The sequence below is a fragment of the Coffea arabica genome, chromosome 2c (assembly GCF_036785885.1).
Source record: "Coffea arabica cultivar ET-39 chromosome 2c, Coffea Arabica ET-39 HiFi, whole genome shotgun sequence".
Classification (NCBI taxonomy): Eukaryota; Viridiplantae; Streptophyta; class Magnoliopsida; order Gentianales; family Rubiaceae; genus Coffea; species Coffea arabica.
In genome coordinates this window covers 62245567-62317655 of record NC_092312.1, presented here as the reverse complement: position 1 = coordinate 62317655, position 72089 = coordinate 62245567, and the positions used below count along the sequence as shown (strand labels likewise).

Here is a 72089-nt window from a genome sequence, read left to right as displayed (position 1 = left end):
AACAGACATTAGATTAAAGGGCAAACTAGGTACGTAAAGAACAGAAGACAGCGGAAGAGATGGGTTAATTTCTACAGTGCCTAGTCCTTTAACTTTAGTGGTAGATCCATCAGCTAAAGTAACATGAGGAAATGAAATAGACTCTTGAAAGTTAGAAAAAATTTTAGAGGTACCTGACATATGATCAGTAGTCCCGAAGTCAATAATCTATGAGTCATTACCTTTTTGTGCTAAAGAAGCAAAGGGAAAAGATGCGTGATTTGTAACTTGGTACTGTAGGAATTTAACATAATCTTTTTCGGATATGGTAATAGTCTTCTGGGACCCTTGTGCTGAAAAACTTGATTCAGCTTGGTCAGTGATGACCGTATTAGCAAACCGAGGAGGTTTTCCAACTAAATCCCAACAAGTATCACGATTGTGATTCTTCAAACCACAATGAATGCACTCACGGGTGTCTCGACCTCTACGACCTCCTCTACTTCTGACACTTTTTGATAAACTTTCAACGAATAGCATTTCAAACCAAAGAAAGGGTCAAAACTCGAGACGAACCGTGCGGCGTGAACAGTGCCGCGATGAACAGTGCGGCGTGAGCAGTACTTTTGCTAGATGTTTAACCCTAACCCTAGGACTTTAGCTCTGATACCATGACAACAGGTATTTTGGAAGGAAAAACATCTAGTCACCATATTATGAGTGACCAACTAGTATTTATAGGAGTACAAATCTAACAAACTATTTACAAAAATACCTTTACTAATTTATTATCTATAGAAATACTTATATTCTCTTAACAGTTAGCTACTGCTTTTCATCCATAGATGCAGATTTACATCCATGGTTTTCATATTAAGATGATGTACATCTCTAAGGATGCTTCCAGACAAGCTCAATGATGAAGTAAAGCTTGTTATACACTTGCACATTTTGTCTCTTAATGTTAAAAAAGTGAACCAGAAACAAAAAGTAATAAAAACAACCAAGAATACCAATTAGCACATCGTAAAATAAACTCAAGCACCATCATTTGAACTTGAAAATAAGACTAGGGGTGAATATACCCCTACTCGAGCTTGACTCGACGCACAAAAGAGCATACCCGAATTTGAGCTTGAGCTCAAGCTCATCGAGTATTAAAAAGAATTGAGGCTCAAACTTGACTCGACCAATATTTGAGCTCGTTCAAGCCTCAACCAGTTCCCCTTCCCCATGCCCACCCCAAAAAAAAAAAAAAAAAAAAAAAAATGGAACCTCTTTCAAACCAGACAAATTTTCTAGAACAAAAAACTCATCCAAGTTCTCAAAAGCAAAACAACTAGAGGATGAATTAAGCATCTCTCTCAACTGGAATATCCAATAAAAACCATATATGAAAGCAAGAAATCATTTGCAAATCAAAGGAAATTGTAAGCATGAACAATTGATCCGTCACTGCCAGAAAAACTCACACCTACTTTTCAGATTATTAAGCATGAACCATCACTGCCAGACAAATCCAACCAGGCCAACAATCAAAATTGTATGGAAAAAAAAGAGACACATCAGCATTCCAAAATTGACTTGCCACCATGACCGTATCCATTGTCCCCCCTTTTCACTATTTCCTTCCCACCACTCTTCTTTTTTGCATTCTTCAACAAAAAACAATCAGAAAATGAAACTCAACATCTCAGATTGAAAAAAAAAAAATCAATCTTGAGCTTTTGAGTCTGAGGATCTGCAGCTGAATCTGATGTTGTGACTCCTGCAAGCGGTGAAGATGAGCAGCTGAGGGTTGACATGCACTTGTGCCAGTTGTGGGGGTGAGAACTGACAGGCTGAGCTTGAGAAACAAAGGGTGGTGGTTATCAATGGTGGTGGAGTGCTGGTAGGGTGAGTGATGAGCGTGGTGGTGGGTTGCTTAGGGTTATGAGTTGTGATTTGCCAATAGTCAGAGAATGATAGAGGTTAAAGTTTAAAGGTCAACTTGTTTTATTTCTTGATTAATCTAAAATGGAAAATTACCCCTTGACTATTCCAAAAGATAAGCTGGTAGGACATGGTAGGACGTGTAATTAATCTTAGAAATATTGATATTTAAGTAATTCTACAATTAATACATAAAAAAATAGAAATATATATACAAAAGCTCGAAATGCTTGACAGGCTTTTGAGCATAAGACCATCGTGCTTGTACTTGACTAAAGACTACACTCGAGCTCGACTTGAGTTTGGTCAAACCCAAACTCAAGTTGAGCATTTGAACAAGCTGCTCACGAGTAGCTTGGTTCGTTGCCCCAATCCCCCCCCCCCCAAAAAAAAGAAAAGGGAAAAAAAAGGAGAATAGCAAACAAAAACACAATATGCTAATAGAACTATACCCACATGTACATTCAGGCACTAAGCTGAACAGCCTGCGGCTTGTTTATGTCCTCCTCAGACTGCAATCCTGGAAATTGCCCAATATCATGTCCTCTCAGTGGTTGGAACTCATTGCCTAAACCAACAGCGAATTCATCTGGACACTGCCCCCCACTTTGCAAGTAATCTGCTATCTGCATTGTCATACTGTGTTAGATTTTAGCATTTGAGAGAATCGATGACTATAACATCTGCTAAAAAAAATATCTTTCCTTTGCCCAGAAAATTACTCAGAGCATGTCCAGTAACAACAGATCAAATCAACACTTGGGTTGAATAGATACAAGTAATGGAATATTGACACTTCAGTAGAGTTGCAGTAATCTTAGTTAACATAATACAGGAAATTAACTGGTACACACAAAGGAGGAACAAGAAAAAGAAAAGGAACTTGCATGATTAGCAAGAGCCATGCCACTTAATGCTGCAGCTTCCAAGCTTGAACCCTGCAGCCAATCACCACATATGCCAGCTCTTCCATGAGGATCAAAGATGCATGGAACATTTGGAGTATTAAGAGGTAGAGCTGCACCCCTGCAAGTTTAGAAATTACAAAAATTTGATCTCCCAGAAAACAGCAAAAGTCAATTGAAATTTTTTAAAACATGCAAAAATGCAAAAATACTCATCCGTGTACTAGCTAATGGATACCAAATTTAGTGCTGCGAATAGGTACAAGTTAAGGGAAAAGAGATTGATGTCAATTGTGTGTGCACATAAAACAGAGAGGGGCTTTTATGGGTGGAGAGATGGATAGAGGAAAGACAAGGGGTTTCAGAGAGAGAGAGAGAGATCTGTATCGGTACTTGTTACAGTCAACTTGTGAAAGTAAGCTGGTAATAATTAGTTACAAACATGTGTCTCCATGTGTAAAGGATCTGCATGGTATAGTTTCAAAATATTTGTAAAAAATTTGTCTAGCCTGCAAGTACTGGAGGTTAGCGTGTTTAGACGTCGAGCTTTGCTTGCCTCTGCATTCAATCACTTGACTTGAGATCAAGGTCAACCAGTACAATGTCAACTGAATAGTAGCTCAAGAGAAGCTATGTCTATTTGCAGCCAAATATCAAATTCTAGACGAGCCGTTTTACCTTTTATGACCATTTGGACAATTTGCACAAGCTTCTGAATGAACATTATTAATCCTAATCATAAGCACCAGGATGGAATGAACATTATTTAAAAGCGTAATCACTACATCCATTAATAACACATTTAGCTGGATCTGCACATAAAATTGTCTTCTAAAAATGACTCAACAAAAGGACGGGCAAAGCTAGGAGCTCATGAAAAAACTCAAGTTGTCTTTTAAGAGAAATCTTAAGTGAAGAATATAAGAACAGACTAAGCAGCTTACTTGCCAGCTTACAACCATGGACCACGAGTACCTCAGCAGAATCAACCTCATCAGAAAATGATAGCAAAAGAAAACCAAATAACTGATGTGTGTGAGAGACCAGAGCATAGACATGGCAGAGGAACAAGAAGTAGCACCCAAGCAAAGGTGAAAATCTAGCCAAATTCTCAAGATACTCACCAAAAGAAGGGGAAAAAAAAGTGCATCAAACAGTTCACAGCCACAGCTCCAACAAAATTAGTGAGCATCATTAATTACCACAATTGCACTCGACTGAAAATGGGTGTCTGGATTGAGCTTTTCGGTAGTCCTAGTGCATACTCAACATCTGCAAGCATAGTTTCCTTCACCCTCTGTGCTGTGGCAACTGGAATACTTTCCTGGCATAGCCAATAAATTAGCTCTTAACATATGGAACAAATCATTTCTTTCAAACTATCTCTTGTATTGGACATCAAGTTTACATGCCCCACCATCTTTTATTTATATTTTAATAAAACTCGGGGCTGGCATTGCTCCCCCTATTGGGTTTTGCCTAAAAAAGAAAAAAAAATTGCGTTCAAGTAGACCCTTAACTCTCTTCTACAATCTACTCAATGAAAAAATGCAACAGGTTATGCATCTGTAATTCAGATTCCAGACAAGGTTCAGTTCCTTGGCCTACAGAGTACAATGTGGGAAAGATAAAAATCTTCTCTCTCTGGTTACAACTAACTCCCCCAATTTGCTGATAAAGATCAACAGCACACAAGAGAGACTAAAAGACCAACATAATGGTCTGTCAGTAACGAGGAAGAAGGAAGGTTATCAATCACAGCTAACCATGCACAGAACTAAGCAATAAATTGGCATCAGGTAAACTGCCTAAATGACCACTTTTTTAACGCTATCTTATTTTACAAACCCACCCTATGTGCCAACCAAGAATCTGATCTAGGTTTATGCTTCAACAAAATCAGGCATTTAATAAAGAAGTTCACTAACTTGTGGAACTTTGTTCTGCTTTCCAAAAGTAGCTGTGCTGAGAAATGTCCAACAGTGAGGGCCATGGCTATGAGAGCCTAAGAATTTCTTTGTGTTGTCAGCCATCCATGAGATGGAATCAACTCCTTTCACAAAAGCTCCTTCAAAAGGAAATGCAGTTGCACTGGCCGGGAGGGGTAATGGATCTTTAAAAGCTGCAAGAAGAGCCCAAATGGAACTCAGATTGAGCCTCTGCAAGCAACAGGGGTAATAACTCAAAAAAAAGGGAACCCAGAGCAGCAGAAAATTTCTATTTTAGTTTAACTCTTCCATACCTTCATTTGTCTTGCAATTAGTGGTAAGCCTGATGATGCCAGCAATCTATTTGCACATTTTCCTGCCATAACAAATGATAAACACATATGGATGAAACAAAAGAAAAGCCAACTCACACTTATTGAAGCTACAAAGAACAATGAATGGTCTCTTTGTCTTGCAATACCCACAAAGTATATTTGTGATATGAAGGAAACGTATCAACAGAAAGCGAAAACTTTCCAAACAAAGCTACTGTATCAGTTTAACTATCAGATTGATACAAATGATCAGCGAATATTGCAATGCCCCAAACCCATGGACTATCCTGAGTAACTTTTGAGCTGAAACAACGGGTTCAAAATGGTTAACCCAAGTTATTCAATAGCCATAGGCCCAGGCTTATATACTAAGCTTTTTCCTTTCCTTGAGTCTGGGACTCTTTGAAGCGGGGCCTCATACTCACCCCTCCTTTTTGGACCTTTGCGTTCTCACAAAGGTCAGTCATAATCCAAACTATCCACTTAGTTGTGTGTAGACTCTAGAGGTGGCTTGTACAGGTTTTAGAGGTGGCTCCCATCCAACATGGCACTTAGCCTCGCAAGTTCTAGAGCGCCGCAGGCTCTAGAGGTGGCCCCCGTGGAACATGATACTTAGCCCAATACAATACTTAGTTCCTTTGCACTACTTTGCGTAGTCAAATCCATTATATCACTGATCCTAGGCTCACCCAATGCAAAAACCATGCGAGATTCGCACTAATACCATTTGTAAATTTATGGGAGGACATTTGGCGCTCAATTTCGTCCCTTAGTCCTTGTTCAAAGCTACCGTCTCTTTTTCTTCATTCCAAATGCTTTTGGATAAAAACGTCCCAGAAAACAAATTTATTTGCATATTGCAGCACCGACATGTTTCCAATTTGCTTCAGATTATAGAAGTCATTTTATCTTTCTTTCTTAAATCTCTTGAATAGCATTGATCAAGAAAAACATCTCTGAACTCCCATGTTATAGCATCTTCTTTAGCATCCATCATAGGCTCCACTGATCTCCACCAACTTTCTGCACCACCAATTTTTTGCATCACCAATTCAAAATGGAATCGCCACTTGAACCTGAATATTGTTTGGAAAATTCAGAGCCTTGAACTTAGTCTCCATTTGGGCAATCCAATTCAACACCACATTGGGGTAAAGGTCCCCCTTCAAAATTTGGAGCATTCGCCTTGTGGAGTTCATAAAATAAAAGCTTTGCATCCATTGTTGCTTTAACTGTTGCCATTGCAGTTGTATTTTATTTTGATTCTGTATCACTTGAGCCACAGTTTGTAAAATTGACCCCATTTCTACTGGCATACTATTACCATTAAAGGTTGTCTAGGTGTTGGTTGCAGCAGTTTGAGCACTAGCAGAAGCTTCTCTTGTTCTCTAAGTGCACCTTGGTCATCTCTAGGAGGTGCATTTCTATTTTTATGAACTAAGACTATCAGTGGGACTTCCATCTTTGCATTCTCTACCTCATCAGCACGAGTCTGGCTATTAATATCAGTATTTTTATTCTTTCCGGTCATTCACAAACTTGACTACGTTTGACAAGTTAAACCATTAGTATCTACAAATCTTTGAAACAATGCTTTCTATTCCTAAGCTATGTCTTAAATTACAATAGACAATTTATGTCTAATGTTTTAAGCAACCTTTTATCTGATACCGCTAAATGTCATGCTCCAAATCCAATAATCGTATTTAATAATATTTAACTTACAATTTGGAGTGCATCACCGGCATATCCTCCCCAGAGGATACAAATAGCAAATAGCAAATAGATAATCAAGTACATTTTTTGTAACAAATAGCAAATAGAGCATACATTTTAAAAATCACAGAGACATGAAAGAGCCACTTACTGAATCCCTAGACCAACTCTAATTTCGTGCCAAAAGTCACACCAATCTGTTCTCATCTCCAAAAATAGTAAAACTACAACATTAACTATTGGCTCAGACCTCCTAAAAATAGTCAAATACATAATTTATCGCAATTGACTTGTGAACAAATGAAATCTAATGTCGAAACCATGCTGTCATTTGAAATATCAACACCGGCAACATTCCTTTGAAAATTGTAATTCGAGTTACATATATCAAAAAATCATAAAACTTGCGTCGTTGAAAACTGACTCAAAGCACTAACTATCTTTAGAAATACCTTCTAGAGATTCAAATCATAAATTGGTGTAAATCAAACCGCCAGTCACTGCAATTTCTCAGTCCTTAGCTGTGCAAGTTCTGATTTTTAGCCAACTTTACAGATTTTCTGGTATTTTTAAAAAATGAACTAGAACTTAAATTTTATACCGTCGAAAAGATTTTTGAATCTAGTTTCAAACACAATTGATGACACTCAATTTCAACTTTTCTATACTAAATTATAGTTGATTTCCCAAAACTGCTCCAAGCTAACTGTTGTTACAGGAATGGTTGAATTTCAAAATGTTCTTGACTCTTAATGCTCCAAAATCTTTTTAGTTTTGTGTATATATTTACACTACATGCTTGATTATATTTTAATAGCAACATATATAAGAAATCACTCCAATAAAACTCATTACAACTATTAAGTCTCATTTCTCCCAACTAGTGGCCATTAAGACCATCAAAATTTCGCACCTCAATTTTACAACTTTGAACTTAATATGTTTTAAATAATACTTCCTTACCACAAAATCTAATAGAATCAGGTATGATAGTCTCTCTTCACCTCTTTCTCCCCAAAACTCCTGATTCTTCTAGTACTTGGACAAAATTAAGGCAGCCCAAGATAGACAAAAGAGTTGGGCAGATTTTAAAAGAACGGATCTTGAGTTTCAATGAATACTTAGGTTTGGGAAGAAAGGAAAGCAAAGCCCTCATTGTATCAGCCCTTTTGAAGTTTTGGAACAAGTTGGAGATTCGGCATATCGACTTGCCTTGCCTCCAAATTCGTCGAGGGTACTTAATGTATTCCATGTGTCTCTTCTATGAAAGTATGTGTTTGATCCCAACCATGTATTAGAATATGAACCATTGCAACTACAAGAAAATTTGGCATATGAGGATGTTCCTATTCAAATCATAAATCAGGCATGTCAAGTTTTCAGGACGAAATTTTTTTGTGAGGGTAAGATGAAATACCCCAAACCCCATGACCCAAATTGTGTCGCTCAGGATGAAACTAATTTATTAATTGGGGTCTTTTAAAAGTATTAAAAGAAATGAAGGGGCAAAGTAGAAATAAAACTATTAATTGGGATGCACCGCTTTTGCTTCTTTTCATACCTTCTATTTGTGTGTTCCAAGAACTAGGAGAATCAGAAGCATCTAGGAGACAGGTAGGAGAAGAAAGACTGTCATACATTCTATTAGATTTTGAGATAAGGAACTATTATTTAAAGCATCTTAAGCTCGTTATTTAAAGCATCTAAAGCATCTTAAGCATATGTAATTGTTTGATGATTATGTGCCTATTATGATTATACTTTGTATTTAAAAGTGAGTATTATGATGTTTGAGCATATTGGACTTGTTAAAATAAGTAAAGGATGCGAAAGGACTCTAGAATTGCCACATTTGAATATCGGTACAGCCCTCCCAGGATATAATAGTTAACAAATGGCCCTGTCATGGGAAAGAATAGTGACCGTAGTAATTATCCAAACTAAGGTTTTAACCGATATATGACCCTACCACAGGAAAGAATAGTGGTATATAATGGTCCTGTCACAGAATATAATAGTAACCGTAGCATATTCTTTAACTGAAGGTAAAGTGAAAAGAGAAAAGACTCCACAGATTATAATTAAAGAATAATAAAATATGAATTCATCTATAGTTGTGCATTACATATGTAATATGCATGTAATGTGCTAATTGTGCTTGAATTCCACAAAATGGCTTTATTAAATATGCTATGTGATATTAATATACTCGATCCAGTAGATGTATTCGGTGCTCACCCCACTTGTTTACTCTCCTACAGATGCGAATTAAGTCTAGCAGATTTATAGAATAGTTTTTGCGATAGGGTATGTTTTTAGAGTTAAAATTGCTAAAGCGTAACCTACATGGTTTTTGTGCTCTAGTAATATATACATATATATATATGTGTGTGTTACGAGTTTAATATGAAAAATAATAAGAGTGATTTTCTAGGAGTGGAACTTTTATAAGCTTATACTATGGTTTGTGTAATTATTTGGTTTGTATGAATAAATTCAATAGATAGCTTTGCATCCTACGGGGGGATATACCGGTCTTGCACTCCAAATTTTGAATTAAATATTTTTAAATACGGTTATCGGATTTGGAACGTGACATTTAGTGCGAGGCCTTGCTTCAAAGAGTCCCACATCAGACTTGAGGAAAGGAAAAAACATAGTATATAAGCCTGGGCCCATGGGTTATTGAATTACTTGGGTTAATCATTTTGAAGGTTTCAACTCAAAGTTACTCGGGCCAACTCATGGATCCGGAGCATTACAAATGGTATCAGAGCAAACCCTAGGCCCTTGGGTTATTATATAATTTGGATTAACCATTTTGAAGTTTTCAACTCAGAAGTTACTAAAGCCAGCCCATGGGTCCGGAGCATTATAAATGGTATCAAAGAATCTCGTGTGGTCTCTGCGTGGAGGTGGGGTGAGCCTAGGACTAGTGGTGTTATAGTTCCGACTATGCAAAAAAGTGCAAAGGAACTAAATACTGTGCGGGATTGAGTGTCACGTTCAACGGGGCCACCTCTAAAGCCTGTACAAGCCACCTCTAGAATCCGCACACGACTAAGAAGACAGTTTGGATTGTTACCAACCTCTACGTCCTCGTAAAGGTCCTAAAAGGAGGGGTGAACCAGAGACACCGCTTCAAAGAGTCGCACAAAGGAAAAGCCTTAATATATAAGCCTAGGCCCATGGGCTACTGAAACCATTTTGAACCGGTAATTTCAGCTCAAAAGTTACTCAGGCTAGCCCATGGGTCCAGGGCATTACAAATACTTTAGAAAGTGTTGGCCTCTCCCAACTCTGATTTCCTTCCAGATTTGAATCAAAGAGGTCATCCAGACATTAGGCAACTTCAAAATAAAAGAAGGCCTTAAACAGGCTTCTTAAATTTATCCTCCTTATGTTTGAAAAGATGTTTTTTCACCTTTAATCCACCCAATCTTTATCCATTCTAGCAATGAAAAGTTCAGAGTGCTCCGAATTCACAAAACATAACTTAAAATTTTAAGGAGAACAGGGAGATGACAATAGCAGTAGATGAAACTTGCTAGCAAAATGATTACCGTTATGTGCAATAACAATTGCATCAAACTGCCCGCAATTTTTTCCCTTCTCACTCAGGTGCCACATTCCATTAAATGGCTCAAGCGTACTTACCCAGCAAGGCCGCACCACATTAACCAAATGGGTCTGCATACATGTAAAACTTTGATCCTTACAAACCAAATTGGACATTGACAGAACCACATACACACTTAAAGCTTAAAAGGATTAAGATGAAAGTTAATCTCCATGAGCAATTCACATTATCCAAGCAACATCAAAAGGTTGCCGCCAACTAAATATAAAAGAAGTCAAGAAAAAAGGTTGCAGCCAATTTCCATCAAAATATGTGTGTTACATAAACAATAGCATTTAAGTTACAAAAACAATACGAGACAACTTCTCAACAATTAGTCTGATGCCTCAAAATTCCACGGCTAGAAACTAGGAGTGCAAGGCTTAAGCAACAATGAACAAATTTCAGAACTGTGTAGATCTCAGAACATAATCATAACAACATCTTACAGAATTCACTATTCATTCAGGAATCTACTGTATTAACTTAAACATATATAGAAGTACGACAGCCAAGGGTTGAGAATCTGCAAGGGCTTAAATAACCAATATCAGGGAAATTATGCCCTATGAGATCATTCTCAAAATAAGTTGCATCTCTTGTCACCTAATTCATTAGCTCAATCATCATCACTTAGTCTATACTATCCAAAGCTCAAGCACAAATGGAGATAGTAGAGATAGAGGAACAAAGGGCAGTCACTCCATTGCAAAAATGTTAATTGGCCAAGGCAGAAAGTATCCTAGAGGAAGTGAATGCAGTTCTCTATACAAGGGCCCTTGTAGATTAGTCTCTTTCTAAACCAAGTTCTCATTTACTATTTCATCATTTGTTTCCATAGCATCTCCTTTTATATACAAGTTAGATACTTTAAAGCACAATGGGGATACATATATCGGTGGAAAAGTTCTTCTCAGCTTAGAGCACAGAACTTGCAAAGCAGGAGGATAAACATAAAACAATATTTTCTCTCCTTGTTCATGTATGGAGCATTGATAAGTAAGAGAAACAAAACTTGAATTTGCTATTACCTGAGATAGAATAGTATCTGCAAGAGGTCGCATTCCATTAGCACCTATATATCTGGGTGGAGAACTTGGAAGAGGAGTGAAATGACCACCAGCCTCAAGCTCACCAACTGTACCATGCCATTCCCGTACCAGCCCTTTTTCAGACCACAAGTGAACCAGCTTAGCAAACTCAGGATCAGTCACCGTAAAAAACTGAGCTGCATGGTCAAAAATCAAGGGCTCGGGATCGATAATTCTTGTTGCCATTCTTCCTCCCAGCCCATGAAGTCCCTAAATCATAATTGGAAAGCGTATACTTTTTTAGCACAGTCCAATATTAGTATACATCAACAGGGAAAATAAAATTCATTGTCATTTTTGAAACAAAAAACAAATTTAAGCTACCACTAAAATCTCAGAGAAGTTCAAGAGTCTATCTTTGTATTTAACAGCAGATAACACGTTTCCCTTTACATGTTCTTTGAGTTAGCAGTCAACTATTTCCCAATTCGTACCTACATTAAGGACTCATTCCATCAACAACTTGACTCCATTAAATTTTTAAAGTTTATGCAACTCTGCTCTGCACTCATGTTAATGTGGAGTACAACCTATGAGGAAAAACACAAAAGCCACATGTCATGTTCTGAAGTAGACTTCCCATCCAAATGGTAAAATTGGTTTCCAAAATCATCCACCCCACAAAGAAATGTAAAACCAATACGAACTTCTTACAACCACAGGCATTCTCCACATTCATAGAATCACTGGCAGATATGCAAGGTCACCACTTCAAAAATTTTACGAATCACATTCTGTCCCCTGAATTTTAAAAGTTTTCATTTATTCTTGCAATTGTCCTCCAAAACTCAAACGTGAGAGTACTCCTCAAGTACACAACATTACTAATATTGCCCCCCCAATTTCTAGCTTCTGGTTCTGCTAAATGAACCCATTTTACTATTTCTTCCAAAAAATTGCAGTACAAAATTGAATTACTTTTCACTGCTAAAATCCCATAAAATGAAATGGGAATCTATTGGAAAATCAAAACGAAAAAAAAAACTAACCGTATCGAAAACAGTGGAACGAATCCCTCGTTTCTCCAAGTAAAGAGCGCAGATGAGGCCAGCCATGCCACCTCCAATGATTCCGACCACGGGGTCATTTGACACCGGACCGCTGAAATACACCTGCTCTTGAGAAAAGCTCTTCTTCAGAACTGACTTCCTCGACGTTCCATAGGATGTTGAGGATCTTCTGCGGTTAGGTGCCCGTTTGGAATTGGGATTCTTAGAAGAATTACTCTTGTCCATGGGTGGTTTTCTGGGCTTCTTGTTGGGTGATGTTTTGGTACAACATTGGATTTTTAAGGTGATTAGTTTTCTGGGATTTAGGAAATCTGCAAGGAGTGAATTTTGGTTTGATAAGAATTGGTATTTGAAGGGATAAGGAATGAAATTCGAGTTGATGAAGTTTACGGTAATGGTGGCCATGGCTGATTTTAGGAGGGAAAGGGAGAGGAGAAAATTCAGGATAATGGGCAAAATTTGCTCAAATGGTCACTCACATTTGGAAATTATTGTATAGTAGTCTTTCATGTTTAAAAAATATTCAATTTAAAGTTATATAAAGATTCGTGAAGTGTAATATCTAGGTCAAAATTGACCAATTTATCTAAATATAATAATTTTGAAATGTTAAATAAAAATAATAGGTATATTTTCTTTCAGATCTAAAGACATATAACATTACGCGCATTACTGTATCTTTCGACATGAAAGAAAAATTCATAAGAAAATTTTTATACATAAACGTCTTTCTATTTTAAGAAGAAATTAATTTACTTCAAATTTTGGCCCTTCAATTCATTGCCACGTGGTTTTGGGCATATATGTTCAAGAATAAATAGATTAATGAACCAAAAAAAAAATAAAGGTGGTAGAAATGGGATTTTGAGAAAAAACAGATACTCTATTTTGCAAATGATTAGACAAATGATACCATTTTGCAGTATACAGATACCATTTTGCAAATGATTAGACAAGCAAATTTGCAAATGTCAATTTTCCCCCTATTTCTGTTTCTCAAACAAGTGGATTTCCAGTGAGGAAACGGGTCCATAGTGCACCTGATTTTTGTTTCTATTCATCCTAGTTACAAATATTTTGGTATCTGTCATCTGTAGTTTGCCAGTCCTATTATGTAAATGTAATGCAAGCACAACCACCTAGGACTAAAGACGGTAATTTATATTCTTTCCGTTTCAATTATTTAGTTATATTTCAAAAATCTAACTTTTTAAAAAATTTTGATATTTGTATTTTTCTTTTTAATCTTACCCTTACAAATTCAAAATTTAAATTTAAATAGTAATATATATATATATGATTAGAAAAAATAATTATACTAAAAACAGAGACTAAAATGTATTGTAATTTTTCCAACCTAACGAATATTTTGTAATATTCTAAGATGACAAGTACAACACTTTTTTTTAAGGGACGGAAGGAGTATTAAAACTTGGGTGAAACCTGAATACTGAACTAGGCATATTCACAACGACAAGGTCCACAAGGCCAAAATAACACTCGGACATTCCAAGCAACCGCAACAGAATCCTCCAACCACCGCCCTAGAATATCAGAACCAAACTAAGAAGAAGCAGTGGAAAAAGAAAAACAGCAAACCGAAAGGAAAAGCATTTCCCCTTGGATTTTTCCTCTAACCACACATCATCAAACACCACTATAACTCAACATCATGCACCAGAAAAATGCAACCATCCAATGATCACCGCAGATTTCAATCCCCCACAGCCTTCGATATCGTGCATATGAGAACCAGAAAGCAAGCAATTAGACCACAACAAGATGATATTAACAAAACGTTTCCGGGGAGGTTTCTTCTATATAATGTTTACAGCAATATAAATTACACGAATATACAACTCAAAAGTTTAAACAGCAATTCACCAAGTCATCGCAGTCAAGAAAGGTAATGACTGTCTCACCATGCCAATACTTCTTTGGCAATTAAGGAAATTCAGGACCCTTTTAGCTTCAAAGTGAAAAGGAAAAACAAAAAAGGACAAATCGTTCATGTTTCCACAGCAATATCTGAAGCCACCTTCTGAATATGTGAATCTTTTCTTGCATCTTCCACAATAGCGTTGTCTGCGCTCATCTGGCCTGGCACAGAATAAGAAGTTTTTGTTGTCTCCTCAACCACAGTAATATCAGCAATATGATCGGGTACCTTTGTCATTTCTTCTACAACGGAAATATCTGTATTATTCTGTTGCACCACATCAGAAGTCTTAGATGTTTGTTTAACCTGTTTTGCTTGATCCTTGATTCTGTTGGCACCATTAAGACTTTGCCGGCTCTGCATGTTCTTATATTTGGTAGAGGTAGAACTGCCTTCTCTGCTTATTCCAGCAGCTACATTCCGGCCACCAATCACATCCTTGTTTTTGGGGGTAGTAGGTTTAGTACTGCCTTCTTTGCAAACCCCAAAGCTATGACGTTTTGTCCGAGCACAAGCCCCCTTTTCATCTGTGGATGACTTACATGACTTAGCAGCATCACTGCAGCTCTTTCTCCGACTTAGGTTTGGAGATTTGGCACGAGTTACTGGCAACTGGACTTAAATCCAACATATGTTAATCACACACAGTATAGAACCGGGATGCATAAAGTGTACAAATATTTTGCTGGAATTTACTATCACAAAACTAAACTGCCTTTAAATTTTATCAACATTTCGTGCAAAAGCTTGTAAATCAATAATAACTTTTTAATCAAAAATTGAGCTTTTCAATTTTATTCAAGCAGGAGAGCTACATGAATCCAAAGAATTAACCCTGACCTTCCCACCAAAACCTATCTCAGTAAAGTAAAAAGGATGCTCTTGTTCTCAATAATTAAACAGTCAGTGGATTAGAGCTTTTTCCAAAGCTAAAAGCTGTTTTAAGGTGTTTTCAACTGATTATGGCTTCTGCTTTTAGCCTTATTTTAAGCTAATAAAATTATTAAAAACAAAAAGAAATGATTCTAAAACGCTGCCATTGCCATGCTTCTGAGAAGAGCATTTAGCTTTTTCAAAACAACTAAACACAATCACGTTTTCAATTTTTTTTAATAGATATTCAATTGTAGATAATCAGCTTTGAAAAGCTGATAAGCTGTTGACAAAAAGCACAAAGGTGCTGCACTCTCCCATCCCATTAGCCTTTTACCTTGAATTTCAATATGGTCACTAATCTTGAAATCATTGCTTACCAATTCAAATGGAACTAAGTTTGACATAGACATGTTATAGCAGAAGAGTTCCAAATGCTAAATAAACTAACCATATTTTGTACATTTATATTGCAGTAGTAACACAAAAAGAGCTTGGAAATAGAAAGTGAGACATTCCTCACTTCTTAAAGTCAATCAAGACTCCTTGAGAAATAAGGTTATCCAAATCAAATTACCTTTTTCAATTCAACCTTTGGAGGTGGTCCTTCACGATAAAAGCTAGGAACTGGATTTGCTTTGACAACCATGCTCTTCCTGAGCTGCTTAATGGCTGCTTCGTCTTCTTCCTATGTTTAACAGCAGACAAGGGAATTCAAGATTAAAAATATATGAAAGATGAGATAGAATTTCATTAGGAGCATGGTTCAGTTCTAGCAAAGCCATACTTTAGTTCTAGCAGCATATTCAGCCTTCTCTGCCTCTAAAGCTTTGTGTTTTTCGTCTAACTTCGTGTAAAACTGAAACAGGGAAAAAAGAAGCCAAGTACAAAAACTGCCTTAAAAAAGACAAAATGTAGACAACACTCTAAATTTCAAAGGCACAAATTTGTTTTCTCTTTGAGATTGAAGAGAGGGGCCCTAACAAGCCACAGAAAAAGTTAAGGATCCAATAAAGTACCTCCTTGCGTCTCTCAAGACGTTCAACACATCTAAATGTTGGAGCAGATGGAACAGTGATCTTAGATCTGATTGTCCTTATGGAAGTTGCAGCACTATGTGTGTCAAGGAACTACAATTAAGTTAACAGGTGAGATGCTCACAAACCCATCCCACTTAAGGGGATGAAAGCTGATTTCCCCAAAATAGCTTTGTTAGTCAGTGATGCACACAAGATTCATGTGCTAATCTCGAATTAGAAAGTGAATTGTAACAAGTCAATAAAATAGTAACATAGCTCTAGTAAATTATATAAAATCATGTAAAAGTTTTCATAAAATAAGACTCCACAAATGAAGCGGGTTAAAAATATTGCTATTCCCATTAAGGTGATCTCATAGTAAAAAAGGTCAGAGTATCTTTACAAATATGACATGAATGCAGATGTGGACTTCCTTTAAGCCTTCAACAATGGTAATAACAGTGGTAACAAAATATAGTGGTCAAACCATGAAGTAACGAAAAAAATATAAGAGAATATACCTATTATACCAAGGAAGCTATTCACTGACACAGCCTCATTCTTTTAGTACACTTAACATATGAACGTCATGTAGGAACACAATTGTAACTCCAAAATATGACATTATACCAAAAAGAAAGTTCTTGCTTTATATTCCAAGTTGGGTATGAATATGTTACTCTACATAAATATGTGCAAGGGAAAACGGGAAGTTGCTCAGAGGCAGGATACGAAGATGCCAGGGATAAATTATCATCTTCAGCATGATATTTCTGGTTATCAGTATCCACAATTTTTGTTGATGCCAAAGGAGATGTTAACTGCAAGAAAGTTAAATTATTATGAGCATCATGACTTTTAAAACTTGTATTACAGAAAAAGCTACTTAGCAATCGCCACAACTGTGCGAATTCCAAGCTCTTCACAACATCAGCCACATCATTACACATTTCATTTTCAGCAGCACATAAAAAATCTTAAATTGAGAATTATTGGCAATAACAAGATACTATTCACGAATGAACATTATTTTCCTTGTAAGGCATGAACACTTGACCACATCAAACCAGAAGTTTGCTGTTTTACTTTTGCTGCTTTATTTTTTGTTAATTCTTACACATTATCGACTCTTCTATTTTTGTCTTTTTTATTTTTCCAATGTCACTTGTACAAATCCGCTCAACAAGCAAAAGCCAAATCCAATATTTTTCAGATGACAGATTTCCCATTGACTGTAAAACAACTCAAACAATCAGTTACACATTTTTCGAGCTTGTGAGAGTGGAGTTTACGCTCCAATTACTCATAGAAACCAAGCAAGCTGGTGTTGATGCACATCCACACACACCCATGAAGATGCTTGTGAGAGTGGAGTTTACAATCATAGAAAGTGCATTGTCTACCCCTTCTTACCTTGAAAAGGAGGGGCACCCTCTCTCACTGAAGGTCATCATCTAAGGCCCAGATGCCAAGATATGCCATGAGAAAGTTTAAAAAACACTAATAAAGAAGAAAACATATTGGAGTAAGAGAACGTGTAACCATACTTCATTTATACAAAAGTTTTCCAATTATACCAACTCTTCCTTCATTCCTGAGACTTTGTACATAGACACTCATCATATTCCGAGAAATAGACATTGGACAACTCAATCAATTTTTAAGAAGAGAATATTTGGCCCAGAAATTGGTGTTACTGTCTAGATAGCAATAAAATGCAAAGAGGTGAAAGAATAGATATAATGTAAAATCATCAAATAGTGCCTAATGGTAAAGAATTTAAGTACCTCAGATTTCTGTGTAGTCATCAGCGAATGTGAATCATTAGTCTCAACAGCACCATTTATACCTGTATTAGTGCTTCCAGCTCCATCAGCATCACTTGCACTATAATTCTGCTTCTCATTTACAAGACTAGGTGAGTGTGGAGCAGGGGGACTTGTCTGTAAAGTTCCTCTAGCTGCAGAAACTGATGTAAGCTTAATAGGTGAGCTTAACTTCTTCTCAAGAGCCTTTAAAGACTCAGCTTTCTGTGTTTTCACCTCTGGCAAACCAGGGTTGAAGTTAATGCTCTTAACACCAAGAACATCTTGCTTTTCATGACCATCTTGAACAACTGTGCCTTTTGCACTGTGGTCCTCCACCTCAGAGGGATCTCTTTCAACTGCAATCTTTGGAGCAACATAAACAGACATATGGTCAATACCATTTGACTTTGGGGCATTATCGGGCTTCTTGTCAATCCTTAACCCGGTAACATCCCTCCCCATCTTGCTGCATGACAATAAACCCAAGCATCATAAACTTCAAGCAGTGCCATCATCTGATATAACATGCTAAAGTACATAATGAAGCACAATGGAAATGCGTCTGATTCACAAAGAGAAAAGATGGTATAAAACACACGGCTCATGTGCAAAAATGCAGGAGTTCACTCCTACATAAAAACAAACGCACTATAAATCCACCCAATCAATTCGAGCTTTCCAATTCTGGATTATAGCAAGAATTGTAACGATTCACCAACGAAAGAACATTATATAGTCGAACATAAATCATTGACCATATCCTCAGAGAATAGTCAGCAAACCCCAAAAATTACGTAAAGTTGATCCGGAAACTAATTTACTACACATACAACTTACAAAAACATAAAAACATAAAAACAAAAGAAGCAAGATCAATGAAGGAGTTTTCTATTTGGTTTCACCTGGCTAGAGAATTGCAAGTTCTTGGGCAACAAAAAAGACCAAATAAGTTCTATACCAATCAGCCTCATAATGCTAATCTATTTTTTGAAGATTGTTTCACATTAATCTTGTATTCTAACATCTACAGTTTTAATAGGTTCTGCCAATTAAATTGAAAACGTATTTAGCTTTAGAACTTTTTTAATTCTGATCTTTTTTCCATTCTGAAGAACAGCTCCATCATTCCAATAATGTTATATGCCATATGAACACCCTTCCCCCCCCCCAACAAAAAATTTCAGGGGATATTAGCCAATAAAGAAAGTAATGAACTGCAAATCAGTCGCAACTCAAGGTTATCTCCACAATGGCTTTTTTTTTAAAAAAAAATCTACAGTCAGACATATGTATAGTCATAACACCTATTCACCACAATCCATCTTGCATAAGAGAAAGGTTAAAAGACAAAGGATGGAAGAAAAGACAAAGTAACTTTCAGATCAGCTGTTCAAGTTAAAACATATGCAACAAAAAGGAGAAAGATAAAGGTTCCATTCACAAAAATAGTTACAATTACGAACAGAATACAAGAAGATCAGTTTTTACCCATCACTAACTTTCAAAAGGAATCAGCTCAAACAAAATACTCACAACCTACCACCTAAAATTGTAAAAGAGGAAATCCTATCCCCAAATTAACATTCAAACCATCACTCCATCAAAATCCCTCCAAAATGTATACAATCCCAAAATCTAGACCTCTAAGAAACAGCAACAACAAAAAAAGACAGATTTTTTTACTCCTACCCCATTCAAATGCTGAGATTTGCAATTGAAAATCCCATCAAAACCTCATAAAAGGGAGGCAAATATATAATGACACCAAAAGATACATAAAATGAGAGAATCATCTAGACCTCATAGCAACAGCAGAAAAGACAGATTTTTTCACTCCAGCACACAAGCTGAAAATCCCATTCCAAATTAAGAAAACAAAAACTATCAGAAAAGAAAACTTGAAAAACAACTACTTTCACATACATGAGAGAAACATAGAAAGCAGAAGAAAAGATTAGCTCAGCCTTAGCTGAAGAAGGTTTCCTCAGAAAACTCCAAAAACATGCAGATTCAGATCGAGAGCCCACATTTCATTTTCAGCTGCACAATTCTTGCAATTTCTAAGCTTTACCCAAAAAAAAAAAAAAAAGGAAACATAAAGACGGGGGGAAATTACTTACAATTAGAGAAAAAACTCCTCCTTTTTCAACTTCAATTCAGCTATTTTCTTGCTTCCGATCTGACAAGATCTCCCAAACAACGTGAAACCAACAACGAATGGAAAAACGAAAACAAACGAATGTTTTCTGTTTCACAGATTTGTGTGGAAAATTTTTCTTGTTTTTCTAATGTGAGAAAATATTCTTTGGTTCGTCTCGAATCTCGAAACCGTTAATGTCGGGCTATTGTTGCTTACATGAATTAGTTCAATTGTTTAATGGGTTTTGTTTTTTTATTTTTATCGTTCTTGGTTTTTTTTTTTTTGGTTTTTAACGGCGTTAGTTGACGGTGGTGGAGTGGAAATTTTGGTGGTGAGGAATTCGCAAGTGTTTCTGTTTGGTGAGTTTGAATTTTGAAATTTAAAGTACATATTTTGTGAATATTTTGTTCTTCTTTCTCATTTTCATATTATACTTCGGAAAGACACACCTTATCTTCCTTATCTTTGAACAAATTAAAACAAAAATTAATTAGAAAAGATATTAAAATTATCTACATATTGTGATTTAAAATAGAGTTTTTCCTTTTTGTACAATAACATGTGAAAACGTTACAATTGTTATAATAAATATGAAATCGCCTTTTTTCATGATTAATTATGTAGATTACTATTGTTGTACCTGTTGTTGTGAGGTTAAGAAAGGGAATTTAAAGGTGATAGAATCCATCAAACCTTGACTTTATTTAAGTAGCAAGATGAGAGATAAAGATGGGAGGAAGTAGGGTTACATTGTAGGGAAAAAAATGAAAAACGATTTCCTTTTCTTGTTAATATCCAATTTGACAAAAAAAAAGTCATCATAAATGAGCTGTTAGTTATATACCGGCCTTGTTTTTAAATATGTCTGAATACTTAATTTCAACTTTTGATTTTTTTAAAAAAATTTATTTTGTTGTAAACTCAATTTAATTTTCTAGTTCGATTTTAAAAATTTTTTATGGCCCAAGAAAGGTGACAAACAATTAGATCTTATACTACTATTGAATCCTAGTTGTTGACTACATTTTTGTGTAGACAAAAATATCTTTGCAAAATTTTAATACAATTATTAAAATGACTAAAGTCCATTTATGTAGCATATTAGGGCAATTCGGTAATTAACTAGTCAAAGCGAGCTTTTGCAGCTTCTTTTTTTTTTTTTCAGAATACACACGTATTCATTTAATAGTTCTTTTAATAGCAAACAAGAAGAATTTATCATGAGAAATCTGATTTTTAAAAAATCAATCTTGTAAAATCAGCTTTTACAAAATTAGAAGCAACTGAGAATAAGCAAATTTTAAAACAATCCCACATTTTAGAGGGAAAAGAAAAGGTCACAATTTCTTCTATAAAATACATATTTCTCTATTTAAAAGGCAAATGTATTGAGTTTCACTTAGGATATATATGAAAACAGTTCATATGTGTAAACCTTTTTAGTTTATTTGTTCTAAGCCAAAGTACCAAAAATATGTCTTGTTAGTTGTTACATATTGTGATTCGTAATTAAATATTATATTTTTTTTTTACCGGTAACGGTAGATGTCTTATAACCTAATCTAGCCTAATCTAAGGAGAAAGGGTAAGAGGAGATGGTCAACTAAAATCAGCCACATATTGTGACAATTTTGAGGGAGGCAGGGTAAAATCCTTGACCTCCAGTATCACCAAAGAGGATAACTAAATATTGTATGCTTAATTTGAATATGTTTGGAACCAAGCCACCAGCCAAAAAGATAAGAAGGACGTCTAATTTTGAACCAAAAAGAGAAAAAGAAGTGCAAATTGATCTTTTGATTGTTTTTCTTTCTTTAAAGTGTGGTTTGGTGTCGGAATCTAGTCATAGATATTAGCTTTTTCAGCTCTGCGGATTGTTCAACGCTTTTGACAAAGAGACAACAGCCCCTCGTAATCCTTTTGGACATTTTGTCGGAGATTCTTCAAAAGCGACATTTATCGTATTCAATATTTCAACCAAACGGCTGGCTGCCCTAACCCTTAGCCCTCAGCCTTTTCTTAGCCCTCAGCCTTTTCTCAAATTGGGCCTAATATTGTAGGATTTCATTTTTCAGCCAAATCAAATACAAATTTCCTCAAAATTTCAATAAACTTTTTGAAAATTGTATCATTCTCCAGGAAGCCAAATGAAAGAAAATTCATTAATGAATTGCTGAAATCAAACAGTACGATTTGATTTACATCACTACTCTAATAGCAGATTAAACATGCACCAGAAATTACAGTTTGATTTACATCACTGCTCTGATGACAGATTTACTTCAGTTTTTCAAAAACTAATTTTTCAAATATGAAAATTTTTAAAAAGTACTCTAAAAAGTAGTCTAAATTTTTTTTTATGTTTAAAAAATATCCCAAAATATATTTTAAAAACTCTACTACTCTTAAATATTTCAAAATATTTTCTAAAAATATCATAAAATATACTCTAAAAACTTTGCTACAGTAAAAAATTTAAAAAATATCCCCAAAAACAGCTAATCTTTTTGAAAAACTAGTTTTTGAAAAACAGAGGGATCCAGACAGAGCACACACTCTGTTTTTCAAATCTTTCTCTCCAGATCCTTTCTTTTCCTGTGTTTTCCTTCTATCCAAATGGACTATAAAAGTATTGGTATGGTAACTAAAAGCAATAGTAAAAAGAAAAAAGCTAAAAGAGATAATAGAATTTTAAAGAATTATTTCAATTAAAGTTTTTGCCAATAATTAGCATTTTGTTTAGAGCATTGCAAATTTTCAAATTTTTTAAATTCCTTAACTGACATAGCAAAAATAGTAGGCTAGATTCTCCGGTAATTTTGATGCCGAGACTTTGACCAATTAAAATTTTTTTTTGAAACATTGACCAAATAAATTAAGGCAAGAAACAAGGCAACTTGGTGACTTCACATTAAAGTTTTTAATTGGATTATCCAATAACTTACCAAAGTGTCGTGGATGATGACTATGGAAATGATGACGATGACAACAAATCTTGAGAAAACCATATCTAACGTTCCCCTTCTGAACTATGCATTAGTCGCCTTTGTTGTTAAAGAAGAGAGCAATTAGATAGAATTCTCAACTCACAAATAGATAGGATTCTCAACTACATATCTACCATATTGGATTAATTGTTAAATATTTGAATTTGTTTGGAGTGAACATTATTTGAAAAAAAAATTAGAATAATATTATAGTACTTTTTCTGATGTAGTGTATTTGAGATAAAAAAAAAAAAAGTGGTTGAAACAAAAAATGTGATGGGAAAATATATTTATTATGTAACAAATTTCTTTTTTTAATAATGCCTATCCAATGTATTTTTTTAATACATGATGTTTGACCCCATTCAAATTTGTTTTTGGTTGCATGTGACACGTAAACAAATTTTTGTCATAAAAAAAAAGTTTAACATTGGTGTAGAAAGATACATTGTCAACGGGGAAATAGATGTCAAAGCCAATGGGATGTATATTGTCATGATTGTGAACAAAGCAATTTCATTTGAGATATAAGTTCACTTGGGACAATTGAAAAAATTAGGTTTCAAGGTGAAAACAAAAATTACTCATAAAACAAAAATTTGAATTTAACTTTTACTAATGTGGCATCAATATTTGAAATTTTTTTCTTATCCTCAGATTAAAATATCTAATAATGCCTTAGGAAAATGGTTATATATCCACACTACAGGAGTAAAAATAATTGTTTCTATGATAAAAATTTTTTGTAACTAGAGAAGGATCTTTTATATGGTGTAGTTATATACAAGAAGCATATTTTACTTTGTGGATGAACAGGCATCTATGTAAATATCCTATCCGAGGATACCTTGAAAAAGTAGAGCAGTAGTTATCTGATGGCTTTTGACTCTTGTTGCAAGACTCATCGATTTCATCCGACTTAAACGAGAAGGAGGCTTACTTTCTAGTTGATGACAAACCTAGCGTGAAAAGAAAAAATAGTCATCATAGGCAAAAATGTACCACCAACTTCCCCCATGTTTCGGAAAAAAAAAAACTTCTCCATGTTTCGGTAGAATTATCACAACCAAACTTTTAACCCCACATAGCCTTTTATTTATTTGCCAACAACCCATTGGACTGGTGGTAAGGATTCAACTATTTTCACCCACTAATTTATCACTATACGTGGCTATCACTTTCAGTGGCTTCCTCCGATAGGGATTTAACTCCCATCGGCTCCCCCTTCCCCTAGATTAGGTTATAGAGATGTTACCGTTGTGATCAAAAAAAAAAAAAAAAGGCCTTTTATTTATAGCATATCTTTCATTCAGCTTATTTATAGGGACGGTAAAAATGAGGCGCAACTTAATTGGTAAAATATTTCATCTGAAATTGAGAGATTACAGGTTCAAGTCATTAAGGTGATAAGTGAGGAATCACTACTAACTCTCTTACACAAGAAATTAATTTTAGGATTACTGACAGTGTTGAATCCTTTATAAAAAAAATTATTTATAGAATTAATGACGACACTTGACTCTCATATTTTTAATCCCTACAGTGGACAACCTAAGTTTGGGATTACTTTTTCCTTCCAAGAAGATATGATGACTTTTTATGCTTTTTGAATATTAAGTGTCAAGACAAGCACACTCAAATGAGAAAAGCAATATAATTAACAAGTAAATAATGAATACTAAGCCATACATCCCTTGAGCACCATTTGAAAAATCGATGACTTAAGAGTTTTCTATTCTATCCCACAGCGTTGGAGAAAGGAGTCTAAAAAGGTAAATATCCAAAAAGATTATTGGAAACATCTAATGTATCCACAAGGATTCTCCTAAATTGAGTAATTTAATATAAATTGTTCAAAACTTTAGGCACTACAATAGCCAAGAAAAAAGAGTTTGTCCAATGAGTGCCCTAGATGTTACACCAGAGATAACCTTTATATTTTATTTTTTTGTAAAATAACTCCGACAATTGTGATAATTACAACTTATTGAATTTGAGAGTGTAGATGCTCTTGGATACTCATATTTTAAACTCCTTTATTCACTTTTTATTTGTCCACCAACAAGGAACTTGGTAAGAGAACTCGGTGGATAGGTCACTAGTTCAATTGGCAGATAAGTGGTTGAACCATTGGGTCACTAAAAAATGTTTATAAATATAAATGATATGTTAATTATCTTAGTGTATGTAAAATTTATTGATAAAATACTTTTAGGTATTAATTATTGTATTTAAAAAAGATTTATTTTGAATATATAACTATTAGTAGAAGACTGAATTTAATTTTGCATTATAGACATAGATCGTGTAGTAAAAAAATAAAGAAAATTTATTTTATTTAGCGATGAAACTAGAAATAGCATTAATACTTCTCGTCAATATACAACTATTATCCATTTTTAGTTTGAAAGTTAGAGTGATTAATTATATAATAAGAAAATAAACAAATAGAGTTAAAGGTACATTTTACCGATAGGTAAAGATTTAGTCTAGTGATAAAGCTGCTTTCATACTTATGAGGAGGTCCAAGGTTCAAATTTTGACAAAAATGCATTAATTTCGGCCTCAAATTAATGACTCATCGGGCCACCCAAAACCGCCTGAATTCCTGGTCAAAGCAGCGAGTCAAATGAGTTTGACGGAATCTTAACCGGATTTCTCCTTAGCCGATTCAATTGGGAACTTGGCCCAGCCTTGTGACCAGTTCTCTGGGTCAGCTCCGTGGAATTTAGAACTAATCTAAATGGTTTTTTTTCCCTCTAAAATATCTAGTTTTATTATATCTCTATTTTCATATACTTCTAACTTCTTTATTATATCACGTGACCTGATCTAGTTTTATTATATCGTGCTACCAGATCGCACCAGGGGAAGAGGAGGGTGGCTGGAGAGGGAGAGCGGGAGGGAAAGAGAGGGAGAGGAGGAGAGACAAAAAAGTCAAAAAAATTATTTATACTGCTTGTTCCAGCTGGGAGAGAGAGGTGGTGGGAGAGCGAGAGGGGGAGGAGAGAAGAAGAAGAGAGAAAAGAAAAAGAAAAAGAAAAAAAATTATTTTAAAAATTAAATAATTTTTATAATGAATTATAATAAAATTAAATAAATACCCAAAAACTTCATTTTGACAAATGGGCCATGTTTTGCTCCATGGCTTCTAGTTGAGCAAGTCTCACTAATGGTCAGCGCACGCGAGAACTCTGATAAACTTACTCAGGTCATGTAATTAATACAATAAGCTTAAAATTCACGACATTTGAGCTATGGCATTGAATATGGTGTTGACTTAAACAGCCTCGTGAGCTCGTCAAACACCGAAATCTGCGCCTTAGAGGAAGTGCAAGGTGGCAAATTTGTTTGAATTTTTTTCCTTGACAAAAAATTTCCAAATATTGCTACTTTTAAAATAGTTGCTAAGAGTGAAGGCCTTTTTTTTTGGAAAAAAAAAACAGATTTAGTGAATGCGATGTTTAAGAAATTTATGCTAATGCAAATAAAAAGTCGCATTCGCTATGTGAAAAGTTGCATTTACTATGAAAAAAGTCACCCATTGGGATTTCTTTTAAAAAAGTGTCACTCTTTGAGAACTCGCTCTCAGACCTTTGGGTATTAAGTTTTTAACTTTAGTTTAGATTGAAAAGCTGGGGAAGCATTTCTGAGTATATGGTGCCTTCCTCCATTGGGAAATTGGATCTCTTCAATTATTCCATTGGGAACTTGAATTTATGATGTAACAAATAAAATTCAATAGTAAAGTTACTATATATATATATATATATATATATATATTTTATTATAATATTAGTATAATTATATAATATATTTATAATTATTATATAGACATATATAATATATTATAAAAATATATATTATAATTATTTAATTAAATGTAATTATATTTATATAATATATATTATAAATTTATTAATATTATATAATAGTATTTTTATATTTTTTACATATATATTTATATATGTAGATTATATGTGCATATAATTATAATATATACGTGTATATAATAATATATTATTATATAATTGTATTTATTTTTATTATTATAAATATAATAATATATAAAAATTATATTTAATATATAGTATACTTTATAACATATAATATTGGTATAATCAATATTTATATATAATATATATTTATATATTTATATTTGTATTATAATATATTCATATATATAATATATATTATAATTATAATACTTTATTATAATTATATATTTTATTATAATATTATATAAATATATATTATAATTATTTAGTTAAATATAATTATATTTATATAATATATATTATAAATTTATTAATATTATATAATAATATATTTATATTTATAAATGTATATTATATGTGCATATAATTATAATATATACATGTATATAATATTAATAAATTATATAATTATACTTATATTTATTATTTTAAATATAATAACTATATTTAATATATAATGTACATTATATTTATATAAAATATTAGTATAATTAATATTTATATATATTATACAATTATAATTATGTATTTATATTATAACGTTTGTATAATTATATTTAGTTATATATATAATATTTAATTTAATTAGTTACAAACTTATAATAATGATATTATTAGTTATATGTATTATATAATGTACATTAATCTATGTAATATAATTAATATTATCAATTATACTAATAATTATACGTGTTTACTAATAGAAATTATTAATTAGCTATATTAAATTTACTAATACATTTATACTAATATATTTAATTAGTAAAAATTTCTTATATCCTATTTACAAAGAGCCAATGAACCAAATATCAACTATAGTAATGATATACATTCCTGACATTGAACCAAACAAATGTATTGGAATGATTGATTCAATTCCAAATCCAGAATGAATGATTTTGAATCCGAATCTGATTCCAACAGGCGAACCAAACGCCACCTTAGTGCTCATTTGCCCTCATACATAATACATTCCTTTTACAATGTTACATAAATAGTTAAAAATAAGCAACAATCCGTTGATAAAATATTACGTCGTTCAGGAGTAGTTATATTAACAAATATTCCTACCCCTTTCCCTTTGGTTCGAAGACTCTTCGAACCCTTCTCCGTGCCTAGTTCCTGAAAACACATTTAAACCACTTTTCAACCTAACAGCCCACGTAAGACGGAAACTTTGACAAAAATATTTCCTTCCTACTGCTATTTAAGTTGGTAATACTCGATTAAGGATTTGGAACATGTAGTCCTCTCATTTTCTCTCGTACTCATGGTGATGTAGCCCCCAGTAGGGGACCTTAAGATTTTTGAGCCTGTTCTGATAATATTGCTTACATGCAAATCCGTCGAATGTTTTCAAGGAAAAAAAAAAAAGGAGGCATCAAGCAAACTAATGTGAAAGTCGGCCTGTGTAGTCATGCAAGTAGATAGAGTCAATTTCTTTTCTCAGAATAGACTTGATAGAGGCATTTTGTTCGTAAGTAGATTGCCAATCTGAAACGTAAACTCATGCACTTTTCTTCCGGACCCATATGAGAAGCCAGCGGCGGAGCTACGTTAAACTGAGAAGGGGGAGGGGAGGAGGGGGAAGAGGAGGCAATTACTTCTCTAGTTGTGAAGATTTTTTTTTTTAATAGCTTTTAGGGTTAAATGCACTAAACCCTTTTGAATCTTATCTTTAGTTGCGCTTAGCCCCAAACTTATTAAACAAGCACTTTGCCCCCTATTTGATATTTTAAGACAAAAGTGTCCTTGTTATTTTATTTTATTTTTTCGTTGTAGATTCATTATCTTGTTTTTCTTTTCCACTACTTTCTTTTACTTTTTGATTTTTTTTCTTTTTTTCACTTCTCTCATGTCACTATATTATTTCACTTTCTTATTAGTATTACTAATTTATATGCTTATTACAATATTGTAATCATCTTTTACTTATAATTTCATTCTTGTTTTATTTATTTACACTATTAGAAAATTTAAGACAAACTATATAGCGTAAAAATTTGATACATGCCAATCATAATCAAAAAGTGTATATTACTATCAAATTGAATATTTAAAAAGATATTAGCAAGTTAGAACTTTAAGGTACTTAATATTTAAAAGTATATCCCAAAAAAATAGAGTAATTAATAATTTTATTTCCTTTTTTATTTATAGCAAATTAATTGCTACTATTTTACTGAAAATTAATTTATTTTAAACTCTAAACATATTGATTTAAGTAATGTATGAAATAGTTTACGCGTAGAGATAATATATACTTTGCTATAGTATAGACTTTGTGGTCATTATTTTTTTCAATAACAAAAAGTAACTAAGCTAGAAATAAATAAAGAATAAGTTTAAGAAGATTAAAATTAATATATAAATAATGATGACAAAGAGAAGAAAGTAGTTGGTCACACAAGAGATGGGAGAAAATTTTAAAAATATAAAGAAAATTGACAAGTAGAAAAAAAAAAGCAAAAAAAGGAGAGAAAAGAAAAAACAATAATTAATATAGAAGAGGGAATTTTGTCCTAAAACATAAAACAGGGGGTTAAAGTGCCTATTTATTAAGCTGAGGAGGGTAAAGTGCGACCAGGGTAAAGTTAAAAGGGTTTAATGCTTTTAATAGTTGCACCCCTGGAATTAGAAGAATGGGGGGTAAACCTGTAAAGTACACCCACGTACAATTAATGAAGAGAGATTTAAGCGACCAATTCCTTGTATAACACTGATAAAACGGGAAATTAAAGACCTTTAAGTAATAAATTCCTTATATAGTTATATAGCACTAATAAAATAATAAGTTAATTGTCATTAACTTTTTTTTTAGTACAAACTTGTTGCTCTCAATAAGTAGTTACCAAACATGATCATCTAGTTTTAAGAAGAAAATCAAGGATCAAGTAAAAGATGTGAAAGAGAAAAAATTTTTAATATATATATGTTGGTTTTCTAACATATTGACTTTAGTCTAAAAACTTTTCTATTCAACACAAGTTACAATAAATCAAATACTTCTCCATTAGACAAACATCTAGGAAAAAAGGAACAACAAAAAAAGCAATGTTTTTTTAATTTTCTTAGACCCTGTTTGATAATCCAATTCAGCACTTAAACTTATTGGATTCAGATCTTAACATATTTAGACCGTTTAATAACTAAAAATTGAATATCTGAATTAATTAAATAGTACTGAATTTCCTAGGCAAAACTTGCTTCCAAAATTAAGTAATAAGCTATTTATTGATCACTGAATGTGATATGCACTCAAATGTATTAGATTTAATACTTAACAATTCAATAATTTAATGAATTTAGACTTCAGACTTCAAATTTTAGAATTCAGTTTTATCAAATTCAGTCAGTAATTGCTTTAGTTTGAAGCGTGGATAGAGGTTTCAATAATTGAGGAAAAGAATTATATAGATTTGTACAACTTACTATATCTTTGTTTAATAATTCAAAATTTTTGAGACATTATTAATCATTTTATTATTAGTTTTATAGCATTTTTAGAATTTTATTCATATTCCTTTAACTTTTATTTGTTATTTTATCTTTTATATTTAAGGAGAAAGTTGTATTTTTTGTGTATTAATTTCAAAATAGTTTTACCATTAGAATCAAATTGCTGCACTTGGGGGTTAACATTTTCACTAGTGCATAAGATTTGCTTTTTATCTAAATTGTATAGTTATTTGTTATTGATTGAATGATCAAATATGTTTAAAAAATTTTAGTGGTCAAAGTTTCCACTTCGTGTCCCAAGGCCTTAACTCTGCCACTAAGGGTGTTCATACATTGTAAAAATCGAAAAATTGACCGAACCAATCTAAATTGGATTTTAGAATTTGATAATTTGGATTTCGGGAAAACCTATCTATATCCACATTTTATATTTGGTAAAACAATTTAGAAATGGATTCTAAAATTGAATTCCTGAATTATCGATTAGTGGCCAAATTCCCAAACTAGTAATAATAATATTTTATATATAATGCATATACTAAATTACTAATAAGTACTTTTATTAAATAATATTTTTTATGCAATAGATATACAGACTATAATAGTATAATGCATCAATAAAAATCAAAATCCAATTTCACGCCTCTGCTAATTCCGTAAGTCGTGCTCTGTTTCCTCAAGGGCTAAGAGTCTAAACCTGTTGTGATAGTGTTTAAACCTGTCGAATGACATTTATTGTTTTAGTATGTTTGTTTTATGTTTGTGACTTACAAAATGTGAATTTTAAATATCTGGTACTTTAATTTTGATGAACCACCCATTTCATTGCAAAAGTTTTAGTCCTTGTATTGGTTGGTCTATTTTTGGCTCCAGACTTGGTCATTTTCTATACTAATTAAGCAAGCGATGCAGCAAGTTTGGGGCTTGCAAAGCAAGGGCTGTTGCCTTCTTTTTTATCCTTCTATTTTCCCATACTTGCAGCTCTAGGTTGCTATTGCCTACTAGCAATTTTGTTATGTCCCGAAATATTTGCCTTGATTTTTAAGAGTTTTAATGGTTGTATTGATGGTGATGACTAATGAATTAAGATGTAAACGGATGACTTATATTATATAGTTATACAATATTTCCAAGGATTCTTATGTACATGATGTGTTTGATTGAAAAATTTAGATATTTTACTGAATAACTAATTTTTCGACTAAAATCCAATTACCGAAATCAAATATTAACTTTGGAGGAAAAAAATCAAAATTTTTTTTATTGAATTCTCAATTACTGACCGATGAACACTCCTATCCGTCACTATGAGAAGCTATTTCTTAGCCTAATTGGTTTGGACTTAATCTTTTATAATTTCTTTAAAAAATGATAATCCAAGTACTTTATAGAATATAGAATGTGATATATGAAAACTAAAAAGGTAATTAAGAACAGCTATATCTATATCTATATGTATTAGAGAGCAGGTTTTTTACGAGAAGCCTCCACAACCGTCAGAAATCTGAATCCCAATTTACTACAATTTTAGATTTATTTTAATTCAATAATGCTTACCCCTTCTTACTTTTTAATTTACGTGATCCACTAACCCATAAAATCAAAACTCCAAAATTTTAATTAACGGATAATAACCATCCCTGCAAAATCTCATCTGCAAATCCCAAATCACATCTAACACTTACCCCAAATCACATTTAAAACTTACAACATGACTGATAGTAATAACTAACTGATAATTTAAAAAACTCACCACTACGAAAATTACATATCCAAAATTTAGGAGCCTGTTTAAATAACAATTTTCACAATTCTATGCATCTTATTGTCATAATGTAGTAGGATGAAATTTAACCAAAATTAAAAAATGAAAATTAAAGAATAGGAAAAAATGTTAAATATGCCTTTGCAAAAGTACAATATGAGGAATAATATGATTAGTCCCATTTTTTAATCATTTATATAGTAATATTTGTAGCACTTTCCTTCCCCGCATATACATAGGCTCTGTTTGGATTGTAAATTATTTGAGATATTTTTACTGTAGCACTTTTTGTGATGTGATGTCTGTGAGATAAAAAGGTAATTGGGAAGATAAAAAGGTGCATTGAAAATTGTAATGATGATGTAAGCAAATAAATTTTGGCTAATAAATCTCTATCCAAACAAACCTATAGATTTGTCAAACATTCAAATGATATATTCAATTATAGCCATTCTTTAACCATTTTACCTATTGCAACTAAATCAATTTTTTAGCCTTAAACTTATCCTATTAAACGATTATTCCAACCAATGAAATAAATATTGTGACATACAAGGTACCTAGATAATTTTTCACATGGACAAATCCCATCAGGATAATTTTTCATATATCACGTCTTTCAAAAAATGCACATAAAACAAAATTTTATATGAATTTTAAATTAATAAAAGGGGCATTTAGATGGTTGTTTTTGGAGTTTTTATTAAAAATTTTAAAACAAATATTTGTTTAAACAATCATCTTGGGTGGTCGTTACCCAAAAATAGTAGTATTTCACCAAAGTTATACCCAATTACTTTTTCTTGACGACTATAATTCTAATGTTTTATTTGAAAAAAAAAGTTGAAAAGTGAGATAATAAATCCTAAATAATAAAAGGAATAGAAGTATAGGAGCATAGCATTGGGAAGGGTAAAAGTAAGGTAACGAATTCTAATGTGGCGTTTGATAAAAGGATTTCGGAATGGGGAATTGGAATAAATCTCATAATTGTTGTTTGGATTACTACTATCGGAATCGAGATTTTGGAATCATACCTAAAAATTTAGAATTCCTCAATTCCCTAGTAACTTTGTGGGTTTTGGACAAAATCCAAGTCTGATTCCCATTTAGAAATGGGGCCGGTCTCGCCACCCATTAAAAAAATTCATATATAATTATATATGACATATATATATATAATTATGTATATAATATATATTATAATTATAATATTTTATTATAATATTAGTATAATTATATAATATATTTATAATTATTATATAGACATATATAATATATTATATAAATATATATTATAATTATTTAATTAAATGTAATTATATTTATATAATATATATTATAAATTTATTAATACCATATAATAATATATTTATATATATATTTATAAATGTATATTATATGTGCATATAATTATAATATATACATGTATATAATATTAATAAATTATATAATTATAATTATATTTATTATTTTAAATATAATAATATATAATAATTATTATATTTAATATATAACATACATTATAATTATATAAAATATTAGTATAATTAATATTTATATATATTATATAATTATAATTATACATTTATACTATAGCATTTGTATAATTATATTTAATTATATATCTAATATTTAACTTAATTAGTTACAAACTTATAATAATGATATCATTAGTTATATGTATTATATAATATATATTAATCTATGTAATATAATTAATATTATCAATTATACTAATAATTATACATGTTTATTAATAGAAATTATTAATTAGCTATACTAAATTTACTAATACATTTATACTAAAATATTTAATTAGTGAAAATTTCTAATATCCCAATTACAAAAGTCAACGAGCCAAACATCAACTATAGTAATGATATACATTCCTGGCACTAAACCAAACAAATGTATTGGAATGATTGATTCCATTCCAGATCCAGGATAAATGATTCCGAATCCGAATCTGATTCCAACATGCGAACCAAGCGCCACCTAAGTAGTAAAAGGAGTATAGAGATAGGAGTATAGGGTTGGGGAGAGCTGATGATCACTAACCAATTTTCATTTGTCTTCCACACAAACCAAATACAGTGAGAAAAAAGACCTCATACTATACTCTCACCTTGGACAAATCCCACCTATAACTCTACAAGCAGTTCAAATAGTGATGGAGTTAGGATTTTTTTCTAGGAGGCCAAAATTTTTCTTAACAAGATTATCTTAATATGTTATGTTCAAAATATTTTTCATCTATTAAATACATGACATCTAAAAATATCAAACATTAACTTTAATTATAAAGTTATGTAAAAAATAAATAATTTTTTAGCGAAAAGAATTAATTCAAAGATGAAACTCTCATAATATAAACTGAAATTGTAAAAAATAAAGGGGGAGGGCCAACTTTATTTTACACATATATTTATACACTATGAATTAAAATTTTCAAAACTTAAGGGAGCCATGACCCCCTCTCCCCCCCCCCCCCAAAATCAGCCCGTCTTGGCTCCGTCATTGATTTTAATAGCATTTCAATTACAAACTTGCAAGATTGTAAAGAAGAAAACAACTGATTATAAAATGAAGTCTACACCACAATGATCCCACTAAAATACTTCAAAAGGTTCAACAAGTTCACTTTTAAAAAAGACAAGTTTCGCTGAACATTTTTTTATAGTACGAATTTCACAAAATTCAATGGAGTTAATTAAACCACCAATATTGGCTTTCATACAAGATTATCAAACCGAATTCGTAATGTTTGTAACTATTTCATTTTGAAATCAAATAAAACATGTGATTATATTTATTTCTATCCATATATAATTCATTTTTTAATATAAATTTCTATTATTATTTCAAAATCCATCTTCCACACAAACGTAGTTTTTGAATGATGAACACATTTTATTATACTTTGAACTATTGTTAGACAAATCTTAAATTTTAATTATGTTGGTACAATTTTTTTTACTTTTTTTTTAATTCACATCCCCTTAGAGCTGTTATTCGAGTCGAGCCGAGCCCGAGTAGTAGTGGTTCGAGCTCGATTTGTACGAATTTCGAGCTGGCTCGAGCTCGCTCGATAACATTGTCGAGTCGAATAACTAGCTCGAGTTCGAGCTCGTTAGCTCTATATTTAGCTCGAGCTCGGCTCGAGCTCGGCTCGTTTAACACAATCGAGCCGAGCTCGTTAAGCTCGAGCTCGAGCTCGAAATATTTACCATAGCAGCCATCTGTTCACTGCAAGTCTGTAACCATTCAGAAGATGCAAATTTGGCATACATATTTGTTGCTGAGTGGGGATTATGGATTTAATCCAATTTAGCAAAAGAGAAAAGATCAAGCAGTCCCACCAAAAGAGAGCATATGTAATTTTCTATCAGTCCAACAGTCAAAAGAGCCGTGTTTGACTTGGTATGAATGTCCAGCAACTTAGAAATGTGAAAATTACTCCTCTAAATTGATGAGAATTCACTTTGGCATTCATAGTACCTCAGCCGTGGCTGCTGATGAGAATTCACAAGTAGTCAAGTACTCATATTTTGTTCACTTACAACAAACATCAAAGCAATAATCAAGTCTAAAAGACAGCAAACAATAAGAGCTACAGAGCAACAGCAGTAGCAATTTTCTAAAATTTAGCCTTCATTTTGAGGAAGCTCAACTTCATGACACGTAAAATGTCTCGACAACATCCGATTGATCCTACAGAATAAAAATGTAAAAGTCATGATATTTTCTAAAAGTAAGAGCTACTGAGCTAAAAAAATGAAGTAGAATACCAAAGGACAGCAGCAGCAATTTCTAAAATTTAGCATTCTTTCAATTTTGAGGAAGCTCAACTTCATGATACGTAGATGACTCGGCAACATCAGATTGATCCTACAAAATAAAAATGTCAAAGACTCAAAGTCACGATATTCTCTAAAAATAAGAGCTATAGAGATAAAAGATGAAGTAAAATAATCAATTAACCACATATTACTACTAGAAAGTGTAATACACTTACACGAGACTTGGTTTTTATTCCATGAAGATTGCGAATCCAATTACTACCGCAAAGTAGCATTTGCACTGTCTCAACAGACATAGAAGCTCGCCGATCATCAATTACTCTTCCCCCAGCACTAAAGGTAGATTCAGAAGCCACAGTTGTAACTGGAATAGAAAGTAAGTCACTAGCCATCCTTGACAATATTGGAAACCTCCATCTTTCTCCTTTCCACCACCCCAAGACATCCAGATTAGCAGATGCGTCACAAGCATACCTACTTTCTTCTAAATAAATATCTAAATCTGATTTTTCAGGTGGCGCCTTGTCAATTTCACTAACATGCATTTGAAATTTTTCCTTGCCAGTAAGAATTGGAAGTCCAAGTTTCTTAACATTCCCCAGAGATTGAGCCGAAGAACTACTCACTTCCTTATGTTTACGCTTTACCGACTGCCTCGGTGGTTCCCCGGCATGGGAGGAGAAGTGAGTATCAACATATTCATTGTAAAGCTCATAAAGAAGCTGTTTAATTTCATCAATTTTCACAGCAGCTTCTTCCTCACCATAAATAATCGGAAAAGCATGATAAATGAGTACCATTTTGTACCTTGGATCAACAATAGCACCTAACGAAAGCACCACATTGGTTTCTCCCCAATATTTGTCAAATTTTGCTGACATGCTCAAAGCCATGGCCCTAATTTGATCAGAAATATCAAGAGCTTTTTCATTTAAAAGCTCTTTAATCCTATAAAGCTCCACAAGAAAGATGTTAGAAGTTGGATAGTCGGATCCAGAAATCATGTTAGTGATCTCATGAAAAATACCCAAAAATCGGCACACTTCTTCTACTTGCAACCACTCGTAATCACTTGGAACATAGTGAAACCCAGGGTCAATGTCCTCATATCTCGGGAAAACGTCCTTGAAGTCCAAAGCCGAAGCCAACATGAGATATGTGCTATTCCATCTAGTTGGACAATCTAGAATCAATTTCCTAGAGGGCAACTGTAGCTGTTTTGCAATTTTGGCAAATTGATTTAGGCGACCCTCAGAGTTGTTCAAGTACTTGATCCCCTCTCTAACAGTATCAATCACATCACCTAGTTGATTGAGGCCATCTTGCACTAAAAGATTAAGTATATGTGCACAACACCTCACATGAAAAATTTTTCCAGCAATACTTAACCTCTTTCTTAGAGAAAAATCCTCCCTAAGTCTCCTAACACAAGCATCATTATAAGAAGCATTGTCTACTGTGATGCTGGAAATTTTATTCTCGATCCCCCAATCAATAAAACATTTACTCAAAGCATCAGCAATAATTACTCCCGTATGAGGAGGTGGCACATTACAAAAATTCAACACACGTTTTTGTAACACCCAATCAGAATCAACAAAATGCCCTGTTACAACCATATATTGAATTTTTTGACCAGATTTCCATAAATCTGTAGTTATGCTAACTCGATTAGCACTCTTTAATACAGATTTCAGCTTTCTTTTTTCCAGTTGATAAGTAGAAATGCAATCCTCTTTGACAGTTTGCCGGGTAATCTTTTTATAAAATGGGGACACAGCTTTCATAAATTTATTGAATACAACATGATCCATCATAGAAAATGCGTATTCATGTGCAAGCACCATATGAGAAGCAAGCTCCCGTACCTTGGCATGGTCATATGAAAAATTTGTGATCGAAGTAATTCCATCAGATGGCCCTTCGGTAAAAGACAACACTTGCTGTTTCATCCTATTTTGCTCTCCCATTGCCATCTTCTTTTGTAAACATGCTTTTAGATGACGCTTGTGTTGAGATGTAGCTCCAGTTGTACTCTTGGCAAATAACTCCTTACAATGATTGCATTGCACCTTTTCTATTCCATTGTCTAACTTCACAATTTTCATATCGTCCCACACCGTTGATTTCTTTTTCCTTTGCTTTTTCTCAAAGGGCATTGCTGGTTCTTCATTTCCGCCATCACCTTTTTGCTCTCCTACTCCTTCTCCTTCATTGTCATGTTCTTCTATTATTTCTAACTCATCTTCAGTCATCTCATCCGGATTTTCTTCAATATCCAGTTCTTGATCTACTACTTCATTTAATTGCTCCATAGCAGGACTTGAAGATGAACCTTGGTGGGAATTAAGAGGGCTGTACATACCTATATATTAAGAAAAAAATTTAAGGCATAATTATAAATCAAAGGTTGCATGTCAAATTTCATTATAAATAAAAAAATTCCAATAATTTCAATTATCTATTACAATATGAAAAAATAATTACTGCTCATATTGAAGGCCAAATCCACTTGACACCAAGCAATCTACATAAACTGATTAAGCAATCAATTCATCTAGTTGGTCATGTGGTAGAAATAAGAGTTTATGAAAAATTGGATAAACTGATTAACAAAGAAACTAATGTACTGTAATGGACAAAATTTTTTAAAAGATTCAACCAGTCAAACATAAACTAGTCAACATCCACTATCTATAGGCTGCATATTTTTTTTCGTGTCATTTTCAAAGTTTCTTTTTGGTTTCTTTAGCAGCCCCTCCATGGAAAGGTTTTGTCAAATCTTCAAAATACTACCTGTCTCCACAATCTTTTAGCACAATATTTTAGCAAATATTTTGAGTATTGAAATCTGAGGCTGCTATGCAGAATCCTCGAACCATCATTAGCTTGCAAACTTTTCCTTGGAAGTCGTATCTAGTGTTAGTCCAAAATTCCTTCACAATTCACACACCATAAAAACTTCAGTATTCATGCATCCCTGTGACCTGCGTTACACTTGGTTCACAAACAGAAGCACGGTAACGGAGTACAGAATGGTGATCTCAATTTCACATTCATTAAAATAACAAAACCCACAGGCCACATCCGAATAACCCCTCAAAAGCACAATATTTTAGCAAAATACCAAAATCCCTAAATCCTAATTACCAAATGGAAGAAGATAATGCACCTTAATTTTTTTTTTTGGATCTCAGCTCTATATGTATGTAACTCCAAAATCAGAAATCAAGTACAGAAAAATACACGGGTTCACCAGGTGGCGGCTGGTGTTTGCGCAACCAAGGCGGTGGGCTGGTGCGACAGCCGACAAGTCAGCTCCTCTGAAGAGCGATTGCTGCTGCTCCTTGCTAGAGCCATTATCGATGGGTGAATGGTGATTTAGGGTTGACGCCTGACGGGCCAAAGTCTGGACGGAAGATATTAGAGCAGAGCCGAAGAGAGGGCCAAAGTCTGGACGGAAGATATTAGAGCAGAGCCCAGAGGTGAAGGCGGGAGAAGAATGAGCGAATGAAGAATTAGGGATTAGGGATTCGGGAGTTTGACTCTGGAAAACTGGAAGTATTTTACTGAAATAGCCATAATTAATGAATTGACATTTTTATCCCTCCAATTCGAGCCTTTCGGGTAGCCCGCGAGCCGAGCTCGGCTCGGCTCGTTTAATTAACGAGCAGTCTTTAGGCTCGAACTCGGCTCGTTTATTCTAATAAACGAGTCGAGTTCGAGCCTTAACGAGCCGGGTCGAGCCCGGCTCGCGAGCTGCCCGATTGGAATAACAGCACTACATCCCCTTTTAATTTCTTTCAATAATGTCAGTACCGTGCGCAGTACAGGTATTCATACTAGTAAAATAGTAATTAAAAGGACTAAGTCTACTCTGCACCCTCTATCTTGGACTACTTTTTTTTTTTACTTTGTTTCTCTAAAATTTAATTTTAAACACTTTACATCCTAAACTTATAATTTTAGACACTTTACACCCTAAATTTTCAAGTTTATCCTACTTAAGTACAATCAATGATAATGTTAGCAAAATTAACGGCATAAAAGACCTTGCAAATCAATGACAACGTGCTAAAAGTGATAAAAAAAAAGCCAAGGTATTGCAGTTAAAACAAAATGATATATTGTTCTTAATTCACACCGTCCTTTATCTAGTTAATTTTACTAATACTATTAGTAATTTGGACCATACAAATCAATGTCAATGTACCGAAAGTAGTCCAAAGAAGCCAAGATGGTAGCTAGAATAAAATAACACATTGTCATTAATTTTCATTATCCTTTACCTTGTTAGTTTGCTAACATTATCATTGATTGGACTTAAAATGAGATAAAGTTGATAGTTTAGAATACAAAGTGTCCAAACTTGAGAGGTTAGGGTATAAAGTATTTAAAATTGAAGTTTAAAGTGCAAAGTGAAAAAGTGGCACAAGTTTGAGACTACAAAGTGGAGTTAATCTTAGTTAGAAACGTTTTTGAAGATTATATATATAAAAAAATCTCATAATCATGTTCTTCTTCGTGAATCTCCCCAAGAACAGCGAGGTTAATAACAATCTAGTTAGAGATTTAACATACAAATTTTAATCATCCAGCTACGTGCTAAAGAGTTACTAAAAAAGAAGCAAGTAGGTCTTTTCACTCCTTTTTTTATAAAAAAATTTTCATTAATGTCTTGCTGGAAATCGTCCAGCTCGAATTGATTTATATCACTACCCTAATGATAGTTTAAACATGCACTAGAAATTAAGATCTATAACTACAATTTAACAGATATAATAGATCTGAAAAATTGTCAATTAATCTAAAAAATATATGAGAAATTTCTCACTTGTCTTCTAATAAATAAATCACTGCAGCTCCCATCTATGCATGTTGTAATCGCCAGATCTGCTAATCAACAGTTTGAAACTCCAATAATGATGATGAGATCTATCGAAATAGATTCAAGATCCAAAAAATTTCACATCTGACAACCAATTCTGAAACAAATTTAGATGTAACAACAAAATAAGAAAAAAAAATTCCTAAATCCCCAGAGAAATTTCTAGAAAGAACAAAAAATTCTCACTAGGAATTCCTAAGAAAAATAAAACTAAGAAAACTTAGAAGATACTTTATTAGAAAAATAAAAATAAAATAAAATGAAATTCATGGGAGGGAGACCATGGTGTGGTCTCTCTCCCTAAGGGAAGGCTTTTGGAAAGAGTAGAAGAAGAAGAGAAAAATTGGAGAAGTCTTTTCACTCCTTTTTAATTTGGCATTAGTTGAATTAGGATAATTTATAATGTAAAACGACAAATTCTACAAATCTATTGTACATATAGCTAACATAAATATTGTATTCAAAATTATTAATTTGTAAATATTATTTTTATTAAATAAGGACAAGTCTTTTATGCATTGTTAGTATAAAAAGTAGTGGGTCTAGATGCATGACATATATATAAAGTTTGGTATTCAAATTCAAATTAAAATGATGTGGCATACATTTAAACCGGTTAATATATACACTGATGGTGTAGAAATGACTAATTCTAAGTAAAATCACAAATGCAATATTCCGATGTCACAATTATAATATTATATTCCACTATCAATATTACAAGGAAACCAAACCCAACTAAAGAATTTTTTTTTTTTTTGGATAAGTTGGAGGTCTTGAATCTAAAAATTCCGACTTACAATTCCTCCTACTTGCCACTCAATACACCTAGCTAAAGGTAGTAAGACCAACAAAGCATGAATGATGTTTCATCACAAGAGGCATGAATCTTGTTCTTCTCATGCATTACATAAGCCTCATTTGTACATTATTGTTTCTCTTTTTAAGTTTAGCTTCATTGAAGATTAATTTAAGCAAAAATTTAATTGTAATTTCCATAGCATATAAATTGAAGATCATGTATGAAAATATAAAGGCAAAATCATCAAAATAAAAACTTTCTTTTAACTGGGAGAAATTAATACAACTATTAAAAAATAGACTACTATCTTTGCAATTAAATTCTGGACAAATAATTGAAACGATTAGTATAGTTTACCAAACATATGACCTTCAGAGCTGAGTTATTATCAATGTGATTAGAAAGTGGGTGGCACGCATACATGTCTCTACTCTCTAGAAGCCTTTTGGGACTGGAGACATCTTGAATAAAGTTTGGAGGGAAGAAATTAATTTTTTGCGCAAAAAGATACTGTGGAGACTTTTATGAGCGTATTATATGACCACCCAAAAAAAATTTTATATTCATTTCAATTCTAACGAAAAGCTTTTTGCGTTTGTTGTGTTGTTGTTGTCCTATGAATTCCTCCAAAAGGCGAGTCTTCTCAACCGAACCTTGAAATTTGCACGATTTATACAATCATTGATGTCGACACAAAAGCGAATATTTTCTTCGATAGGCGCACGCGTTGTTGACAATTCTAGCATTTATTTTTACTAATATGATGATAAATGAATATTTTCATTAGCAAAATGAATGGAGCAATTAAAATTCTCTGTTTGGTCTTGACTAATAAGTATCCATCCCCCCAACTACCTTATGACTAAAATGAAAAAACACATCGATCAGAATATCCCAATGGTGGGAGTGGAATAGGAAATATTCTTGAATTAAATTCTTGTGGTGGATGATTGAAGTATTTTGAGATTCTCAGACTATCAAATAATAAATTTGTCAATCGTTTTGTTTTCATTGAATATGAAACGCTAACCACTCTATAAGATTTTCTTAAAAGAAGAAGAAAAATGTCCACAATAAATGTTTAAAAGAGATTAGGAGGAACTTAAATGAAATTTGTATGGAAATCAAAGGTTCACATGTCAACACCTATCTAAATCGTCTACAGTGGTCATATATTTTTTCCATTTAACTCATTTTTATTTTTATAAAGTTTAAGATCGAGGAAGGTTACTTTTTGATAAAAATCATATGGCACTAGTAGTAGAAAATACATCACTGGACATATCACAAAAACAATAGATTTGAAAGATGTAAAGGATTTAGAGATTAAAAAAAAAAAGATTTAGAGATACGCAAAGTAAAATATATTACATTATTAATTACTAACATATTTAAAATGATATCAATCTCTTTAACCCAACAAATGTCTGTGCATGTCTTCTCCCACCTGACTTAATGAATTACTGTTTCAACTCCATGTATCAACTTGAGATCTAACAAAATAGATCTCAAAAATATCAAAGTTTGACATAGTATAATATATATGTATAATATGAAATAAATGCTATATGATTGTTATTATATAAATATATGGATTAATATTTCCTACATTGACAGTGTATATGCTATTAGCATTGAATGATTGACAACTATGCAAAATTTGAATTTGAAATTCAACTTTTACATACATATCATGAATCTAACGATGATAGTGTATACACCGTCAGTATATGAAATATTTACTCTATATATATTGTATAAAATAAGTAACATATTATGTTGTTATGATAAAATAATGCAAATTTTGTTGCTAAACTTTAAAATAATGATTAATAAAAACTATTATCAGATCTATATAAATTGAAAAGATTGAATCAAATAAAAATACTAATGATATTGGGGTGGAACTAGGGCTGCAAACGAGTCGAGTCGAGTCGAGTTTTGAACTAATCGAGCCGAGCCTCGACTAAATTTTACCAAGCTCGAGCTCGACGAGCTGGTAATTTTCGAACTCGAACTCGAGCTCGAAAAAAATAAAAAAAAATTATTTTTATTTTTAAAAAAAAAAAATAAAATAATATTTTTTTTGAATAAATAATAAAATATTAAGGATATATCCGTAATTTCACTATGAAAATAAAAAAAAAAATATATATATAATATACGTAATTTTATTATTAAATAAAAATAAAAATAAAAAAAATATATATATATACTCAAGTTCGGCTCGCGAGCTTACGAGCTTAATATTGTGAACTCGAGTTCGACTCGAGCCGCTCGCGAGCGGCTCGATTCGTTTGCAGCCCTAGGTGGAACCAGTGCACCATGGGAGTAGTGGGTGGGTCTGAGGTCGGGGTGAGAGTTGCAAGAGCAATTGACGAGGCGAGGGTAGGGGGAACTTTTGCAAAATAGGGCGAAAGCTTCTCCCACCCTAAAATTACCTCGTTGTCATCCCTATTAATAAATCTAAGAGAGAATAACACTCTCATGAGAAGTTCTATGAGAGACTTTATTACTTACTAATAAAAAAAATCATTTGGGATAGGGAGGGAGATCAAATAAACTCCCGCCACTTTCTAAGGAAGATGCTGTTTTGTTTCAGAAGAGTGAGGAAGATTACTTGATTATCTCATTCTAGAGCAAGGTAGATCACAAGATCTATTGGAATATATAGTGCTTCTAACATATTCTTCACTAAATAAAGTTATATATATATAATCCGTATAAATTGACATGGATAATGCATGAAGTAACCCAGTAAGTAAGAACTCTATTGCACATACATAACACAGCTTGTGCATCTGGTTTAAAAAAAAAAAAAAAAGAAGAGAAAAATGCAGTTTTGGTATTCAAACTTTGACACATGAGTAGTTTTAGTTCCCAAATTTTGGACAAAAACAAATCCAGTACCCAAATCTTCAGCTTTTGAGCACTTTTAGCACCGTCAACGGTTTGTTCCCAAATTGGTACCAAAAAGAGTCACGTAATAGTCACATGTCCGGTAACTATTATATAAAAAAAATAAAAAAATGAAAAATATCCTTTTGATAAAATTATTGGTCCTTAAACTTAGTGTCAAAAGGATATTTTACTTGATAAAAAAAATTAGTTCTTAAACTTTGTAATTAGTGTCAAAAGGATATTTTACATGACTCTTAATGTCAGAAGGATATTTTATGTTTTTTGGCATTTTTTTTTATAATAGTTGCCAAACATGTGACTATCATGTGACTTTTTTTTATAGCAATTTGGAAAAAATCCGTCAAGGGTACTAAATGTGCTCAATAGTTGAAAGATTGGTACCAGATTTATTTTTATCCAAAAATTAGGAATTAAAATCGCTTATGTGTCAAATTTTGGGTACTAAAATTGCATTTTTCTCAAAAAAAAAAAAAAAAAAGAAACTACCGCATTATGTGCGCATGATATAGAGGGTAAAGTGCACCATTAATCTCCACGTTTTTCGAAATCTTAACTAGTCTGTTATACAATATTTTGTGTCAATTGACTCGCTAAACGTTTAAAAGTGGTCAATTCAGCCATTTCATCTATTTATTCAGTTAAAATAAATGGAACTCATGGTACATGAGCCACACGCTACATTTTGCGGAGCAGTTTTGTCGACTTGTACTTTTAGTCCTGTAGTTTCCAGATTTATTCATGTTATCCATGTACAAATTTTTATGAGTAATTTTGTGCAACTACTACTCCTACTTTTCTGCCAAACTATTAATTGTAATTGCGCTTTTCCTAAAAAAATGATATTATGTGTTGTGCAATATTTTGTATTATAGCCATTGTGTAATTTATTAAAGTTAAATAGGAGTACAACAGTAATCAATTTATCCTTGAGGAATAAGGTATACAATATGCAGCCACTTTCTGGTATCCTTCTAAAATCAGCTAAGACTTCCAACCAGGCTTTCTTGAGTTCTGGACTGGGGCAGGCCCAAGTCTAAAAAATTTAGGCTCAAGTGACGACCCTTTGGATAGATTCATCTCCAAAATCCTCAAAAGGGAAATCCACATTGATTCAGATAGTAGAGATTGCTTGGTGAAGAGTGGGCTTAGATTTATAAAAAAGAAAGTATCCATGACTTTGTTTATTAGAATGATTTTCACATTTGATCCTTAAACTAATTCTAAACTCTCATAGAGGTCCTAAAGTTGTATTTTAAACTTTTCAATTCCTATACCTTTTGGTGTATGAAAATATACTCGTCCAATCAGTAAAATGTGTGCTTTTCGACCAGAAGAAAACAACTTATAAGTTTTTAAAATGTTACAAAAGAGGTAGGGGTGGCAATTTCCGACACGACCTGAAAACACGACACGAACCTAACGCGAAATTAATGGGTTTGGGTTAAGATTTCGCGGGTTCGGGTCAGAATCGGATCGAACCTGATGAATCCGAAAAGAAGACAGGTCGAATTCGGGTCAACCCGTGGGTGACCCGATAACCCGTTTACAAATTAAAAATGATTTAATAAACAGAAAAATTATTTTATCTAACTAAACTAAGTTATTCTTTTTCCCCAAAGGCATTAATCACTTAATCCTAATGAATTTATTTAACTTGTGTGAAGTTAAAATTATTATATTTGGACAAATAATGTATTATATTATTTTTTACTTTTATACTGTTTTAATTCATTTTATATTTGGTTTGGGATAAAACACTTTTACGGTGTTTTAATTTATTTTAGATTTGGTTTGGGATTATTTATTTAAAATTTTATTACTTGATTATGTAATTAGTCTTGTGAAATTGGTTTTATTAGAAATTACAGTGGTAAATTAATAAATTAAAATTAAGTTTTGAGTCATTTCGGGTCGACCCGCCAACCCGAAATTTTTGAGTTCGGGTCAGGTATCCTGACCTGTTTTAGGTTGGCGGGTCAGGTTCGGGTCAGTGGGTTTTCTGTTATACCCAGGGTCTCAACCCGACCCACCAAACGATTTGGACCCGATTGCCATCCCTAAAAAGTGGGCATTCAATAATAGAGCAACCCTAAGTTTAACCACTCGTTTGGTTGCCACTCCGGAATGGCAATGACAATCACTATCAAAATCTCTTCAATCGAAATAGGCTTATGCTATTCCTTTTCAGGTGTTTGGTTTAGGGAAAGCAATGGGAAAAATTATTGATTTTCTTGTTTGGTTTATTCACAATCATCAATGGGAATGCAAATCCAATTCAACAACTATTTTCCTGTGAACAAATAAAAAGTTTTGTCCGACATAAACAAAACAAAATTTGTACATAAAATTAATACTACAATCATTAATATAATCTATATATATAAATATATATATGTACTGCAGGGAGGGTTTTTAGGACGGTTTGAATTTTTTCAAATTTTTATATATTCTTTCATGACTTTTGAATTTAACAAGTAAGAAGTGGCCCACTTATATAAGAATTTGATTTGAAATCTATTAATGTAAGCGTAAATAAAGAGGAAACATCACCAACCCAACTAAAAGTAAAAAAGTAAATAACAATATTTTACATTCAATTTAGTAATCCTAACTAAAAGGGCAAATTATATAGAAAACAAAAAGAAAATAATATTCATTGGTAATGGATTTTTTAAAAAAAATCAAGAATGGTACCATTTGTGAATCATTAATTACGAAATCACTAAATAAAAAATATAATACTACTAGCAAAAAAGAATTATGGATTTAAAGGGTTTGGGAGAATGGTGAAAGGAAAAAAATAGGAAATTGGGTAGCAAGGATAGGAAGCTAGAGGCAACCTATAGGCAAGGGAAAGAGAATAATAAGGAATTAAAGAGTGGTGAAAAGTCGAAAAAAGAAGGTGAACTACTACAAAGTTGGACGGAGAGATGAGAGAAGAAAAAATGGGATTGTGAAGATATGATAGGAAAGATGACATTGTATTAAGAGATCTGAAAGTCATAGAAGATAGTAGATAGCCGGTTAGTAGCTAAGAGAGGATGAAAATTGTGATAGTTTTTAATAATTTTAAAAATTTTAAAAACACATTTTACAAAGATTGTTTTAAATCTATATTAAAGTTTATGAATAACTTTCATTCTATAAGCACTCAACAATTTTAAAATTACAAGATGGGATAAAAAATATTCTAAAATTGAGGAAAATGAATTATTTATACGTTATATTTTCTATGTTAAAAATTTTGATATATGGGTATCACATGATATATTGATAAAAATTTTCTGTTGATAAAAAAAATTTAATATATTTTTTTTCATAGAATTTTGAATTTTCATGTCTTTTGAATTTAAAAAGTAAGAAATTGCCCATTTATATAAGAATTTGATCTGAAATCTATTAATGTAAAGGTAAATAAATAGGAAACATCACCAACCCTACTAAAAGTAAAAAATAAATAACAATATTTTATCTTCAATTTAGTAATCCTAACTAAAAGGGCAAATTATATAGAAAACAAAAAGAAAAAAAACATTCATTGGTAATGGATTTGAAAAAATCAAGAATAGTACAATTTGTGAATTATTAATTATGAAATCACTAAATGAAAGACAAAGTACTAATAACAAAAAAAAAACAAATTATGGATTTAAAGGGTTTGGGAGAATGGTGAAAGGAAAAAATAGGAAATTGGGTGACAAGGATAGAAAGCTAGAGGCTAGCTATAGGCGAGAAAAGAAGAATAGTAAGGAGTTAAAAAGTGGCAAAAAAATTTGAAAAGGGAAGGCGAACTACTACAAGGTTGGACAGAGAAAGAGGAGGAAAAAGAATGGGATTGTGGGGATATGACAGGAAAGATGGCATTGTGGTAAAAGATCTGAAAGTCATAGAAGGTCGTAGATAACCAGTTAGTAGGTAAAAAAGGATGGAAAGAATGATAGTTTTTAATAATTTTGAAAATTTTAAAAACACATCTTACAAAGACTGTTTTAAATCTATACTAAAGTTTATAAAGAACATTATTCTATAAGCATTCAATAATTTTAGGATTACAAGATGGGAGAAAAAATTTTCTAAAGTTGAGGGAAATGAATTAGTTATACTTTATATTTTTAATGTTAAAAATTTTGATATATGGGTATCATATGATATATTGATAAATACGTTTACAATTGCTCTGTCATGTAAATTGTTATAAATTAAATTATTTTATTCAAATTGCTATTATATATTGATAGACAATAGGTAAACAAAATTTGGTTTCAACTTATTCAAGCTATAAAAATTAAGAAAGTCCATTTTGTACTTACGAAATAAACTTTTTTTTAATATGTAAAGCATACATTTCGTTGAATTTTTTTGCCTTTCATATACTTTATCATATACTATAATATATAAGTATATATATTATTGTTTTGAATTGAAATATAAACCCTATATACTATAATATATAAGTAAATATGTTAATATTGTTTTGAAATGAAATATAAATCCATGCATCACACGGGTCAGAATGCTAGTACATTTCTAATTAGAATCAAGTCTTTTATAATACATAAAGACCTTCTACAATAATACAAGAAAGTCCAGTGGAGAAATACTAAACTGTTTAGTTTACAAAACCAAAAAATTATGCGATCTTGAAAGCTCAAAGCTATTCCAAGAGGTACTAACAAGGCCTAGTGATTCCAAAATGCTATTTTGATCGACATACTAAAAGCTATTCTGATCAACATATGCCAAATTAGCATAACAACTTCCAAATCCAAAAAGTTCAAAACTATCTCAAAAGACCATTCCATGATAATACTAGCTCTTTAATAGACAAAAACACTAGATGCAATGATTGATTTTTAACAGTTACGAGGATAAAGAATGTTAATTGTGTACGGATACTTTGCATCCATTGGAAGTTGAGAAAATATATTCAGCTTGACTTCTTCATTGGAAAGGGTATTATTAGCATTGAAAAAGTCGGTCATAGGGAGGCCAAGTTTGTAAAACTCTTCTACAATTGTGTTCTTTCTATTGTATGCTAGCTGCTCACGGGAGTTTTCATTTGCCATTGCATTCGCAATAGTAGCAAAATGGCTAGTAAGACCAGCCACACATGAAATAAATTGCTTAGTAGCCTTTGCAAGTTGTGCTTCAAGAGGTGCTGCTTGGGTAGACTTCATTTTTTTGCTCCTTTTTAGTTGTTTTGCTGCTTGTTTTTGTTTTCGTGAGGTACTTGTACTTGCTGCATTTGTTTGAGTAGTTTGTGTTGCTGAATTTTCTTTTACAACTTCATTGGTTTCATCCATTGCATGGGTATTTCCATCGTCTACCTCCATTGCTTCCATGTTGTGAATAGCATCAACAAATCCTTCAACTGATTGACCAGTAGCTGTGTCAGCCCCACCTCCCCCTAAGGCGTACCTAAGGGTTCGGCGGACCGCCTGCTCAACTCTCGTCAGGACTCACTACAGTTCTCAAATAAATTACAATGTAAATCTCAAATATTACATCAAATACTCCATGAATTTACATACCACAAGTGAATCGAAATTCAACATATACATGAGATATTCCATCCAATCACACTAATAAGTTAATACAAGTGCTTCCTTTGCCTCGAGCCCTGTGGAGAGAAAATAAATATTTTGGAATGAGCTAGAAGCTCAGCGAGTGTTCAGTAAAATCAATAATCAAATAAATTTCACAATAGTGCATTTAGATGATGTCATGAATCAGTGATCAAATGTAAGTTTATTGCTCTTGTGAGCCAGTGAAATCATTGTACTTAAACATCCAACGCTCAAATAGATCAAATAACAGTTAAGCAATACAAGGGAGCCATCAGTGCTCCAATATTCAAGGCAAGTCAAGGGTCATTAAGGTGGAGATGTTGGTGTTAAGCACAAGATTTCCAAGCACTCATTTGAGCCAAATCATTGCATGGTACACACACAAGCACACATGATATGCAATTGAGCAAACAATGCAAGAAATAGTTTGAAAAGTAACTTTGAAAACAGTTTTGGAATCACTTACCAACCACAGCTCATGATTCTCATCCATCATAGATAGTTTCCTTGCTCAAGTCCAAGCCCTAGATCACAAATATCATGTCAAGCAAAGGGAATTCTAAAATCATTAAGTTCCTCTCACCTTTTGGCATTTTAATCACAACTGAAGCTACACTTATCGGATTGAGATGAATCTTATGGCGTTTCGAAGATAAGACATAGGCCTACATTTATTATGAAGACCTCCAAAGCCAAAACATGCACTTTCATGGTCAAAAATTGAAATCTCAGAGAAAACAAAAAGCTGTCGGTTAAATAGGGCATTTGGGCAGTCAGGAGCATTTTAGTCAAATCATAAGCTAAAATGATCCAATTAATTTGAAATTTTTCAGGTAGAAATTTAACTCAAATTCCTATAACTTTCATGTTTTGTCCAAAAACTGATGCAATAAAAAACATGGAGAAATTTGCAGCCCAAGTTGCCACTTCATCCAGTAAAAGACAGAACAGGCATGCAATTTCAGTCAATTTTAAAAAATCATAGATATTCATAGGAATTCAGGAAAAGGCTGAAATTTTCATGGTTGATAGTACTCTGACTCTAGTTTCAAACTCAGTAAATAGAACTCAATTCCAACTTTTCTACATCAAGTTATAACAGATTTTTCAAGACTGCTGAAGGGTTCCTGCGGAAAATTTCAATAGCACTTCCCCTTGTTTTCTTTACTTTTCCTTCCAAAAATCAGCACCTAATTTCCTCTCAATGTAAATTCAAGCACAACCACAAGTCATAGGCCATCTATACACTTATTTAAGGCCATAATACTATCCAAATATAGCACATGTAGAGCTCAAACACCAACCACAATAAAGCTGAAAATTGGAAACCCTAAGCTGAAATTTATATACAAAAGCTGAAAATCCGTATAATGAAGCTAAAAGGGCATGTAAAAGCCAGAAAAACCACATGGCAAAGCTCATGGGTCATATAAAAATTGAAACGGCCAAATCAAAGCTGGAATTCTTCATCTAAAGCTGAAAATTTCAATTTACTGTACAAACCATGGAATTTTCCATAGAATCCACCACAAACAAGCCTTAAATCTACTAAAATGCAAGTTAAAAGTGAAGAGATGGTTTCTAAACATGATTACATTGAAACCCTATGAAAAAAGCAACCATAAGCTTCATTTTTCCCCAACTTTCTCCACCAAAAGTCTTCTTCCTTTCTTAAAGTCACTTTCTATGGTTTGGATTGCAAGCTTAGGATGAAATCTTGAAGATTCAAGCAAGGATTGAAGTTGGAATTGAGGTTTTCTTTTCTCTTTTCTAGCTAAGAACTTCGGCCAAGAGAAAGAAAGAAATGAAGGATTTTTGTCCAATTTTTTCCAAGATAAAGGTTAAGAGAAGTCTTGGTCAAAGTCAAGGTCCATTGGTTTTGTGACAAGTGGCACTCCAAGAGTTAATTCTCATCTAATTGTCTTCCGATCCAATGGTTAATTTATCTAACTAACCTTTAATTATCTCCTAGTACCTTGTAAAATAATATCCCTTTATGCAAAATTCACCTAGTTGTCAAAATTTATCGCACTAACGGGTCTCACGTCCATAGTGCGCTACTGCCGACACATGAACTAACTTATATTAGAAAAATGTTTTTTAAAAACTTGACTCCCTTATAAAATATCTATAAAATTAAGATAATAAAGGAAAGTGTAGAAAATGTATGCAAGGAATTAAAATAATTAATATAAAATAAGAAAATAATTCACAGTTTTTCGGCGCGTCACAGTAGCTCTATTCCTTCCGTACACAATTTTCAGATCATTTAAATAAGGAAAAGTTAAGTCCCAAGCACTTTTTGCCTCTATGTATTTGTAGATGTTCATAATCTAATGTCAAAACTAATTTCAAATATTAACAAAAAGAAGCGAAAACTTGCAAACATATTAGAATATGAATTTACATAGTTACCTTGATCCAATCATCATACTGCTGTCTCTCACATTGTATTTTATATTCAACATCATTCCATTTGCAACCACATTCTTTCAGCATTGTTGCAATTGCGTGATATTTGCCGTTCACCATTTCAACTTTGAGTCAATATGAGAAGAAAACTGCTTAGTAAAGATTGGTATCTTAATTAAAACCCTTTTATGTAACTCAACCATATATTTGTTCATGAACCCACAATCAGCTCTCCACGTGGTATAACAAGCAAGTTCTTGTAATGCTTCAATCTAAACCTTTGATTCATTAGAGGTCCAAAAGCATTTTTTTTCTTTCTCTACCTCTAATTTTTTCACTTTGTTGTGATTCATCAATGTCCATCCTACTATTAATATGCAATAACATGCACAACAAAAATAATAAGAAAGTTTGAAGGTAAAATACATTTTAAAGCAAATAGCGAGGTAAAATATATTTGAAACACATAAACAATGATTTTCAACGCTTAATTTTTAAAAAAATGTTAAAGTACATGTTCATAATTGAAAACAAACATAGAAAATAAAAAATAAATAAGAGATATGATGCATTTACTCAAGGATCAATCTCCACTCATTAAACATTTGTTGTGCTAAGTTATTTTTGAAATTGACCTAATGATTAGTAGCTTGTATGGTGGTTATGTATTCAGTCTCATGATCTTTAGCATCACTATCTCTATCAAGGTCATCTTTCTCTATACTCATTACGTCATTTAGTTCATATATTGTTGTTTGCCTCCTTATTAAGTTATGTCAGAGACAATAAGCTAAGATGACTCAACCGTGGGTCCAAATAATAAAAAATGATGAGGATACAAGAATCTTCTATTTTTTCCTGAGTAGTCTAAAACACATTTTTATGACATTTCTTGTTTTAGCACGTTTCATATTGAAAAATTTCTCTACAGTTTTTGATCGACGTTCTTCAAATTGATTGAGATGACATCATTGCCTCGATAAGGAGCAAAAAATCCCTCAGAGTTACCATATCTAGCATCAACCAAATAATAACAACCTTCATTGAGATATGTCTAGTTAAATTAAATTATTCTATTAATCATCACCTAAGTAATCCTAAATATATCATTAGTACCTTGAGGGACTTTTAGTCCATTAGCCCTATATATAGTATCTCATAAGACACATCCAACATGGGTAGAGCCTTCCCAACCAGGTAATAGGACAATGAGATGACAAAGGCGAATTCGTAATATTCGTGTAATGTGTATTTTGGCTGTAGCTCTGGTTCTTATCTTTGCATTATGGTATCATATTTCTATATTGTATTTAGTAAACAAAAAGCAACAGTTAACAAGGACTAAGGAAAAAGGAGTTGAAAGAATGCTTTATATGTTTAGACTAGTTAAAGAAAGTGACACCGGTTGTAAGAGTGAACTCTGCATTGATAGATGCACTTTTGGCTTATTGTGTGAGATAGTTAGAGATGTTAGTGGTTTAAAAGACACAAAATTTATGAGTTTGGAAGAAATTGTGGCAATGTTTTTATATACCTTAGCTTATCACAAAAAAATAGAACAATATTACATAAATTCTTAAGAAGCGGAGAAATCATGAATCATAACTTTAATTCATGCCTCTTAGCTGTGCTGAAATTGCATACCTTGTTGCTTAAGACTCCTCAACCGATTGACAATGATTGTAATGACGAGAGATGGAGATGTTTTTAGGTATTCATACATTATATTTGAGATTTTTTAACTTTTTGAGTGCTAGTTTCATTTGAATTTAAGTGCAGTTTTTCTTCTTCTTCTTCTTTTTCCTTTTTTGGTTTCTATTGTAGAATTGTCTAGGTACTCTAGACGGTATAACGATTAAAGTCACACCACTTAAAGAGGAAAAATCAAGATATCGAACAAGAAAATTAGATCTTGCAATGAATGTTTTAGGCATTTGTGCATTTGACATGCAATTTATCTACGTCTTACCTAGTTGGGAGGGCTCTGCCCATGATGGACGTGTTTGATAAGATGCGATATGTAGGCCTAATGGACTAAAAGTCCCTCAAGGTACCAATGATATCTATTAGGATTACTTGGGTGATTAATAGAATAGTTTAATCTAACTTGTACATATCTCAATGAAAGTTGTTATTATTTGGTTGATGATGGATATTGTAACTCTGAGAGATTTCTTGCTCCTTATTGATGGGAACGAAACGATATCATCTCAACCAATTTGAAGGATATCGACCAGAAATTGTAGAGGAATTTTTCAATATAAGGCACTCTAAAGTAAGAAATGTCATAGAAAGATGTTTTGGACTACTCAAGAGAAAATGGAAGATTCTTGCATCCCCATCATTTTTTCCTATTTGAACCCAAGGTCAAATCATCTTAACTTGTTGTCTCTTACATAACTTAATAAGGAGTCAAAAAATGATAGATTAACTAGATGACTCAATGAGTATAGAGAAAGATGACCTTGATGGAGATAGTGATGCTGAAGATCATGAGACTGAATACATAACCACCATATAAGCTATTGATCATTGGGTCAATTTCAGAAATAATTTGCACAACAAATGTTTTACGAGTGGAGATTGAGCCTTGAGTAAATGCATCAGATTTCTTATATATTTTTTATTTTCTATATTTACTTTCAATTATGAACATGTACTTTAAGGTTTTTTTTATTTAAATTAAGCATTTGATAGCCATTGTTTATTTGCTTCAAATGTATTTTACCTCGCGATTTGCTTTAAAATGTATTTTACCTTCAGATTTTCTTGTTATTATTTTAGTTGTGCATGTTATTGCATATTAATAGTAGCATGAACATTGGTGAGTTACAACATAGTGAAAAAGTTAGAGGTAGAGGAAGAAACAAATGCTTTCGAACCTCTGATGAATCAAATGTATTGACTGAAGCATTACAAGAACTTGCTTGTGATCCCATATGAAAAGTTGACTGTGGGTTCAAGAACAATTATATGGTTGAGTTATATAAAAGGATTTTAATTAAGATGCCAATCTTTACTAAGTTGGTTTCTCCTCACATTGACTCAAAGTTGAAGTGCTTGAAAGGCAAATATCACGCAATTATAGAAATGCTGAAAGAAAGTGGTTGCAAATGGAATGATGATGAACATTAAATATAGTGTGAGAGACAGTGATATGATGATTGGATCAAGGCAAGTATGTAAATTCATATTTCTAATATGTTCACAAGTTTTTCACTTCTTTTTGTTAATATTTGAAACTAGTTTCGACATTAGATCATGAACATCTACAGAAATATAGAAAAGCAAAAGGTACTTAGGAGTTAAGTTTTTCTGATCAGAATGATTTGAAAATTGTGTATGGAAGGGATAGAGTTATTGGTCAAGTAGTTGAAGAATTTGTTGATGTTGTTCACAACATGGAAGCAGAGGAGATAGAGTGTTGAAATACCCATGCAATGGATGAAACTAATGAAGTTATAGAAGAAAATTCAACAACACAAACTACTCAAATAAATGCAGCAAGCACAAGTACCTCATGAAAACAAAAACAACAAGCACCAACGGCTCGAAAGGAGCCAAAAAAAAATGAAGGGTCCGTTTGGATTGTAAGTTATTTGAGATATTTTTTAGGTTACTTTTTAAGATTGCGTAAATATGAAATAAGCGTTTAGATAGTAAGTAAATCGTGTAAATTAGCGTTTGGACAGGTGCTCATTATTGAATTTAAGCAGGTGACTTTGACTTTGAAAATTTTGACTTTGACTTCGAAAATTTTGACTTTATACTACGTTTACGCTAAACCAATTGCATACTTAATACACAAACGGTACAGATTAATTTAGAAGTTGAAAATCGAGGGCATTTTAAGTACACTCTACACATGGGAAAATAAATTGCCTGGACAATTACAATCCTTTGTAATGCGATGAACACCTAACGGCGGCGTCGCCCCCGTGCTGCGTACATTTGAGTCGCTATGTAGTCTTGTTTAGCTTTCCATTCCGCCAGCTCTGCAGGAGATACGTTTAATGCGAACGGTTGAGGTACTAGCCCGCCTATTTCTGGCTCTTCATTTAAGTGCACGTCTTCTGATTCAAACCGTTGAAAATGGGCATCTTCTGGTTGGTGCATCCTTAAAAAGTTGTGCAACGCACAACAAGCAATGACTATACTGATTTGAGTGCTCATATAGAAATTATCTACCGGACCCTTTAACCATTTGAATTTTTCTTAAGCACACCAAATGTGCGCTCAATGACATTGCGAAGTTGCGAATGTCGAGTATTGAACAAGGCCTTTGCCGGAGATTCGGACCCCACGTTCTTATACGGGGGCATGAAACCTGGAGCATTCTTGTATGTCGCATCAACTAAGTAGTACTGGCCTAATTGACAAAGTTATTCTAATTACTGTGCGCGATAAAAAATAGGAGTTGTGGTAATAAAGCATAGTACATGCTTGACTTGAAATATTGGACCCATCACTTACCAGGTTGCGGCAGTGGAAAATCGGACGGATATGCTAATGCTGACTCCAACACTCGCGCATCGTGTGCACTTCCCTCCCATCCAGCATACACATAGATGAAACGCATGTCATGGTCACAAACTGCCAGAACATTCTGTGATTGCCACCCGTGCCGATTTGTATATGCCATTTGCTCGCCTGTCGGAGGACAAGCTGAGATGTGAGTGCCATCCATCGCTCCCACGGCATCCTAATATGTGTAAAAAATATATATAATCAACTTTCTAGAATCGTCTTACTACATCAAGCCAAAAATCACTTATGCTTTCCACATTACCTTGAACCATGGATAAAAATTAGTTGAGTTTGCAATTCGTGGATGAACTGCAGTCTGGTCACCCGATCGTATTATTTCAGTTGCAAATAGACACAGGCCTCGGAGCACCTTTTTTATATTTCGATTAATCGTCTCGATGGATCGATCAAAAATAGTACCCAACACACAGTGCGTATGCTTGTGGCTGACCAACATTAAAGTCATAGCAAGCGCCTCCTGTATGGGCACGCGCTGTTGGTAATTGTGTGGAACGTACTGTCTCTCGACAAGGATATTGGACAGTAGCAAGAAATTATCAACCGTGATACGCATGTTATCTATTGAGCGTCTATGATGACCGTAGAGTACGCGTTCTACCCACTGCCTATCTGTGAATGAACCATCATGTTGCGGAAGTGGTTGATTATTATCCACGTGTGCAAGTGACGGATGCATTAACATTAACGAGGCGCTCATAAGAAGTAAGGCCTCATCTTCCTCGTCTTGCCTCATGCGATTTGCATTGCGTCCTCTAGCACCACGGCGGTTGTTCCAGGCCATGATAATTGAGTATATATCTGTATATATGTTTACATAAGCGTGTTCGTATGTGTATAACCAATTCCATAAATGTGTTAATACACGTGTTAATGAAAATAAATTAAATATCGGATATCTAGACATAAAATGGCTTTAAATAAGTATGTAATTGGTCAGACATGTCCCATTAGAGTTTTCATCATCCTCTCAAACCAATTACGAAAACTAGAGTAGCTTTATGGAGTATAAATTAGCAATATGACTTTTAAATAGAATACTTAGCAATATGACTTTTATAGCACGTATTTGGCAATATCACTTTTAATATAATATAAATATATTTATAAATGTATAAATATATATTATTATAAATATATATAATTATAAATGAATATTATATAAATGTATAAATTAATATATTTGTGATTTATAATTTATATATTTTTATATAAATATACATTTATGGATTTATAATACATTTATGCATTTAAAAGTTGGATTCGTACTACCACAAAAAGGTCTATCTAATTATCCAGCCATAGCTATAACTTCTAACTGACCCTTTTTGAATCGTAATACCTCAAATAACTGCCACTTTGTTCTGATATCACTTTGAACATGAAAATATGAATCACCCTTTCACGATACACGTACAATGCATTAAATGAGAGTATAAACGATTCCCATACAAGAACTAAATAACCACAGAAATGAATTTAGATTGCACTATTACAAAGAGACCGCTACTACTTACCTCGCTTCCACTGGCACACCACGTACAGAACGTTTTGCCACACTCTCTGCCCACACAGAGAAGCACGTACACAATCAACTGTAACGCTACTTTGGGAGAAGAAATTGCCGGCTATTCGTCTTGGTAAGGTGCCTCGAACTTTTCGTTCTTGTGATTTTAGGAGTAGCGAGGTACTCTGCAAGTTCTTAAGGTAGTATGATATATTTATTGGGGTGGATGGCTGATCTGCATTGCGATGCATTTGGGTTATCGTACTACGATAAGAACTTCCACCCACAAGTTGCCACTTTATGGTGGTTAAGGCCTTGGGATGCAGATTAGCACATGCATTTCTGCAATTTGTGAGCCCTGTAGTACTCTGTATTTATGTGCTACTGCATACCTGCAGAGTAATTTCAAATCCATCCTGAATATTTGCAAGTGGAAACATACAAGTCCATCACACTTCTACTTTTCAGACTTCTGTGGACCAGCAAAAGCAAAAATCACTAGCATACAAAACCTATCTCCATGCTTGGTAGGGAGCCTGGCCCCATGGACTAATTATTTCAGCCTGGCCTCAAGGTCCGAATTATTTCACCACGCTCAAGCATTACATTTTACACTTGAACTGTCTCTCTGTGGGTATAAAAACTGCAAAGGGCAGTAGGCATTAGTGGCGTAGGGAAATAGGCACAGCAACAAAGCTGAAACATAGTGGAAGTTGATCCTTAGTGGTCACCTCGTTGCTTTAGCACGTTTGGAATTTGTAAAGCATCTACACATTTTGAAGGCCCACCAAATAACAAAGTGCATTTGCAAGATCTAATTTCTGCTTTGTTCTTTGAAGTCCCCTGTCAAAGTGACTGTTGTGAGTTATGCTTGAGAGCGAAGCAAATAACAAAATGGCGTGGTATTTTTTTTGTTTTGGATCAAGTTTCTCATATTTCGGTTTCAAACCAAAAAGTGCAGTGACCAATAAAAAGTTGTCATTATTTGATGAATTAACTAATTAATCCTTCATGTTTTATTTAATTCATCAAATTTGCATTCCAAAACTGACAATTACAACTTATATATGTAGTTTTTATATTCAATTCATATTTTATTGATTACATAACAAATAGAACCGTCCCATACATCATGACTCAAAGAAGATAGGTACTGAAACAAAAATATGAGATGAATGAAGAGCTTATGTCCTATACTGCACCCTAAAATATATAAACCAAAAGCCAGAGGAAACACAACAAACATCTGACATAAAAATATAACCAAATGCGGTTTACTTATAAATAGCTGTAAAAATAATCTGAAATTGTAACCACGATACAAATCCCCATCATGACTCTCAAAGACAATACATATATTTTATTTTCATATGTCCTCAGAAAGCCTACTCTCAAAGCCAACGCGGGGTAGGCTTATACACATCAAAGAGCAAAGAGTAACTGACTCCAACAAGTAAAGAGTAAAAAGTAACTAGTTTTCAGCAACAACACATACAATAATAATATAATAGTTCTCGAAATACGTTAGTTTTCAGCTGCCCACACAACTCAAGCCAAGCCTTTCTCTTTCATCAACTTAAGGATATAGCCGTACTGGTCAGTTGCAGAAGCCCGAAGGAATATAACGCGCTCACCCTCTTTTTCATAATTCGCATAATGACAGTTAGCGTGTATTCTCCATTCTAGCGGAATGTCCATTGTGTTGATCACATCCTGGTACTGGATTACGCTATAGAGGGACTCGAACTCCATCCTGCTCCATCTGTCCTCAAGTACCACGTCGGAGTAATTTCCAATTTTGCTAATAGCATCCTCAAGACCTGTAGATGACCTTGTAGATTTTGACCCTATAGTTCCCTCCGGTTCACCGTTGGTCCCTAGGCTTGACGCTGACCTTTTACCTCCAACTGCCCCTGGAACTGGCGGCACATAGTACACGTCATCTTCATCCTCTTGGTCGCCCATGTTTGCCGGATTAGGAGCCCTCGAGATAGAGGCTTTACCTTTTCCCTTCCGGCTCCTAGCAGAAGTATTGGCCCTTTCACGGCGAGGTGGTTTCGATGGTACTACTTCGCTTGCCGATTGGGCACGGCTGCCTGTGACGTGTCTTCCAAGCAGTAATGGTGTCAGTCGATCATACCAGTAGTAGGAGTTCTCTTTTTTTGAATTCAGCATACGCCGCATTAGACTAATGAAATGCAAATCTGTAGTCAGCACAAAGGAAAGAGGCGTGCAATACTACTTAACTACTGAAATAGGTAGTTCGTACATGCAATAGAGATGCATTTCAGTTAATATACGAGTCGGCAAAATTTAACCAGCAAATGTGTTGATTAAAGCCACTACCAGTATCCATTATGTACTATTGTCACAAGATAATAAAAGACTAAAACTAATTGTAAGGCAGCAAAGTGAACACATATGAACAATATGGCTAGTGAACCATTCATACAATTGAGAAACGCATATTTCAAGCCACAAATGATGGAACAATGGACAGCAATATTCAGTCCAAAGTAGTGGTCTCAAAACAATAACAGTGCATGCCATTTCTTATATGACCCCTACCGAAAACAGGCCCTTTTGCGTACAGAAACATATTCACATGATGGAAGTCATTAATATATCATTTAATATATTTGGGGGTTATGGCTGCTGCAATCTACAATTTCCAACTTGGGAAAAATAAGCTGTAGCCATAGAATTAATGTGAATGAATCTGGTTGAAGTAGATAGCAGCAGCGAACAGGTCCCAAGTAGTCATGGTTGGAAATTCTTAGACAAGTAGTAGCAGCCAGCACCTACAGTAGTGTATGGTAGCTTGATTTTATCACAGTTAAGACCAACTACTTGGTGAGCCTAGTTCTTATAGCATATAGTTTTCCCACTTTTCAGTTATGCCCCATCTGTCTCTCAAGTTCATGCAGTTCTAGCGCTCTAAAGGAGACAGTCAAACAGAAATCCAAATTTCATCAAGCCAATATCACCAAGACACATCTACTTAAGCATCGAATCAGCTAATAGCAAAAACTATCCTCACCAAGACTAGTACTATCCGCCAAAAGTAAAATAACAAATAGCAGTAGTAGCAGCAATGGGAATTCGAAACAGTGCAACTATTAACAAAATTCCAGAAATGAGAATTCCTCTATTGCAGCACTAGGCATTCAATTCGCATCGTAAGGAAGTAAATTAACAAATAAAGGCAGCTACAAGTCCATACCTGGACCAAGTTTTCCCAATGTTCATCATCAGCAGTAAAGCAGAAGGTGTCCTCACTCCACCCAACCCCGGTCTCTGCTTTTGATGATATCCCACGCAGATTACAGAATAGGTCCCATTTCTTCTTGATGTGATAGAATCTGGTCTGCAGCTGTTGGCCAGTGACGGTCAAGCTTCCATTACTCACCAAATGTGCTGCCAACTGGTCGTAGTTTGTCTCTAGCGATTTCCTGTTGTCCCACCAGTTATTTTCCCTAAAACTAACATAGGCTATGAGGAAAGCTTCATCCATTGCATCGGTCCATTGAATCCTGGAGGCCATTTGCTGAAAAACGTGGGAAAAAAAATGTATTTCAGAAACGGATATGTCTACAATATTTTAAAGTACTTTGGAAAAAATAAAGCGACAAATAATAGGTGGGATAAATCAGGTCAAGCTTTCTGCATTGCGAATTGACTTGCCTCAATGTAGGTCGACAGGCAGTCGATGTAGTTGTTAGAGGTTGTTGACGAATGGGAGGAGCAATCGGAAGTACAGCTAACAGGTGAGGCTACAAAATAGGATACATAACTGGTAAGACTAAATCAATTAAGAGCGAAATTTACTCGACCATACATGTGAACATGGAAGAAGGACATACAATCGCAAGAAGGCTTCTTCCTCTTGTCAGCGGTCATAACCGAAGAGCTAACAGCGGCACACAAATAAGGTGGCAGCAGCTGGACATATATAAATTATTATTCATCAGATACCCAAAGTCAATAGTTTACAATTTTCGTTGTTGTTCAGATTAGCAATGGCAGCCAAAACATTAATGATAGGAACTTTTTTAAGATAAACATCTACTTGTTTTTCAGACCCTGAGCTACTTGCTGAGGTAATCTCTCTTAAGGATAATAATTCTTGTATTTAAATATTTTTTGTTCTGTTTGCCTGTTTCTCTGATTACCTAGACATTGCATAGGTTATAATTAGCTTTCAATGCATATAGAATGTTGTGAGGCTTTACAAAAGTTCCATTATAAAGTTAACGTTAAGTTGCATTAATAGATGGTTAGAATCCTGCTAACTCATATGATATCTTGAGATTGCCTTCATATTTTGGCAGATTGAGCTGTCGCAGACTACTTAAACCAATGTGTCACTGCTTCCTCTTGAAGAATTAGCGATTGACATGCTTCATATTATAATCAACAATTACAATAAGTTTGTGCTTCAGAAGTCTTCGTATTTAGTATTTTACCAGGGGATCTTTTTTCCCATTTTATTTTTGTTTGTGCTATGTGTGTTGTAGTTGTTTTCTCTGTATTTTTGTTTGGTGAGTTCAATATTTTCTACTCTTCTGTCAATCTATAGTTCACTTCAATCACTATTCATTTCAGAAGGATTTAGTTCTTTGCATGCATTCTGTTTTCCTCAAATTGCTGCATCTCAGTCCTTTTGTTCACATGTGTCATTACTGTGGTGATGCTGTAACAAAACGCTCAACCAAATGATTTGGTGGCCAGAAACACAATGGAGTGGCTTGTGTGATTAAATTTTGTGAAGAGACTATATATTTATCTATTAGTCTAGTAGGACTCCTACGATCGCAAGCATACCTGCTGCAGTTGTTGCTGTATAAACCTTAATGCCTGATTGGATCATACATGAACGACATATCACTAAGAATTGCTTCCAGATTGTAGTAAGAAAAGGTTTTGTACATTATACACCGGGGTTGGCAGAATAAATCTCCTAATGCTCTTTTAACAAGAAGAGATGAAATTTGGTGAAGCCTGAAGTTGAAAACAATCAAGAATATTTTCACGGCCTCACGCTTGTTAAGGATATCTAAATCTATTTCATAGCACTAAATCTATTTCATGGACATCCTTAAATTACGAGGAACCTGACCTCCTTCCTTTATCTGGTGGTTAATAGAGTTATACCCCAATCTAAAAATTTATTTTACCCATGGCATTTATGCCCAATATTTATTTTTTGAGTCTCTAATCTTTAGCCTTAATTTAAAAGTTAAGCTGTTAAACATTCATATCACTCCCACGCAGAGTATTTTGGCACTTTTTCTGTTTGAGGCATGACAATTAATCAGAAGTAGTTGGCAGAAAATCGAAGGAACATACCTGCCGGAGAGCATGCCGGAATCACCGCTGGAGTGTGGCAAGTACAAATCGCCGCTGGAGTGTTGCAATTGAGAAGCTGAATGAAAGCCCACCACCTTCTTAAACGCAAGCAATTCAAATTGCGAAGTTGATGTTCGCCGACAATTGGAAAGAGTTTGATGTTCGCCGACAATTCAAATACCTGGCTGGATGTGGTCGGAGTTTGATGACCGTTTCGAGCTAGATGAAAATGGGCAAAATATGGGAGAGGAAAGGAACACGTGAAGCCTGTCGGTTCTTTGAGGAGTAAATGGCTTTACTCTGCCACCAACGGTTACTTTTACTTCACATTTGGAAAGAGTGCCAGCCAGGTCGTATTATTTGTTGTGTAGTAAGTATTTTGTACAAAAGGCTGCTGACATCCAGGAATCCAATGTGGGTCAAATTGGAGAATGATTATTTTATCCAGTCCAAACAATTATTTTCTAAAAGGTTAAATTGCAAACTAAATCTACTGTCCAAATAGTGCCGAAGTTTGTCCAAGCATCATCTCTTGAAACAGAAAAAATGTTAGAGCTATGAAACAACAAAAATATTTTTAATGAAACAGAATCCCAAGACCAGCCGTATTCCTTTGACTCATAAAGAGAAAAAATTATTTGGATTGAAAGTTTTTTTTGAAAAAAAATAGCATATCAAATATAATATTACAATAGTATATTCCAAATATAGCTCAAATACACTAACAACAACATTTAAAAAATTTTAAAAATAAAACAAACCTTAACACCTCTTTTTTCTTCTACCCATCATCTTCCATCACAACCCACCACACGTCACCACCACTAGCCATACATTACTACTGCTGCCATTATCCCTTCATCTCCTCCATCCTCCTTTCCCACCACTGCACCTCTCCACTTCCTTCTCCTCTTCCTCTTCCTCTCTTTCTTTTCTCGTGTCACACCCCTAACACGTATGTGGTGCTAGTCACGAGACATCTGTCCTATTCCTCAAGTCTCACTTTTGAAATACAAGGCAACATAAAACTAGGAAACCAACTAAAATAAAATAGTATTAATAACACCTAGTATGGTGCGATATAAATTGGAAACTAGCAACATCCCCTAATTAACTAAGGAGTCCATATGCTCCACATCTAATAAAGTTAGTATATGCAAGCATCTACTATTACAATATAACTAAGTACTACCATACTATTATATCCTGTCTACTAGGAATTTAGTAGAAATCATTTTCAGGGTTTTCGACATGGACGAACTCAAAATCTCAAAGATCTGCAAAAGTGGTGAAAATGGATTGAGCAATATTTGTTCAGTAGGTAGCAACTATTCCTCTGTTGGATAATGTAATTATAGCATTACACTTAACAAAAACATCTTCATACATCGCATGCACAATTATTCAAACAATGTTAAATTGGTAATATACATTATTAATGAGTGGTAATGGCAAGTTATAGTTCAGTCCATCCACAACCATATATAAGAAGTTGTAAGAACGTAAATATTTCAAATTAGCTCATAACTAGTACATGTAATATCCGATTTCTGAGTATTCAGCCTAAATATTAAACTCTTTTTAAGAGGGCGACCAAGAGGTTTCATGATTACTGCTTGATCACATAACATAAGTCAATTGGTCGGATTCTATATTGACTCCCATGACTAATATAACATAATATGCCAGAATTATAGTCCCTATAGTCTATTTTATGATCGTTAAGAGATTTTCTCATCATAAATTCATTTCATATATCACATGCACTTTTCTCTTATTTCATAAAACATGCCACTCAAATTTGTAATTTATAGTAGGGGTGACAATCGGGTCGGGTTCGGGTTGGCGGGTCGGGTTGATGCTTAAGTATAACAAAGAACCTGCTGACCCGAACCCGACCCGCCAATCCGAAACTGGTCAGGGTACCTGACACGAACCCGAAAATTTCGGGTTGGCGGGTGTTGGCGGGTCGACCCGAAATGACCCGAAACTTAATTTTAATTTATTAATTTATCACTGTAATTTCTAATAAAATCAATTTTTCACAAAATTAATTACATCATCAAGTAATAAAAATTTAAATAAATAATTTCAAACCAAATGTAAAATAAATTAAACACCATAAAAGTGTTTTATCCCAAACCAAATATAAAATAAATTAAAACAGCATAAAAGTAAAAAATAACATAATATATTATTTGTCCAAATATAATAATTTTAACTTCACACAAGTTAAATAAATTCATTTAGGATTAAGTAATTAATGCCTTTGGAAAAAAAATGATTTAGTTTAGTTAGATAAAATAATTTTTATGTTTATTAAATTAGTTTTAATTCATAAACAGGTCACATCGGGTCATATCAGGTCACCACGGGTTGACCCGAAATTGACCTGTTTTCTTTTCGGGTTCATCGGATTCGACCCGATTCTGACCCGAACTCTCGAAACCTCAGCCCAAACCCATTAATTTCGTGTTAGGTTCGTGTCGTGTTTTCGGGTCGTGTCAGGAATTGCCACCCCTAATTTATAGCATGTCAAAACATTACATGATCCATTTTCATAAAACAAAATAAAACTTGTCTTTAAGAAAAATTTCACATTTGATATTTCAAAATACAGAGGGATAAGCATCACCTACCTTTGACTAACTGCTCGAGTAAATTCAGGTATGGACAACTATATGAAGTATGAGAAAGTTTTCTAAATTGAAAGTTTCTATTTTTGGAAAGTTCCTCAACTTTTATAAAGTTTCGTAATTTAGAAATAATTATACTTATTTCAATTTTATTACTATTATCTTGATTATTGTTTATTATATGAACTGTTATTATTTTATTATTATTATTATCTTGCTTATCATTATTTTATTATTATCTTTATTATTTTCATCTATATAAATATTTTATTATTTTATTATTTTATCTTTATATATATAATTTTTCTTTTTTCATTTATATTTTTCATTTTATTTTTGTTTATATATATGTGTATATATATATATATTATTTTGTTTTATTTTCATTTATACTTTTATTTCATTTTTCATTTATATATATATTTATTTGTTATTGTTATCATTATTAGTTTTATTTTATATTGAACGTTTGTTTAAATATCTAAGACTTATTTTACTCTTCATAAATCTTCCTAACAATGTTAGGTTAATATGTTTTAGACTTTATTTAAATATCTTGGATGTAATTAATTAAGTATAAGTCTTAATAACTTAATTTATAGCCCAAAACTAAATTAAGTTAGTCTTATGCATGGGATTAATTAATTGAAAATTTACTAGGCCTATAATATATTTTTGGCCCAATTATACTTGTAAATTTTTTTCTGCAATGATTGATATCGGCCCAAGGTTGTTTATCCCAAATATTTCTTTATTGTCTTCTAGTTTTAGTCCAACACTACTTTAATCTCGATCCAATATCTAACTTAACAAAACCCATCACAATCCACTATAGTTTGACCCAATTCCTTTTCATCCATGCCCGACCTGAAAAGGAATACACCAACTTGAATCCATTTCTAATTACCCTACTCAGTTCACTTTAGCCTACCCGGTTCTTGACCCATCTACACAAATGGGTTTTCTTCTTTCTCCAATTTCCACAACACAAAATTTTTTCCAGAACCCTAACTTCTAAATAAAATCTTCAAACTTCATCCCCATCATTGCATTGTCAACCTCGCCGTCTTCTCCCTCATTGCTGACAGTCTTACAATGTTGCGCTAGTAGCAACAATAGCGGTTGCTCGGCACTGTGGTGGCTGAGCGCCACTGCTTGTCCTCATTTGGCTGGCCTTTTCTTTTAGTTGTTGTCACTAGCATCTATCGGCGACCTGGAAGCCGGAGGAGGGTTAACAACCCTCCTTTGACCACCATTTCTATTTTTGTGGCTTCAGCAACAATGCAACACATTTTTTTTTTCTTTTTTTTTCCCGAACAAGGCAACTTTTATCAACTTTATAGTCTACCCTACGATGAATTTGTTTCCTAATTAGACATAAATCTTTCTAATTTTCATAACAAAATTAAATATCTACATATTTAGGTATATCTTCACACATGTACGATAAAACATCAAAAGAATACTTGAAATTGACAAAACTTGAATGTTATATCAATTACTCATTTAGTCTTTTAGGAATTTGATAGCATAATTTATCACTCATTCATTTTAGAATCTTAGATAAATGATTATTAGTTATTTACATTGATAAAAATACAAGGAGTTGAAAATGAAAAGGTTATAAATGATTATCAGAACATGAAAACCTATTGTAAATAATTTTAAATGACTTTGTATGCTTTTTCAAGTAAAATGATAATTTTGCAAGTAAATTCGAGTTTGTTTTTACATTGTTCATAAAATAGATGCGTTAATTCTACGAGTTACATGAATATTGATATGTCTTTTCTATTAAATAAACAAAATAACTTGTAAGACATTGGATATATATATGTATATATTGCCCCCACTAGAAACTTTTTCTGACTCTGCCGCTAGGTCAGGGGATGAGAGTGGTAGGAGGAGAAGGAATAGAGTAGGAAAAAAGTGGTGGTATGTGGTGGAGGAAAAAAGGAGAAAGGAGAAGGGAAGAAGGAGCGATGTCATAATTCTGGGAAAGAGAAAGGGGGAAAAGGTGACGGGAATTGGTGGAGGGGGAAGGCGAGTTGGTCAGCAAAGGTGGAGAGAGAGGAGGAGGAGGGGTGGTGGTGGTTAGGAGAGAAAGGTGGTGGCTGTAAGTGGAGGGTAGAGAATGTATTGAAAAAATACTAATTTTTTCCTAAGATAACTACAGTAGTTCTGAAAACTTCTAAGAGGATGGTGGTGGCTTCGCCATTGGCTCCACGCACCTCTTTTTTTTTCCCTCTCAATGTTCACATTTTGTTCACGCAATTCCTATTCGATGTTTGAATACTACATGGTTCAATTGGATTGAATTGAAAAATTTTGGCATAACCTGCATTATTTTCAAATACAAACAATTTTATAATTTTCTTTTGCTAAAAACCTTCATCAATTTACAATTCGTTAAATCATAGTTTAGAAGGTAACATTTGGCTGGCTATATTTAAGAAAATGCTTAAAGATACCATATAAATTAGCTTCATGTTAAGTCTATTCAAAGATAAGGTTCTCCTTGTTTTGAGTACATTTAACACAATTAATTTTTAGAACAATGTTGCAATTTTTAGTTTGTCAAAGAAAAAAAAATTCATAGTGTAGTGGTTCGAGACATTCAACAAATACACTTTCCAATCCTTAGGAATGATATCAATCATTCTATCTAAGTACCAACAAGAGTCTGAAATAAATTTCAGAAAATATGTCTTATACATGAAAATATGCTTGTACATACAAGAGAATTAAGAGTCACTCTCATAATACGTATTATATATTCCTATACCAATAAAACCTCTGCCTACTTACAAAATAAAGACAAAAAAAAAAAAGATTCAAGCTTGTATGATAACCCAATACTTAAACTTAATGCGTTCAAATTTTAATATATTCAAACGTGTTTAATAACAAAAAATAGACCATTTTAATTAATTAAGTGGTTCTAAATCGCCCAAGTGATTGGCAATTTTCTCCAATCACACAGGATCAATCGTAGTAATAAATCACTTGAAATATTCCAAAGGTCTAATCCACAAGGACGAATTAATATTTCTTGCTTTAATTATATTATGAAAATTAATAAAGATTCAAGTTCAAGAGATTTAATATCTAACGAAGAAATAAAATAAATAGTCAAATTGAACAAAATAGGATTTAGTAAACAATTGGCAAAGAACTAGGGTATTAGATCTTGTTTTAGAGTTTGAATTAATTATCTAGTTATTTTCTTAATAAGATCATATGCAAATACCTAGATTATCTCTCGATACATCTAAGTTGTACCTAATTAAATTTTGCGTCTCTCTTGAGGACATAAATATTTAATTAAACCCTTTAAGATCTTAGGTGATATAATTTTGTCATCCAAACCTTAACCTACTCTCATGATTAGACTAAGTATGTTTATCAATTTAGTGCGTGGTTATATATTCCTTCTCAATTCAATACAAATCCTAAAAGCATGTCTATGATGACTAATCATAAATATGTAATTAAAACAAAATTGATAAATCACGATAAAAGTCAAGAAATTAACTAGAATAAATAATCCAATCTTTTTCACAAAACTCTAACCCTAGAATGGAATTAGTTCAGCATATTCACAATTAAAACCAAGAATTCAAAAAAAAAAAAAATACAATGCTGGAGGATAAAGTAAAGAAAAATTCTTAGTTTGTTCAATTTCAATGCTCGTGTTGGTTGTTCCTTGATTCTTTCACAACTTCTTCTTGATCTCTCAAGAAAAATATATAAAAAGGATGAACTAAAACTTAACCTAGTGTTTTTTCCTCCAAAGACGACCTAAGTACTCTTATTTATAACTTCCTAAAGTTGTGAACCAAGTATAGTAGGATTAGGTCTTGAAAAGCTGTCAAAAATCGAGTTTGATCATTGTTTTTTTTTTAATGAAGTCCGGCCTAAAGTCTGACCCTAAATTTGGTCCATGACTTCTTTCGAAGCTAACAAACTATCATAATTCGAAGAAATCTAACGCAATGTCCCTTTCAATGTCCGCTGTCGAACATGGATCCGCCTGCAAATCCTATGTAACTTAGTAGCCTTTGTTTGCTTTTCATTCCAATTTCACTTGTCTTGTGTTGTTGCTTTTTTGTGCTATTCTCCTAGCCAAAATTGGTCCATTTTCTCTCCAATTAAATTCTCCACCTATTCAAATGATATAAGAATAAAATAAAGTAGTTCCTATTGAAATTAGAGCTCAAATATGATAGTTAACTAGCAATTGATACATGTAAAGATAGTGCAATTTATGCCTTATCAAACTCTCCTACACTTAGATCATACTTATCCTCAAGTACGGGAACAAGAATAAATTAAACAAAAATAATGGCTATATTCAAAGCTATTATTGTAAGGCAACCATTCTAAATATGTGTCAATATAAGCCTTAACTATAATATATTTGAAATATATGCTATTTGCCATTCCATATCAGGGAATAGACAATAAGAACAAAAATTCGAAAAAATTTTAACCAAAAATTTCACTTCACCTATTTACCCCTCTCCCACACTTAAGACAATATTGCCCTCAATATTGGGTATAAAAATTAAGAACTACTAGCACAAAAAGAGATGAAAGTGAAACTCCTTGATAACAAATGAATACCAATGACCTAGTGAGGTGAGAGAAACGTTGCTAGCTACCATAGTTAGGCCTGTAGTGAAATTCTACCTAAACCAAAGATTCGATGAACACTATAAATAGGGTTTAAACACTACCACATAACCCAAACTAGAAAGCAATAAACTCTTAAAATGAATAAACACCACCATTAATCCCAAAAACAAGAAAATAAAGGAAAAGTAGATAATTGAAAAAAAGTTGAGCTGCCTTCCAAGAAATACTAAATTTAACATCTTCAATTAGATGGGACCCAAACAAGCTCAAGGAGAATAAAGCCTGTCTCGTTGCTTCCACTTTATGCTTTTGAAATCCCTCATGGTATGACTAGAGAAGCAACTTGGTTTCTTCATCTACTTTGTCCACATCTATAACGTTTCTTCCTCACCACACATTAAGCATACTTGTGAAGATCCTGTAGGAGCGCGAGTACTAGATTGTGTGCCATTTTCAAAGAATTTATGACCTTCACATCTTTATCCACACTCGAAGCAGTAACAGCTTCTAATGGATT

The 72089-nt window shown here is 33.2% G+C and overlaps 6 protein-coding genes across 12 annotated transcripts in view; all 6 read right to left on the bottom strand.

Annotated features, from left to right (window-relative positions):
- The window catches only part of LOC140035370 (uncharacterized mitochondrial protein AtMg00810-like), a 6783-nt gene extending 4173 nt beyond the window's left edge, over positions 1 to 2610 (bottom strand). For 2 of the 6 annotated variants that reach the window (XR_011839510.1, XR_011839511.1), the window contains exon 1: positions 2368 to 2584. The gene's annotated coding sequence lies outside the window, so the exon portion shown is untranslated. Of the gene's footprint in view, positions 1 to 2367 lie in introns of all 6 variants that reach the window. The other 4 variants (XM_072076070.1, XM_072076071.1, XR_011839508.1 and 1 more) reach the window with 3 other exon arrangements.
- A 19-nt stretch (positions 2611 to 2629) lies between these two features.
- Positions 2630 to 13004, bottom strand: LOC113727409 (uncharacterized). The gene is made up of 8 exons (XM_072077076.1): positions 12495 to 13004; positions 11446 to 11715; positions 10359 to 10485; positions 5059 to 5120; positions 4745 to 4975; positions 4019 to 4140; positions 2795 to 2937; positions 2630 to 2706 (listed from the first exon to the last, which is right to left on the bottom strand). The coding sequence occupies exons 1-8, from the start codon at positions 12918 to 12920 to the stop codon at positions 2630 to 2632; spliced, it is 1458 nt and encodes a 485-aa protein (XP_071933177.1). The 5' UTR covers positions 12921 to 13004.
- Positions 13005 to 14282: 1278 nt separating this feature from the next.
- On the bottom strand, positions 14283 to 20580 carry LOC113727408 (uncharacterized). 2 transcript variants are annotated; one of them, XM_027251561.2, is made up of 7 exons: positions 20275 to 20580; positions 18134 to 18620; positions 17079 to 17167; positions 16347 to 16440; positions 16115 to 16186; positions 15905 to 16015; positions 14283 to 15066 (listed from the first exon to the last, which is right to left on the bottom strand). In XM_027251561.2, exons 2-7 carry the CDS (start codon positions 18614 to 18616, stop codon positions 14524 to 14526), a joined length of 1392 nt encoding a protein of 463 aa, XP_027107362.2. In that variant the 5' UTR covers positions 18617 to 18620; positions 20275 to 20580; the 3' UTR covers positions 14283 to 14523. The 2 variants fall into 2 exon arrangements, with proteins under 2 accessions (XP_027107362.2, XP_071932170.1); XM_072076069.1 differs by lacking the exon at positions 20275 to 20580 and having other exon boundaries at positions 18134 to 18639.
- Positions 20581 to 35972: 15392 nt separating this feature from the next.
- Positions 35973 to 38710, bottom strand: LOC113724471 (zinc finger BED domain-containing protein RICESLEEPER 2-like). Its single transcript, XM_027247371.2, has 3 exons — positions 36522 to 38710; positions 36295 to 36394; positions 35973 to 36217 (listed from the first exon to the last, which is right to left on the bottom strand). Exons 1-2 carry the CDS (start codon positions 38667 to 38669, stop codon positions 36335 to 36337), a joined length of 2208 nt encoding a protein of 735 aa, XP_027103172.2. The 5' UTR covers positions 38670 to 38710; the 3' UTR covers positions 35973 to 36217; positions 36295 to 36334.
- Positions 38711 to 57093: 18383 nt separating this feature from the next.
- LOC113724470 (uncharacterized) lies at positions 57094 to 58226 on the bottom strand. Its single transcript, XM_027247370.2, has 3 exons — positions 57687 to 58226; positions 57371 to 57599; positions 57094 to 57266 (listed from the first exon to the last, which is right to left on the bottom strand). The coding sequence occupies exons 1-3, from the start codon at positions 58224 to 58226 to the stop codon at positions 57094 to 57096; spliced, it is 942 nt and encodes a 313-aa protein (XP_027103171.1).
- A 1983-nt stretch (positions 58227 to 60209) lies between these two features.
- On the bottom strand, positions 60210 to 64623 carry LOC113724734 (uncharacterized). Its single transcript, XM_072076067.1, has 5 exons — positions 64299 to 64623; positions 62813 to 62891; positions 62634 to 62722; positions 62173 to 62496; positions 60210 to 61137 (listed from the first exon to the last, which is right to left on the bottom strand). Exons 2-5 carry the CDS (start codon positions 62847 to 62849, stop codon positions 61084 to 61086), a joined length of 504 nt encoding a protein of 167 aa, XP_071932168.1. The 5' UTR covers positions 62850 to 62891; positions 64299 to 64623; the 3' UTR covers positions 60210 to 61083.
- Positions 64624 to 72089: the final 7466 nt, after the last annotated feature.

Bases quoted from the DNA above. Each gene is read 5' to 3' on its own strand.
- LOC113727409 (XM_072077076.1), bottom strand. From the start codon at position 12,920: ATGGCCACCATTACCGTAAACTTCATCAACTCGAATTTCATTCCTTAT. The intron at 10,486-11,445 runs GTAATAGCAAAT...ACATGTATGCAG, and splicing joins CAGATACTATTCTATCTCAG to ACCCATTTGGTTAATGTGGT. The intron at 4,141-4,744 runs GTTAGTGAACTT...TGGCTATGCCAG, and splicing joins AGCAGAACAAAGTTCCACAA to GAAAGTATTCCAGTTGCCAC.
- LOC113727408 (XM_027251561.2), bottom strand. From the start codon at position 18,616: ATGGGGAGGGATGTTACCGGGTTAAGGATTGACAAGAAGCCCGATAAT. The intron at 16,441-17,078 runs GTATCCTGCCTC...TGACACACATAG, and splicing joins AATTTATCCCTGGCATCTTC to TGCTGCAACTTCCATAAGGA. The intron at 16,016-16,114 runs GTATGGCTTTGC...TGTTAAACATAG, and splicing joins AATATGCTGCTAGAACTAAA to GAAGAAGACGAAGCAGCCAT.
- LOC113724471 (XM_027247371.2), bottom strand. From the start codon at position 38,669: ATGTACAGCCCTCTTAATTCCCACCAAGGTTCATCTTCAAGTCCTGCT. The intron at 36,395-36,521 runs GTAAGTGTATTA...TTTATTTTGTAG, and splicing joins GAATAAAAACCAAGTCTCGT to GATCAATCTGATGTTGCCGA.
- LOC113724734 (XM_072076067.1), bottom strand. From the start codon at position 62,849: ATGACCGCTGACAAGAGGAAGAAGCCTTCTTGCGATT. The intron at 62,723-62,812 runs GTATGTCCTTCT...CCTATTTTGTAG, and splicing joins GAAGAAGCCTTCTTGCGATT to CCTCACCTGTTAGCTGTACT. The intron at 62,497-62,633 runs GCAAGTCAATTC...CACGTTTTTCAG, and splicing joins GCCTGTCGACCTACATTGAG to CAAATGGCCTCCAGGATTCA.
- LOC113724470 (XM_027247370.2), bottom strand. From the start codon at position 58,226: ATGGCCTGGAACAACCGCCGTGGTGCTAGAGGACGCAATGCAAATCGC. The intron at 57,600-57,686 runs GTAATGTGGAAA...TACACATATTAG, and splicing joins ATTTTTATCCATGGTTCAAG to GATGCCGTGGGAGCGATGGA. The intron at 57,267-57,370 runs GTAAGTGATGGG...TTTGTCAATTAG, and splicing joins TTTTCCACTGCCGCAACCTG to GCCAGTACTACTTAGTTGAT.